The 72089-nt window shown below is 42.2% G+C and overlaps 1 protein-coding gene across 1 annotated transcript; it reads right to left on the bottom strand.

Annotated features, from left to right (window-relative positions):
• Window positions 1-36298: 36298 nt before the first annotated feature.
• Window positions 36299-55603, bottom strand: LOC144254866 (transient receptor potential cation channel subfamily M member 8-like). Its single transcript, XM_077798578.1, has 11 exons — window positions 55490-55603; window positions 51423-51713; window positions 49782-49877; window positions 48036-48165; window positions 46579-46724; window positions 45772-45884; window positions 45230-45446; window positions 40626-40717; window positions 39346-39487; window positions 38213-38384; window positions 36299-36540 (listed from the first exon to the last, which is right to left on the bottom strand). Exons 1-11 carry the CDS (start codon window positions 55601-55603, stop codon window positions 36299-36301), a joined length of 1755 nt encoding a protein of 584 aa, XP_077654704.1.
• Between the last annotated feature and the right edge of the window lie 16486 nt (window positions 55604-72089).

The raw sequence follows: 72089 nt of genomic DNA, 5'->3' as shown, positions 1-72089 counted from the left end.
ATTTACTTTCCAGAATATAATTTAAGGAATAAATGGAGCTGAGAAATTAGACATAATATTTAATATTGAGAAAAATTCTGAGAATGCCACATCTAGTTGTATATCAATAAATCTGAAAAATCTCATGAAAATTGATATTTTTTTTCTATAAAACTATAGTTTTCCAAAGTTGATTTAAGAAGGATGAGAAAATACAAGTAGAGGAATTATCCCTGAGTGATAGGTAAAGGGCAAGGAAAATTTACCTCTGATATCACGCTGAGTTGGGTGGTTTAAGCCAGTGAATGATGACGATAGTCTAGCCATTGCTAATTTAGAAAATGTTTAGAGCCTTCCATTACATACAGAAGCATGGGATCGTCATAAAATTTTGGATAAAGGGCAAACCTGTGCTATCTGTATCTAGAGCATAAACTCTTCATATAATAGGTCCAGCAATCAGACTTGTGAATGTATCACTAGAGAATATAATACTTGGGCAAAGATGTTCACTGAAACATTTCTTATAAGGCAAGGGTTGGCATAAACCTAAATATCAAGCAATTCTTATTTCTCAATTTCTATTATTATATTTTTATTATCTGATAACATTTATTATTAGATGGGGAAATCTTTAGGTGGGTACTTTGCAAATATGAGGGAAAAATCATGGAACTATTAAAATATATTATTTCCAAAGGTATTCTGATAGTATAGGAAGTATATTTTTTTAGTATGAAATATAATTATACATATAAAACATAAATATACATTGGTTACCTAGAATAATTCCTGTTATAAATATGTGTTATATCTATGAAGAACTGAACATACTAAGCTATTGATGTGGCTATCACTGGGTCATGGAATTAAGCATAATTATAATTTCCCTCTTTCTTCCTTTATTTCATTTCTATGATAAATGTGTTGCTCTTAGAGCCGTGAGGTGCTAGCTCTGTTAATGACACTCTTTGGTGATGTCATGTGGATTCACAGCATGTCGGAGGATCTGGGGGCTGGTTTCCTGGTTTCTTTCCTCTTCTCCTGGGTTGCAGTGATTGGTCTTTGGTGTCCTTGGACCACCTGGTTGTAATAGCTTGGTGGCCACTCATCCTCTGGTTTCTACTCAAGGCTCCATGGCAGAACCCATCACCCGATGTCTAGCTGACCTAAACAATGCCACGCCTCACAAACAGGATCTCTTTCAGTACTCGCCCCCTCATCCCCAGCATCTGCTTTTCCTGAGGCAGTGCTGCACTTTAAAAATCATTGAGACACTGTGTGTGTATGCATGAAAAATATGCACAGGCATCTCCTGATTATTCTTGTTCTGCAAATTTTTCTTTCCTATTCATTACCATGCTTTTTTCCACATAAGTTTGGGAAGAACTTTGTCAGATACAGTCATAGGACAAAACAAGAATAATAATGCACTCGCTGAGTGTGATCATGTTAAACCTTAAATTGATACTGGAAAAGTTGAAATTATTATAATACCCCTTCTTATTCCAGTAATATATGTCTTTAAGCTTTTGCAAGTCTGAGTCTTGGAAAATACTTCTGCAGATTTCTTTGTCAGGTTCTATGTTATTTCTAGGGATTTTATATTTTTATGGTTATTTAGTGTAATTTTTGAAGTAATTTTTGCAGGTACATATGAAAGTATTGATTTGCTTATTGTTGTTTTGAATCAGAGACTTACTGGACTCTTCCTACTTCTAATAATTTTTCAGCAGATTCTCTGACTGTTCTATGTTTACCACCACATTATTGTAAGTAACTTAAAAATCAAAACAACTCTTTCATTTAATTTTACCCTATGTCTTTTGCTTATCATCTTGCATTGGCTAGAATTTTCAGAGTAGTGGTAGTTATGAAATCAGGGACCACAAGAGGCATCCAGCATGCTGGTCTCATAACGAGGGGCAAGGGTTCTAGTATTTTACTGATGGACATGATTTGGCTAAGGTTCAATATGCACCTACTTAACACAGTCATAAGAATCATCTTTTATTTCTAGTTTATAATTTCTTAAATGAAGAATGAGAGCTGAGTTTGGAAGATCTTTTGTGTTTATGTGTTATGAACTCATAATTGAAGAGGCTGACTGCCTTTAATTAGCCAGTGATTTTTTTTTTGGGGGGGTTGTTTGTATCCTTATACATCAGAGAAATGTATGTATAAGGTCTTTGGCTTTTTTTTCTGATTCTTTTCCAGTCATGGTTTTGGAATCAGGGTGTATTCTGGAAGAGCGTAAAGGAAATGGGAATTATTTGTTCCATGAAAGTTTGTGGGGCTCCTGTTCAAACTCATGGATGTGCCCATTTTGAAAATATCATCTCACCTGTCACGGTCAGGAGTTTCCTGCTTGGAGTTTCTAACTGAACAAGGGTCACTTAGAGAAGAGATTATGCCATTGGAATTTTACTTTCTTTCTGTTTTAGCTAGGATAGAAATGATAAAAAACTGACCCACTAATTTTGTTCTGATTTCATACACATCATTAGTAGAATCAATAGCTTTGCTTTCCACATTGGGTTTCCAACTCACAGTCCATTCTTGGAGTCAAGGTCGTAACACCTTTTACTGCAGCCCTGACAACTTGAGTGGACTAGAGAGTCAGGAATGCTCTTGGCAAGGATTCTTCTCATGTTTTTTCCTCTGGTACTATTGGGACAAAGTATCTATTTAGTTACCTTTTAAGGGTCTTGTTACTGAGTGCTTCTCAAATGCAAAGACTTTTATCCATTTCCTAATCCCTTGACCCTGGCACAGGTACTGGTATATGGTAGACTCCAGACAGACAGGTATGTGCGCTTAACAGTGTCTGCCTCTGCTTGTGTATCCAGACACGTAGACACGTGTGCACGTGTGCATGTGCACATGCTTACACAGTCACACACACATGGGTATGTAATTTTTGAATGCTATGCACTCTAGTGAATTTATACAAAGGAGCCCGGGGCAACGGACCAAGAACTGGATTGGGAATCTGATCTTTATGGTGCCACTGGTCATATATGCGACAGTGGGTATGTTGGCCCAGCCATTTCGAGCCTTTATTTTCCTCTATTTATAAGGAAGCCTGCACCACCAGATACCCACGACTCTTCTGAACCTAGGGATCTGGGAGGAGGCATCAGTGTAGTTGAGCCAAGAGATTAGCTTTACTGTGACCATAAGATGTCATCATGCGTCTCGGTCAATGAATAAAATCTCAGAGACAAATCCCCTGCACTTCCCAGGGGTGTTTTTCAGCTCAGTACATCATGGATGACTTCACGAGGGACCCTCTGTATATCCTGGACAACAATCACACCCACCTGCTGCTTGTGGACAATGGATGTCATGGACACCCCACGGTTGAAGCCAAGCTCCGGAATCAGCTGGAGAAGTACATCTCTGAGCGCACGAGTCCAGGTCAGTGCTCAAGAAGTGTGAGTCTCAATGTCCATGGTCATAGGGTGGCACCAACAATCATGTCTGTCAGCTGTGGAGTGAACCTGAAGAGCCCTTCTGGGGCCTATGAAGACCATGAGGTCTCACAAGGGGAGGCTCTGCCCGGGTCCCTATGAATTATGCCCTTTGACATGCTGAAGGCATGACTAGTGCTGTCTCCTCCACTCTTCTTTGTCAATATAGAATGTCTGCCATCTTTTTTTTCCACTGGACAGCACTTAAGAACAAATAAAACCCATGATGGCAAATACAGTTTTAAAAGCAATGCCTTTAGTTAGGATAGAAATGATAAAAAACTGACCCACTTATTTAACAGTTGGATGGTTTGAATCTTGGCTCTTTCTGTGAATGCAACCACTTAAACATCAGTCTTGAGGGGACAATTCAGGGAAAGTTTTTATCTGATGTCATAAGTGACATCCACCTTCTCTTCTTGAGGACAAGGTGTTGAGATGTGTCCTGCCATGGAACCAGATTACTGGTGACTTAGTGACAGACCCTACCACAGGGATATCTTGGAGATGTTCCCACTAGTTTTCCTTTCACAATGGGATATATTTACATGTACATTAAACTCTATTGAGAGAACACCCCACTGGGCAAATGAGAATCATTATTGTAAGATAAACTTGAACCTACTCTAATTATATCAGCCAAAGCAAACAAGTACAGATTTTAGCATTTAAATAATAGTAACAGATTACAAAATGGCTCCAAGTCATACTATTCCTAGTTTTGTACACCTAAATTCACCCATTGTGGTCAACAAGTAGTGCCAAGGTCAAGTCCACAGGCTGAGCATCTATTGCCCACATCCTTCCCTGGGCTCACAGGGAAGAAGCTCTGAGTGCACCTGCTCCTCAGGTAAGGGAGCATTTCTACTGAGTCCAACATAAAGTTTACTTTTTATGTTTTGCAGATTCCAACTATGGTGGCAAGATCCCCATTGTGTGTTTTGCCCAAGGAGGTGGAAGAGAGACTTTGAAAGTGAGTCTTCATTTAGTTTTCCAGAAGATTGGTTACCAAGCTTACTAAAAATTTGTATTTTGAGGGCTTTTGGGTTTATCCAGTCTCTCCTGACTAGTTTCTTCTGTGACTACAAGAGGGAAGTGTCTTGTACCATATGCTGTCTCCTTGACAGACACAGGTTGTTCCTCAGCAGAGGAGACTTGGGAGGAAGATTTGAAGTGACATGAGTAGGCTGTGTGTTTAGCATCAGCCTTGACAGTCAGCCTGCCAAAGAGGGTGGTGCCACTCACTCAGAAAACTGAAGGATCACAACTAGTGTGTGTTTTGGAAAACCGACTTGCGTGGAGAGGAGCTATCACACCCCCACGGCCACCAAGTCAGATATCCCCAGACCACCTGTGGCCCTTCCCATGAAGGGACAGGGCACCTATAACACTGAGCTCCTGAGCAAATCTCAGCTTCTCCACCCCCACATAGGCTCTGCACATGGCTGAGCTCCTCTTGCCTGCAGCTAGGCTTCAGTTGGACTTTATAAGAGAGCATTAGGCTGACTGTATTTGAGTCAGTGTTTGAAGAGATCATTTTTCTAGAAATAGGACATTGTGTGAAAGTCCTGTTTAACTCCTCTTATTAAGTAATTTCCATGTTGATTTGCATATGGCCCTTCTCCATCCAATTTGTACCCTGATCTTGGGTTAGATTAAAGAAAACTCTAGCCGTTCACCTGCTCCCCTCCTTTGGCCAGAGAACATCCCTACCATTGCAGGAACTTGCTGGCAGAGTTACAGGGATCCTAGTCCAGCTCCTCTCTCTATGCTTTTCTAGAACAGTGGTCTTTTCACTCCTTCTTCGTTCAACAGGTATTTAACAAGTACCCACTGTGAGGTCTGCTCTTGAGACCATTGTTGAACAAAGGTCCTTCAGGGAAAGACTTCTCTGGAAATAATTAAAACGGACTTTTTTCCCAGTGTGAACTGGTCACCAGTGAATACTAAAGAGCAGGAATACTACAAAGAGGAAGAGGTGGAGAGAGAGTTACTGAAAGGTGGCTGCATGTATTATGATTCGCTCACATTTTAGATTTGGAATGAAGATTTCTTGGCTTTGGATGGAGGGGAAGATCAGAGAGCCCCTGCAGGTCTAGGGTGGCATTTCCATAGCATCAGGCACAGAGGTCTGCTAAGCTAGCTCACAACCCACAGAAGGGGCACAGGAGACCCGGGGAGGGGAGAGAGCAACTGCCGGCTGTCTCCAGCTCTGCAGTGGAGTACATGCCCCGCACCCTCCTCCAGTGCAGGCAGAGGGCTCCCAGCCTGCTTGCTCAGCTGATAGCTGGGCTCCACACCCTCCTCTAGGGGACACATCTTCCCTATGAGAAGCATTTAGTCTTGGAGGAAAGGGTCTCACAGTATCTCTGTGCTTCATTCTGCTGTCACATGATTAGAATTCTCATTCCCCTATGCTGACCTCTGCAATTATTGTAAAGAAAATAAAAGTAGGGTACGTGGTTATTTTTTTTTAATAATAAGGGCAAACTAAATTATTCAAGAAGGGAAATATATAATGAACAGAACACAAAATCTGGGCTACTGCTTTTAAGGTATTTTCAGACGTTCAAAATATAAGTTTTAGTAACTTCTATCAGATAAGATACCAACAGTAATGATAAACAGAATCTTAGTCGTTGTCACTTAAAGCTATATCAACGTTTGGTTTGTATGTAAGGATATTTTGAAGCACCTGTGGTGTCACAGGAGTCTTTGTTTTGGAAGTTGATGTTGACACAGGATGCCATAGGGCTCCTTACCGTTCTTAAAGCAGGTACAGGTATTTCATTGGCTTCTGATTTGAAATAGAAGTCCCCAAGGAATAAGTGCAAGGACGATGGGTTTTGTTCACTGACCTGCCTTAGAACCTCAGTTCCGAGCTGGGCTCTGGATGACCCAGGTCTCTGACGTCTGCACAACTCTCTGCTCTCCCAGGCCATCAATACCTCCATCAAGAGTAAGATCCCTTGTGTGGTGGTGGAGGGCTCGGGGCAGATCGCTGACGTGATTGCCAGCCTGGTGGAGGAGGAGGACGCCCTGACGTCTTCCATGGTGAAGGAGAAGCTGGTGCGCTTTTTACCCCGCACCGTGTCCCGGCTGCCCAAGGAGGAGACTGAGAGCTGGATCAAATGGGTGAGCTCAGGGGGAGAGGTGGAGAGCTGAGGGAGAAGAGGCTGAGCTCATGGGAAAGGGGACTCACACGTCCCACTCCACTGGTTGCTGCAGGTGCTTGGTCTGTCCTCTGAGACTTTGAGGCTCTGCTTTGGCCCACACCAAGTGTCCTGATGGAAATTGAAATGCGGATGAGCTAAGTGACTCTCCAAGCGTCCACTCCTTCTAAAGAGTTTAAATGCAGGGCAGTTTGCAAAGCTTGTAATCTGTCTCTTAGGCCATGATGCCACAAATGTGCTTCTGTGTTTTGTATGTAGTGATGATGGCGAGGGGGGAAATCCCTGGTAATGAAATTTTCGAAATGCAGACTCTAATTGAGCCTACATCTACTGAAGAAACTTTCTCCTGACTAGGTGCCATTCTGCACTAACTGCCTGAGTTTCAGCTCAGAATCTCTCACCTTTCTTTCTGGATTATGTGAGAAAGCTGAACTTATTGGAAAACTTACCAGGCTATTAATGGCTGGGATTATAAAACTATTTGAACATGTTAGGCTATACTTTCTCATTTTTCTTTGATTCATGATTGTTGTTGATTTGGAACGACTTGCTTTCCTACTGCTCAACTCATTAGAAGGTCCACATAAATGTCAACAGGTGCATTCACATCAACCCATTAAAAAATGGCCTTAGGTATTTGGATATTTTTAGGATCATGAGCTGCCACTTGGGAATTTTCCCATAAAGAAAATGACAGACTCAGACACAGAATTATTTTCATCACAGAGCCCATTTCATCATGAGACTTGAAGGTTAGATTTAGTATGCATCATAATAATGATGATTCTTTCACTAGATTGGTATTTTAACAGTATTTAATTCCAAATATCAAATGCAGCAAATCAGTGTCCTGGAATAGAGGAGACCCTTTCTTCTTGCTCATGGTGGCCTTTGTCATTCTTATGACAATTCAGGGCAAACGAAATCCTAGTAAACAATGAGAAGAGTCAACCCAGCCTTCTTGGGACCAGGAAATGGGACCCTTGTGTTCTTCTGTACTTTCACACAACAGGGATCCTAGCTGGTCACCCTGGTGCAGGGGTATTGAAATGAGCAGGATACGAGTCCTGTCTGGATTAGACCTCACTGTCTAAAACTCAGAATGTAGAAAACACAGATGGACCTTCCTCTTGTGGCTGGAAAGTGACATAGATGCTGATCGGGCCTCTCTAATGTTTGTTTATATGATATTTCTACTTGAGATATCATATTTTCCAGACTTTACTAAAGAAGCTAAAATGGGTAGTTTTATATGGAAGTTTTCACTTAGATTCTCTTGTGTCTGATCCAAGTCTAGTTGAGAGATATACACAAGAATCAGATTGAGATGAAAACTGCAGCTTTATGGGTGGTGAAGGCAAAGTTGAAAGATGAGGTGTACAGTTGCCTCCACCACAGGCTTCCTTATGCCTAGGCCCAGGTAGGAGAGGTGGACCCACCCAGCACGGCAGCACCAGGGACCTGCTGGCCTCCCCACCAGGCAAGGCAGGTTGTAGATGCACACCAGAGCCCTAGCACTCTGCAAGGAGCAGATCCCAACAAGATAAGAAGCCAAGGGCTGGTTGGGCAAGGCCAGTGTCATTCCCCACCCTGAGTAGGTGAAGGATAAGAGTGCCAGGGGACCGGTTCCGATGGTGCTCCCTGTGTGGCAGTCTGCAGAGAGAAAGGGAAGGGTCACCCTCCTCTTGTTGACTGATTCCCTACATTCTCATAACTGAATAGGTTGAGTCAGTTATAAACATATAAATAGACCGATCCCAATGGTCTTGTATCAAAGCAAGATGTTGCATATTGATCTCCAGTTTCAATGTTCTCTGTTGAGTGGGAGAAATTCAGTGGTCAGTGCAAGGGTATTCATGGGGAAGGAATAGGCAACTCTTAGTTTATCTATCAAAGGTGGCTCAGCTCCATTCCAGTGACTTTCCTCTTATTCCTTGTACAAGTTGACATGTGGGGTCTGCACCACGTCATGTTGAAGAACAGAGGCCATCTAATGGGTTCTCCAACACTTTTGAGGGATTCTTATTTCTACTTCAAGAAAGCACAGACAATTCATCTTAAACTAAATGTTAGGCACATTTTATCCCTGTGATTTTATTATCCTTTCTGGGATTTATATCTAATTCACATTCATATCTAATGAAATACATTTATAATCATGTCAATCAGAAGACATACACCAAAAATGAAAATCATTGCATTTTAATTATACACTCCTAAAGGGTTTCATAGAAACAGATTTCCTAAAAGACCAGGCTCAAAAGTGGTATTATTAATGAATGAATGTCTACATTTCGTGAAGCATAGAAGCAATCTTCCTGGGTAAGATCGATCTTCCTCACTGATCGTGTGGATGACCAACCTCAAAGCCTGAACTCATGGTTTCTTGACCTTTCCAAAAAAATCCCTTATATTTCTTCTACCAGGACAACACTTTCTTCTCCTAATACCTCTCCTACTGATTCTCCCATATCTGCACCTGAAGTTCTCAAGAACTTAATCTTCTGTAGTATCCTAATCCATCAGCCAATCTAGATATTGTTCATTCATTCATTCATTTAAAACTATCTAATTGGTATTTATTGCATATACTGTGTGCTATATTTGGGCGTAGACACTACAGAAAAAATTGTGTATACAACAGAACAGTCTGTATTCATAGAGGAAGAAGAAATTGAAAAAAATTTATGTTGAGTAATTACAATAAATGCAGCATATAATTTCAAATTGAAATAAGTGTTTTGAAGAAAAATAACATGATAAAAAAGACATGTGCCAAGGGAGGTGGTCCTGATGTGGGGCTTTATGAAAGGCTTGCAGAAGAAGTGATAGAGGAGCTAGTTTGTGAAGGATGAGAGTAGGTGAGAAGATGGTTGAAATTGTGTTGGTGGGAATGGCAAGGCAAAGGTCCTGGGGTGAGAGGCTGGTCTGACATACCCAAGGAGCTGAAAGATGGAAGTGTGAATGGAAGCCGAAGAGTTCAGAGGGACCCGAGTAGCCAGCTCTCTGTATATTGTTTTGAGGTTTTAGTCTTTATTCAGGTATAAAAAGATGCCATTGAAAGCCTGAAATCAGGGAGACAATATGATCAGAACTGAGTTCATGAAAGTTCAAATTGTTTGTAGTGGGGGCACAGGATTGGAGGAAGCAAAAGTGTATGGGGAGGGAGATACCAGTTAGGAGGTTCCTGCAGTTCTCTCTGGCTCTCACCAATTTGCTCTGTATCCATATTCATTTTCTTTTCTTCCTTTTAATTTCAAAGGAAAAGATATCTCACCCCTTGGTTATTCCCACTCTGAATTGTTCTCTATAATCTTGGGACCTGGATCCCTCTTTTTGCCTGTCATATCTAGCTGGGGCACTTTCTTTCAGCCTGAACAAAGGCTGCAAAAATGGTGAAGATGGCTTTCTTCTCCATGCTCTCATCTTCCCCCCTCTCAAACTCTTTATGTTTTGTGTCTTCCTGCCATGTTCATTTATTTTTCTCATCACATCTGGATATTGTATCTTCTGAACCAAGACCTCCATCATCACCTTTCCCAGGAAAAAGAGGCCTTAAAAGCTCACCTCCTATTTTCTAAATTCAAGAATCCTTATTTCACATCATGCCATCTTCCAACTTTTCTCTCCCACCCAGCTGAAAATCTGCATTTACAGGTTCTCATTTCTAAATTCTGCCAGAAGAATCCACCATCTCTTCAAACTCAGTCCAACTGAAGTCAGATTTTCTTTCTCTTCGAGCCGGAAGCACAGAGTCCTTTCTTACTGAGCTCCTACAAAGCTCACCAGTGCTCCCAAACTTTGAAATAGGAGGCTCTTTCATTATAAAACATGACTAAAATTTTAAAATTATAGGAAGATCACAAAGGAGAATAAAGAAACCTATTCATTTCTTTACTTAATCACCAAGTCCCCTTGGTTCTTTTTTGCATTTAAACCTTTTCTGATGCTTACATCTTTATGACCACATTCAGATGGTTTTTATGGTTTTCTTTTGCTCTTTCCTCATTTAGTTACTTATTCAACAATTGAGATCTTTAATGTGCTAGGGTTGGTCACACATGCATTCATTCTCTCTCTTTCTTTCTCTTCCCTAGTAAGCTTTTTTAATAGAAATTTCTATGTGTATTCTTATATAACCAGTACTTTATTGTCTTTGAGGTCAAGGACTCATTATTACAATTTAGAAATCAGAAGCTATGGGTTCATATGTTGGATGTAAGAGAGATACAGAACCCCCTTTAAGTGGGCATTTAAAAAATATGGAATAAAAAGATCTCTTACCAAAAGAGAGTTTATGTTTTTCATGTCTGAAATAAGCTGATTGACAACTTTGTTCTTTAAATGTTGCCAGCTCAAAGAAATTCTTGAAAGTTCTCACCTGTTAACAGTTATTAAAATGGAAGAAGCTGGGAATGAGATTGTGAGCAATGCTATTTCCTATGCCCTGTATAAAGGTAAGTGAAAACAGCTCCATGGGCAGTTTTAGCTTTGTGTTGTTTTCTGTGACTTTTGGTGGCATGTACTTCTTTTTAAAAGAAACTTTATTATTATTATAAACTTATTATACACTTTATTATTTAAAAGAAATTTTATTGAGAATCTGTACTCCAAAATTCCAAATGAAAAAAATCTAAAAAAGCTAAAAAACCTGAAACTTTTTAGTGTTGATATGATACCACAAGTGGAAAATTCCATAATACCATGAAGCTATTTCACATACATATACAAAGCTATTATGAATGCTTCAAATTAAGGCTATGTGTATATCATGCATATAAAACTTAAGTAAATTTTATGTTTACTCTTGGACCCTGGAAAATCTCTTTAAATATATGCAAATATTCCAAAATCTGAAAAAAATGAAATATAAACCATTTTTGGTTCTGAGGAGTTCAGATAAGGGATACTCAACCTGTATTATCTTGCACTTGATTTTTATTATCATAGTTGGAAAAATAGAATACTATTGCTATGGGGAGGGGAATTTCCTTGAATGTATGTATTTGATGGAAGAAGAATTTTTGCATCATGAAAATTCTGACAAAATATGTTCACAATACTCTTCAAAAAGTTATTTCTAGCAGTGGTTTGAAATATTGTTTTTGAGTTTCAGACTCCTCTGAGAATGTGATGAAAACCGTGGACATTTGTTCTAGAGTTACACATAGGTGTGCACAGACTTGAAACACATAAATAACTTTTCATTCAATTCCTGTGTGGCCTTTACTGTCTTAGAATTCCATCAGAGTGGATGCTACCTCAAGTAAATAGGCCCCAGGCCATCTGGAATGGAGCTGCATGGTTAATAAGAGGAATGCATACACAGTAGGGTCAGGCACGCGGGACGTGCAAATCAGACCTTCACTACATTTAGAATCATTCTAGTACTTTCCAGAAATTTGGTTATCATAGTATTTACTAAATTGAAATTATGTCTGTATAGATGCCTAGATGTAGAAAACATTAGATGTGGCAAAGGCATAAAGAGCACTGTTGTGATATGGTTCATTACTTGATAGAGTCAGATTTAATACATATCAGACGTGACCCTTGAGGCAGAGCTCAGGCTGCATCTGAGTCTATGTGGAAATGTCAGTGTGCTATGGCAACATGAGAGAATATGTGGGGAGAGGCTGTGGTCTGAGTTGGTCTTTGATGCATACTTCAGGGCAGAGGCTGTGGGTGAGAGTGAGTGACAATGGAGGGAGGCTCTGATTTCAAGAGCAGACTGAGAATCACCTTTGGCAAATGGCTCTGGTGTCGGCCATGTGGAGTCTCTGACCCTCTTATGTGTGGGCCTTTGTTCTGCCTGTTCTTTTGCTGCCTTCTTACAGCCTTCAGCACCAATGAGCAAGAAAAGGACAAAAATTATGAAGGAAAGCAATAATTTGGCAGTAGGAATAATCTTTATTACTTGTTCTCTTTCTTATCAGCATGCCACTAAAACAGATTTAGTAACCTATAATTGCATGTATGTATTAAAACATATCTATAAGAAATGTAATAATATCTGTAAGCACAGATGAAAAGTTCCCGTTTGCTTCTACATAGAAATGTACTAGAAGAAAACACAAATGCCTCTTTATACATTTTATATTGGCAAGAACTATCCTAAGAAAGAAAGAACTCAAAAGAAGACTTCCTTTTTTCCTACCTCTTTTTAAAATCTTTTATTTATTTATTTATTCGTTTATTTATTTATTTAATTCTGGTGCTGAGGATTGAATGCATGGCCTTGGGTTTGCTAAAGCCAAAATGACTTATATTGGACAAAGTACTCTTTTTCCAGATGCTCAAGAAACATATGAACATAGGGAAAAAAATTGTGCTTCTGGTAAGAGAAGGAATTTAATTTAACAAGAAATGAAATATATTTCAAAATTTTGAGAATGCAGAGAAGTTGTACTTACTCTGTAGCTTAAGGTTCAGCTACTTAAGACTCACTCCTCAAATAGATGATTTGATGGTAATTTCTGTGCAACATGTAGAAAGTATATGTTTCTACCCATCTATTCTAGTATGCTAAATATACTTTCAGATATTTTCATGTTTTGTATTTTATCCTGATGTACTCACTTATATTTTGGCTGTTGGCAAAGAAGTAATTCATAAAAGTTTACAATGTATTTTGATACCCAGATTGGCAAGACTTTGTCTACTACATAAACATTTTTGTAGTGTCATCATGATCTTAAATACTGCATGCAGGTGGGACTCAAAAATGTTATAACCCTGATATTTTAATTAATTTTTTATTTTAAAATTTTTTGTGAAATTGGTAACCATAGAAAGAGCTCACACATTGGAGACAATGAATATTCCTTTTCACAAACACTGTCACCAGGGCACAGACCTACTATGGATAGCCTTTGTCCCTTGAGAACAAGGCAGAGCAAGGGACATTAGGGGAGAAGCAGGCAGCTTGTGCAGCCTGGGAACCTTCTGTTTGCTGCTCTCTTGTTCTTCTGACTGAAGGCCTGCACTGCCTGATCCTGTGGACCAATGCTCTGCTCTCTCTGTTTAAATAAACAAATAAACACTAAGAGATAACTACAGAAAGTATATTGGAACAGGGGAATCAACAATTTTGTACAGAAAGCTTTTGGCACATTTTTTTAAAGTGTAATCTGCCTGAAGTGTACAAAATTAGAAAAGCAACATGTGTTTGATGCTTGGAAAGTGGGAAAGCTGCCAGTGAACTCTATTGTCTGCTCCCTGGAAAAGTAAATTAAGTGAATGGAATATTTGCAAAAAAATTGGGGCTATTCAACAAGCCTTGTTATGAAGTTGGTTGGCTAATGAAGATGACATCAAGTTATCCTTCAGAATTTGATGAACTAGTGAGTTAAGCATGTGAGAAATAAATAATATCTAGTGAGGAGTGAAAGTGTTTCTCCTAAATGTACTAGTGCGAATTAAGGTAAAAAACAAAAGAACAACAACAAACGTGGAGCCATGTTCTTAATTCAAAGAGTTAAGAACATTTACATTACAAAGAGTTAATAAAGGTTCCTCAGTAGACAACAGGTAGTGGGTTATATTTGAAGAATTTTTTTAGCCCTCTTGTTGCTATATTATGAGTAATATTTTTTTCTCATTATGTACTTTTCTGCAATGTATGTGACCTATTGTGAAAGCGTGTACATTAACAATAAACTGCTGTATGTACTTAATCGTTAACAGTTAGTTTAACAATTAGGAATTATATGCCCCTGGGAAACCAGCTACAGATTTGTTTTTGTTTTACAGCTCATTAAGTCTGCCTGGGTGCTAGACCTCCAAAGTTTGCAGGTGCCTGGTACAGAAGCTCCATGGGGGTATGAAAGTCAAGTATCCTGTTGAAAGAAGGGTCTGTCTCCCTCCTGCTCTGCCCCCATGGGCACAGCTTCAATAGTGAAGACCCATTACCCTGCTTTCCCCAGTTGGCCCCTTGTCCTTCAGCCCCTGACTTCCCAGATCCCATATCTTTTCTTTCTGTCCGTGTCATCAACATGACTTCCACGAGCTAGGAAATATTTCACTCGAGGTAAGTCACCATTTCTGACAGCCTCGTGAAATTTGTAAATCTTATTTTCCGAGCAGTAGGCAACAATTTTCCTCCAGGTCGATGTCATCGTGAGGCATTGGATACTCGCTCCCCATGGGGGCTTCCTCTGCCTCCAACTCGGATTCGTTGAACTAAAGGTTAGCTAAACTAAATCGCTGCAAAGCGCCCAACAGTATAGCCAGCCGCTGGGAGATTAGTATCTCTCCACCGGAAAATAGCCATTGCCAGCCAACACCAATAAACAGAACTGTTTGTGGGGGGGGGGCATGGCCTCTTGCTGGATAGAATCAGCTAGGCCACCAATGATTGGCTCCTGGCAGACTCAACCACCTACTAGTCAGCTATTGGCTCTTCTGTCCAGTTGTAGATGGAAGTGTAGGATATGCAGTATTATGGGTGGTGTTAGAGCAGAAGTAAAAGTGGTTGCCTCAGGCCCAATACATCCCAATATTGGTGGGGGAAGGAAAGTCTCACCTTAACATCACAGCTTGCTACTGCTGCAGGAGCAGCAGTAGCAGCAGCAAGCAGCAGAGATAGAGCTGGATAAAATTTAAGCCTCATGGTGCCAAAGCAAAACTTACTGAGCATGGTGCAAGGAGAAGACCTACCTGAGCTTATGGAAGGACAATCTGTGGCATGTAGATTCACTATATCCAAGGCCACCCTGCTGCACCCAACATTCATAGCAGGCCACCTGGAGTCCCCAAGACCCAGGGGCCAGTCTGCAGTTTAAAGAGGGTAGAGTGAAGTTTGGGCTCACTCTCTTTGGGGGCTGTGATCTGGCCAAGCTCTTCTTTGGAGTCCCTGGGTTCTAGCATCCTAGGCAGCTCAAAGTCATGGCTTGAGATTTTCCATAATGTTGCATGCCCTGTAGTATGCCAGGAAGTACCCTGCCTGAGCTGGAGCAGACACCCACAGGCTAAGAATGTCCCTGTGTTACTGGGGATACCCCCTCCAAGACTGCTGCCCTTTCCAAGCTGTAGTTGTTTACCTCCATGAAGGGTGAGGACACTGGGATGAGGCTCCAGGTGATGGCTCAAAGTCTGAACTTGTCCAGGGTACCTGCTCTGCAGCCTTCCAGACACCAGAGGCTGATGACTGGGTAGATCAGAACATCAGGATTATGAATGCTTGGTCTCTAAGTAAACTAGCATAACACAGTCTCCTCAAATCTATATATCCCTCCCACATCCACCTGGTTCCTAGCATGGCTCTAGGGGAATTTAGCACATGCAGTAACAGAGACACAAACTTTTGGGGAGAAGCCAGTAAATTCTCCAGATATAATAAAAAGCATTTCTGCTTGCCCCTGCCCCTTCCCTTTGGACTAGCGTTCCTTATATGCTTTCTTTTCTTCTATTTAATTTCCCATTTTAAATCAGTCCATGATTTATTGTGGATCACAAGGCAAGGTGTAAAGCTTAGGAAAGACTTTTTCCACTGATATTTATTTATTTATGAGGGAGGAAGATGGAGGGCTAGAGGGAGGCAACATTCTGGATCGCTCTGTGATCCAGATCTCACCTACTCAGAATACTGCATCTCTGAGAGTGTTAGAAGACTCCTATACACCTGCTCTCTGCAGAAATCACCAGCACTGTGACCCTGCACAGGGTTCTGGGCCTCAGTTTTAGAGCAGGACACTTGGCATTTGAGTAGAACCCAAAGCTCCAAGTTCTAGCCAAAGCAGGGCTCATGAGCACCTTAGCAGAATCACCTATCAACACATCTGCAGATCTCCAAGACTTTGCTCTACTCCCATGTAGGTCACTCAGCTGCTACTTACCCACAGCATAACACCATCATCCAGCTTCCCCCACCTCACCAGATACCCTGGCACTGAAAGAAGACTGCCTCCATCTTGGCTCAACAGTCTCACCATATTAGGTGGGGGCATCTCCCAGATCAGATCTTCAGCAGCCAGGTACCAAAATCCCAACATCCCCCCTCTTCAGCATTGTTAACCCAACACAGTAGCTGCCTAACACAGGTGTGCAGTGCGACCAGGGAGTTTCCCATGGGAGCCCCTGTGTGAGAGGCTCCTCAATTGAAAACTGCTAAGGGAGAAAGGATGAAAGTTTGGAGCCTAACAGAGAGACCAGGAACTGGGGAATCTCCAGGCAAGATAGGGAGATAGTACCAGGTGCTCAAGTCATAGAAGTGACCCCCCTAAAGAGACTCATGAGGTGCAGTCTCCCTGCAGGGACTGGCAGGTGCAACTCCCTGCTTCCAGAATCCCTGCACCAGGACCAATCTTTTCACCCTGGTTACCTCCATGCTCCTGAGGGCAAAGACACCAGCTTACAACAGAAAACCCCTCCTATTGGATGAGAAGAGAAGCAGGAATGATAGAGATCTCTAAAATTAGCAACAACCCCGGTTTCTTCCTTTGAGATTTTTTCCCCTCTTCTACTCTTCTATCCTCCAGCCCTCACATCCCCACCATATGTGAAAACAAGAACTTTGCATGAAATAGGACTTAGAGGACTGAGTCATCTGAATAATATAGTATAGAGTTGTTATATCTCATTTTCTCTTTTCCTTTTTCTTCTTTCATTTTTCTTTCCCCTTCCATAATTTGCTATTTTAACATGTGCATTTTTCTAAATATATATATATATATATATATATATATATATATATATATATATATATTGGTTTATGTACTCTACTGTCTTCCCAAGTACTTGTCTAAATTACTTCCTGTCTATTCCTTTGCTACTAACCCTCTCCATTAGATTTCTTCTTTACACTTCCTAAGGTATATTAACTCTATATCCTCACATCCTACTTCCTCAGGATATCATCTTATACTCCACTCCCAGTTCATTTGTCCACCATCAGAGACAGTAAACCTTTTTACAAAACTACTGATTATATTTTAGATAATAATTGAATCCAACATTTCTGTACATTGAAACTAAACTGTAAACGTCTTAATAACAACAAGTTGTTCATAGGTGGTATATTATTGATATTGGGTTCTGTTAACATTGTCCTTACCCACAAAGGAAAAGACCCCACAAAGGAAAGGTCTTGGAACCCTAAAAGAGCACTAAAAACCTATAGGGTAAAACCAGACACTCCAGACCCACAGAGATGAAAAGGAAGACACATGAGCAACATGAAAAGAAAAAGAAAGAAAATGCCCCAAATAAATCAAGACACCACATCATTAGAATCATTGGCAGCCACATCAGAAGAAATTACAGATAAGGAGTTCAGGGTGTACATGGTTATAATGTTCTGTGAACTCAAGGAAGATATAAGAGAGCAAATACAGGCAGTGAAAGATCACTTTGACAAAAAGGTACATAAACAAACACAGGAAGCAAAAGATCATCTCAACAGGGAGATAGAGGTTCTAAAAAAAAAAAAAAAAACCACAACAATAACAAAAAAATCCAGAAACAATAAACCAAATTGAAAGCTCAAATTAAAGTATCACCAACAGAATAGACCACTTGGAAGATAGGACATCAGACAATGAAAGCAAAATATATAATCTTGAAAAGAACAGAGGCCACACAGTGATAATGATAAGAAACCATGAGCAGAACAGTCAAGAAATATTGGATAGCATAAAAAGACCAAATTTAAGAGTTATTGGGATAGAGGAAGGCATACAGGTCCACATCAAAGGAATGAACAATCTATTCAATGAAATAATATCAGAAAACTTTCCAAACATGAAGAATGAATTGGAAATCCAAATTAATTCAAGAAGGCTACAGGGTGTCAAATACAAAAAGTCACATCAGATCCACACCACAGCACATAATAATGAAAACGCCCAATATACAGAATAAGGAGAGAATTTTAAAAGCCACAAGAGAAAGAAATTAGATTACATATAGGAGAAAACCAATTAGGATAACAGTAGATTTTTAACATAAACCCTGAAAGCTAGAAGATCCTGGTACAACATATATCAAGCTCTGAAAGAAAATGGGTGCCAACCAAGAATCTTGTACCCAGCAATACTAAGCTTTAGTCTTGAAAATGAAATAAAAACCTTCCATGATAAATAAAAGTTAAAAGAATTTATAGCTAGAAAACTGGCACTGCAAAACATCCTTGGAAAAATATTCCATGAATAGGAAGTGAAAAACAACAATGAAAATAATCAGAGGGTGGTAGTAGTACCCTAAAGGAAAAACTAATCAAAGAAGAAAATCAAGTCAAGGTAAATAACAAAAATAATCAAATATGGCTGGGAATACAAACCAGATCTCAATAATAACCCTAAATATCAATGGCTTAAACTCACCAATCAAAAGACATAGGCTAGCAGATTGGATTTAAAAAAACAAGACCCAACAATATGCTGCCTCCAGGAGACTCCTAGGAAAAGACATACACAGACCAAAGGTGAAAGGTTGGGAAAAATCATACCACTCATATGGACTGCAGAAGCAAGCAGGGGTTTCAACCCTCATATCAAATGAAGTAGACTTCAAGCCAAAGTTAATCAAAAAGAGATAAAGTTAAGCATTACATATTGCTCAAGGAAATCATACACCAACAAGACATAACAATCATAAATATATATGCCTATGCCCCAAACAATGGTGCAGTTATGTTCATCATACAAATTCTTCTCAAGCTGATATTTATTTATTTGTAATTAATAATCTATTTATTAATTAATGGGGATTGGACCCAAGGTACTTTACCATAAGATACATCCGAAGACATTTTTATTTTTATTTTGAGACATGGTCTCAGTAAATTGCTGAGGCTGGCATGGAACTTGTGCTTTTCTTGATTCTGTTCTGGGTTTCTGGAATTAGAAGCATGGCTTACCTTGCCTGGTTTCACTTTTCAATAGTATCATTTTTATTTTATTTAATCAACAATACTGTGTTTTATATTAGTTTTAATTAGTTTTACCTGATAGTAGAATTCACTTTGATTATGTACTTTGATATATCATACATAGATGGGATATAATTTCTCATTTTTCTGAGTGTACATGTTGCAGAATCATATTGGTCATGAATTCACATATATACATACAGTAATAATGTCTGTTTCATTCTACTATCTTTCCTATTCCCATATCCCCTTCCCTCCCCTCCCATCACTTCCTTCTACCTAGTCTAAGGCAATGCTATTCTTGCCTACTACCCCCTGCCTTCTTGTAGAATTAGCATCTGTATATTAGAGAAAACATTTGATCCTTGGTTTTGTGGGATTGGCTTATTTCTCTTAGCATGATATTCTCCAACTCCAACCATTTTCTGGCAAATGCTATAATTTTTCTCTTCTTTAAAGCTGAGTTACATTCCATGAACTATATGTACCACATTTTCTTTATCCATTCATCTATTGAGAGACACCTAGTTTGGCTCCATAGTCTAGCTATTGTGAATTGAGCTGCTATAAACATTGATGTGGCTGTGTCACTATATTATGCTGATTTTAAGTCCTTTGGGTATAAACCAAGGAGTGGGACAGTTGAGTCAAATGGTGGTTCTATTCCCAATTTTCTGAGGACTCTCCATACTGCTTTCCATAGTGGTTGCACCAATTTGCAGTCCTACCTACAATGTATGAGTGCATCTTTTTCACCACATCCTCGACAACATTTATTGTTGCCTGTATTCTTGCTGATTGCCATTCTGACGGGAGTGAGATGAAATCTTAGAGTAGTTTTGATTTGCATTTATTTAATTGTTAAAGATGTTGAACATTTTTTATGCATTTGTTGATAAATTGTATTTCTTCCTCTGTGAAATGTCTGTTTGCCCATTTATTGGTTGTGTTATTTTTTTTTTCATTTTTTTGGAGGTGGATGTGATACAGATTTTCTCTCAATCTGTAGGCTCAATCCTCATCTTATTGTTTCCTTTGCTGAGAAAAAATCATTTTAATTTGAATCCATCACATTTATTTATTCTTGATTTTACTTCTTACCCTATAGGAATCTTGTTAAGGAAGTCAGATCCTATTCTGACATGGTGAACATTTGGGCCTATTTTTTTCTTCTATTTCTAGACACTTTAGGCACAGGGTCTCTTTTCTAGTACCTAAGTCTTTAATCCACTTGAGTTGATTTTTGTTTAGGGTGAGAGATAGAGGTTTAATTGCATTTTGCTATGTGCAAATTTCCAGTTTTGCCAGTACCACTTATTGAATAGGCTATCTTTTCTCCAGTGAATGCTTTTGGCATCTTTGTCTAGTATGACATAACAATATTTATGTGGGTTTGTTTCTGTGTCCTCTATTTTGTACCATTGGTCTACAAGGCTATTTTGGTGCCAATACCATGCCATTTTTATTACTATAGCTCTGTAGTATAGTTTAAGTTCTGGTATTGTGATGCCTCCTGCTTCACTTTTCTTGCTAAGGATAACTTTAACTATTCTAGGTCTCATTTTTCCAAATAAATTTCATGATTGTTTTTTTCTAATTATATGAAGAATGCCATTGGGATTTCAATAGAAATTGCATTAAATCTGAATAATGCTTTTGGTAGTATGGTCATTTTCACGATATTAATTTGGCGTATCCAGGAGCATTGGAGATCTTTTTAACTTCTGAGGTTTTCTTCAATTTCTTTCTTTAGTGGTCTATAGTTTTCACTGTAGAGTTCTTTCACCTCTCTTGTCATATTAATTCTTAAGTATTTTATTTTATTTTTTTGAGGCTATTGGGAATGGAGACATTTTCCTAATTTTTTCTTTCAATGGATTCTTTGCTGACAGATAGGAACATGTTTGATTTATAGGTGTTTATTGTATATCCTGCTACTTCGCTGAATTCATTTATTAGTTCTAGAAGTTTTCTGCTGATATTTTTTGGATCTTCTAGATATAGAATCATGTCATGAGCAAATAGTGATAGTTTGAGTTTTTCTTTACCTATTTGTATCCCTTTAATTTCTTTATTTTGTCTAATTTCTCTGGCTAGAGTTTCAAGGATGATGTTGAATAGAAGTGGTGAAAGAAGACATCCTTGTCTTGTTCCAGTTTGTAGTGGGAATAATTTCAAATTTCTCCTTTTAGAATGGTGCTGGCCTTGGGTTTAGCATATATAGCTTTTACAATGTTGAGATATGTTCCTACTATCCCTAGTTTTTCTAGTATTTTGAACATGAAGGTGTGCTGAATTTTGTCAAATGCTTTTTCTGCATCTGTCAAGATGATCATATGATTCTTGTTTTTGAGTCTATTAATTTTAATTCTATTACATCAATTAATATGATGTATTATGTTTATATTTTTATATGTTGAACCAATCCTGCATCTCTGGGATGAATCCCACTTGATCTTGGTGCACTATCTTTTTAATATGTTTTTGTTGGTGACTTGCTAGGACTTTATTGAGAATTTTTGCATATATATTCATCAGGGATATTTGGTCTGAAGTTTTCTTTCCTTGATGGCTCTTTATCTGGTTTTGGTGTCAGGGTGATATTAACCTCACAGAATGAGTTTGGAAGGGTTCCCCCCTTTTCTGTTTCGTGGAAATTTCATGGAGTACTTTGAGGAGTATTGGTGTTAATTCTTTGAAAGTCTTGAAGAATTTGGCTGAGAATCCATCTGGTCCTGGGTTTTTCTTGGTTGGTAGGCTTTTGATGGCATTTTCTATTTAATTACTTGAAATTGATCTATTTAAATCATGTACGACCTCCTCATTCAGTTTGAGTAGGTCATATGTCTCTAGAAATTTGTCAATGTCTTTCTGTTTTACTAGAGTATAAATTTGCAAGTTTCCAATTTTTTCTGTATTTCAGACATGTTCATTGTGATATTTCTTTCATCTTGTATTTTAGTAATTTGAGTTTTCTCTCTTTTTGTCTTCATTAGCATGCGAAGGGTTTATCTATTTTATTTAGCTTTTCAAAGAACCAACTTTTTGTTTTGTCATTATTTTTTCAATTGTTTGTTGTTTGTTTATTTGTTTCAGTGCCATTAATTTCAGCTCTGATTTTAATTATTTCCTGTCTTCTGCTTTTGGTATTGATTTGTTCTTCTTTTTCTAAGGCTTTGAGATGTAGTGTTAGGCCATTTATTTGTTGGGTTTTTATTCTTTTAATGAATGCACTCAATGCAATAAACTTTCCTCTTAGTACTACCTTCAGAGTGTCCCAAAGATTTTTATATGTTGTATCAATGTTCTCATTTACCTCAAAGATTTTTTTTATTTTATCCTTGATATCTTCTACTATCCACTCATCATTCAATTGTGTATTATTTAGTCTCCATTTGTTACAGTAGCTTCTATTTTTTTTTAATTTTATCATTGATTTCTATTTTCCTTCCATTGTGGTCTATTAGAATGCAAGGCATTAGCTCTGCTTCTTTGTATTTACTAAGAGTTGTTTGTGGCATAAGATATGATCTGTTTTAGAGAAAGAGCCATGTGTTGCTGGGAAGAAAGTATATTTGCTCATTGATGGACAAAATATCTATATGTGTCTGTTAAGTCTAAGTTATTGATTATATTATTTAGTTCTATAATTTTATTTTAGTTTTTGTTTGGAAGATCTGTCTAGTAGTGAGAGAGGATTGTTAAAATCATCCAGTTCTAATGTATTTTGGTCTGTTTGACTCTTGAAATTAAGAAGTGTTTGTTTGATGTACATGGATGCTCCACTGTTTGGGGCATAAATATTTATAATTGTTATATTCTTCTTATATATACTTCCCTTCTTTTCCTCTTCTGATTAACTTTGGTTTGAATCTACTTTATCTGAAATGAGAGTGGAGAACCCTACTTGTTTATGCAATCCATATGAGTGGTAAATTTTTTCCCATCCTTTCACCTTCAGCCTGTGGATGTCTTTGCCCATGAGGTGAGTCTCTTGAAGACAGCATATTGTTGGATCTTACATTTTAATCCAATCTGCCAATTTGTGTCATTTGATTGATGACTTTAGGTTATTAACATTCAAGGTTATTTTTGAGATATGATTTGTATTCCCTGTCATTTTGATTTATTTCTAATTTTTGATTTGTCTTAGTTTCTCATTTGGTTGAATGTCACTTTACTGTAGATCCTCCCTTTGCTGGTTTTCACTCCCCCCACCCCTTTATCCTCAAGGAATATTCTGTTGAGAATACTATGATGTAGTGTACGCTTTCTAGTTGTGAATTCTTTTAATTTTTGTTTATCATGGAATGTTTTAATTTCATTTTCAAATTTGAAAATTTTTCTAAATATAAAATTCTTGGTTAGCATCCATTTTCTTTCAGAGCTTGAAATATATTATTCCAGGACCTCCTAGCTTTGAAGATCTGGGCTGAGAAATCAGTTTGGATCTGAATTGTTCCCCCACCCCCATATGTAATTTGATATTTTTCTCAAAACCTTTGGGATTTTATCTTTATTCTCTGTGTTAGTCATTTTCATTATAACGTGTCTTGGTGTGGGTCTGCTGTAATTTTTTACTTTTGGGGTCCTGTAAGCCTCTTGTATTTGATCTTCCACTCCATTCTTTAGGTTTGAAAATTTTTCTGCTATTATATCATTGAAAGATTTTGGATTCCTTTGGTTTGTATCTCTGCTCCTTTATCTATTCTGATAACTCTTAAATTTGGACTTTTCATGTTATACCATAATTCTTGGATGATATGTTCATGGTTTCTTACCATCTTCTCCACATGTTCAACTCTACTTTCAAGGTTATATATTTTGTCTTCATTGTCTGTGGTTCTGTCTTCCAAGTGATCTAATCTGTTGGTGATACTTTCAATTGAATTTATAATTTGTTTTACTGATTCCTTCATTTTGAGGATTTTTATTTTTTAACTCTTTATTGAAGTGGTATTTCACATCCAGTATTTTTCTTTGATTTCTCTCCTTATACTATACTTCACATATCAGTTTAACCATATATGGTCTGAACTCCTTCTTAGACATTTCTTCTACTGTGTTATCAGTGGCTTCTGTTGTTGAAGCATCTTGGTTTGTTTGGGGTGCTGTGTTCCCTTGTTTTTTCATGTTGTTAGTATTCTTTCCTACCTAAAAGTATGGATCTAAGTCAAGATAAATTCTACCCTGTAGACCTATAGTGTCCCTAAAGGTTTCTGGTGCTTTGCTTTTACTGGTAAGACCAATATCAACAGGACCCAATGAACACAATAACTTAACCTTATAACCTAATAACTCCCTTAAACCTAATAACTCCCACTAAGACATCTACTGCTTTCTCACATAGAACCAAAAATAATTAGTTCAATAACTATCTATAGTATAAACAAAATATTCGCTAAAACAATTTATGATTTAAAATGGTGAATGAGAGAACAAAGGTAGTGTAGTATGCAATATTCACGAGGGAGGAAGATAGAAGCTAGAAGAAAAAATTCACAGGAAGTGTGGAATAATAACCGATAGAGATTGACTGTTGGTTGGAGAAAGAAATTCCAAGAAAATAGAAAACATAAAGGAAGAATACAAACAAAGAGGAAAAAAATAAAGCCATAAGAGTACAACAAAAATGCAAAACACCATTCATATATCATTGTCCTCCACACATTGATGCATAAAAAACAAGCTGTTCCAAATATGGTAGAGAGATTAGTGAGTTAAAAAATAAAATAAAATAAAACAAATCATGCTGTAAAGTCAAACTGTCAGTGTTCATCAGTTTCTCAGCCCTATCTCTGACATCTCTTGGGATCACCAAACCCAGACCAGCCCTTGCAAACCCAGCCTCTATCCCACCAATCTGAGCTTCAGATTCCTCAGGATTGGCCACGCTGCAGTCCCAAGATCTCAATGCTGCTCATACTTGCTGAGAGACCACCAGGGATACACTCATGCAAAGGAGCAATTCTGAGATGCAGCAGCAGCAAGACAATGGCCACCAGCACTCTCACCAGGAAGATCCCAGGCTCCTCCAAACCTTCTGGCACCCCCACACTGGACCTGCATGTCCCAGCAGGAGTCCCCAGACAGAGGCTCTTGTGGTGGTAAACCTGCTGGCACCCAGGCCCCCGCTCTGACTGGTGTCCCCAAATGGGTGCAGCCACATGCAACCAAACCTTAAGTCTCCCTCAAAGTAGTCCTCTAGGTTATGGTAGCAGTGGTAGTGGTGGTGGTTGCTGGCAGGGAGTAAGAAGTAGTGGTGGTTGCAGCGGTAGCTACAATAGCAACTGAAGGCGCATTGTATCTAGGTGATCTCCAGGGTCAGCAGCAGTGTAGGCTTCAGTTGCATCCAAGGCAGTGGTTTCCTTCTGTGGCAGTAGCATCCAGAAAGAAGACCTCCATAGGATCTCAGGCTGGCGGCAGCAGAATCAGAGGCAGCAATGGAGTTAGCAGTGCAAGTTGCGGTTGACTGACAGGAGACTTCCGGTTCAGCAGCAGCTACCTCGGAGGTAGCAAAGGAATTCACCTCAGAGGTACCTGAGGCCTTTCCCAGGGAAGAGACCTTCGGGAATGTCAGTGACTTCTGTGGTAGTCCAGAAAGAAGACGTCCAGGTGGTCTTAGGCTGGCGGCAGCGGAATCAGAGACAGCAATGGAGGTTGCGGTGCCGACAGCGGTTGATTGACAGGAGACTTCTGGTTCAGCAGCACCTACCTGGGAGGTAGCAAAGGAATTCACCTCCGAGGTACCTGAGGCCTTGCCCAGGGAAGAGACCTTTGGGAATGTCAGTGACTTCTGTGGTAGTCCAGAAAGAAGACGTCCAGGTGGTCTCAGGCTGGCAGCTGCAGAATCAGAGGCAACAATGCTGAGGGCAGCGGTTGATAGACAGGAGACTTCCGGTTCAGTGGCTAATTTTTTATTTTTCTTAATTAATTACATTTTCTATACTTTGTGTAGTTTGTTTTTTTATTTAAATATGTCTTAAATAATTTATTTATATAATTTATTGTAGATAGAATACATATTTGCTGTTCTTATAATAAATTTAGATTTTTTGTTAAATGTACTACTATTTAATTTCAATGATTTTTAAAAAAAATACGACAAATTCTGAACCTGTTTTTGTTTTTTAGTGCATTCCAGTTATAAATAATGGTGGGGTCATGGTTAACATTTTCATAAATACACGTAGTTTTCTTCATTTCAATACTCAGTACTCCCTCTTTTCATGCTTTCTTCTGTCCCCTTAGTTCCAAGGCACCCTGGAGCCCAACTCCCATGAGCGAGGGAGTGAATGCATGGGTGCACAGCTGCTGGAAGATGTACCTGGATCTCATTAAACCATTCCAAGCCTAGACCTGCTCTTCTTGTTCCTCTCTGCTCCTCCTCTTTTGCTAGAGTGTAGCTGGTAATGGACTGGAAGCCATGGCTGCAGTTAACTGGAGGATTGGTCCTCTGTGAATGGAGGCAATAAGCAGAGCAGCGATGTAGGAATGGTAGAAACTTTAGAATCAACTTTGGTTCCAAACTTGACTTGGCTGCCTCTCACTGTGTGACCTTGATCCCATTATATTTTTCCTGAATTGAATTCTCTCATCCTAAAAACCTAGCAAAAGCAAACCTCAGGGGTTCTGGTAAGGATTCAATGAGGTAGCACATAAAATACCTATTATGAGCCTAATAGGTTTCAATAGGATGTGTTTTTTGACTAGGTTTGAGTTAGAAAATGAACATCAAAGAAACTAGGAGATCTCTGCTTTGTCATTGGTATAAATTTGTTCCTAATGAATCATTCTGATGAGTATAAATTCCACCAGCCAGCTATCTGTTCTTCAAATGCTTCCCTGAAGGACTCTGCTGTCAATGTATTCATTGGTAGAGAACATAGTTTTATTCATTCAACACATATTTTCTGAGCATAGGCTATGTCATAGGACTATACCTACTTGATTTATAACATTACGATGCCCCTGCAAGATAGCTGTGATTATCATTTGACAGATGAGTCAAGTGGGTTCAGTATTCTTCCATGGTCACATGGAAGATGGATAGTGATTTGAACTTAGGCTCTCTGATTCCAGGATTGTACCTTTTCTTTCTCCCCAGTTGCCTCTGTTTTTAATAATGGCAGTGCTTCAGGCAGGTCAAATTCATCAACACAGCCTTAGTTCCAGATGTTCAGTCTCCTGAGGTTCCATGGAAGTAGAGAGTTTGTGTCTTATGGCTGAAAAGTCCAGCTAGATCCAGGGCTCCCATGATATCACCTTGTCCCTAGTATCCCCACCTGTAGATTTTGTCCTTCTATGGTGAGTAGGCTCTTCACACATGGTAGATAAATGGTCTCCATTCTTTGACTTATATGTTTATAGCTTTCCAATGTATTAGCTGGGGGAAAGGGCCTCGTCCCCAGAGGTTCTACCAATGTCCTGGACATATGTTCATGGCTCTCATTGTCCTAACTTGGGCCTTATGTCCATTTCTCAGATAACTCCTGGGGCTGGAATATGAAATATACTGATTCCAAGTTGAGCTTGGGTGATGTGACCTCAATGACTCAGTGTAGAAAGGGAGGTTTCCTCAGATGAAAATCAGGGTGCACTTGCTAGCACAAGAGGAAGTCAATGTAGGTGAAGGAAACGTATCGCTCTCCACCTTACAGGGCTGGATTACATCTCAAGGTTGGGTCAGATGATGACAGGTGTGCTAAGCTGTCGCAGATTTCAGCAACACAAGCAGAGAGCAGGGATACCCAGGGCCTACAGTTCCCATTGTACAAGGAATGCAGAGTATCCAGGGGAAAGACTCTATAAGCTTTGAAGTTCCCCCTATTTATTATTTCTAACTCTCCCTAGGTAATGTGAATATGCCATCAGACAAGTGAATCGAGGGAAGTGATTGTAAATATTGACACCCCTATTTAGCTGCAATTTTCCATACTAGCTGATCAGCTGCCTAAAGTCTCCCCAAAGAGACCCTGGGGTTGTCACATATGTGCCAAGTCCAGTCAACTCTAACCCCTTGTGGGTACCTGTTTCTTGAGAGGTCATTGGAGGAGATGCTGGACTATTGCCCCTGCTGGGTATGCTCTGAGACATGCCACCTTGTTAAGGGTCACCTCTTGGCACTCTTGAGGTGGTGTCTCCTGGATCTGGTTGCTCTCCTCAGTTCTTACTACCTCAGCCATACTGGGTTCCAGGCAGAAACAGAAGGTATGCCACTTTCCTGGCACTGTGCAGCAGAACTTTCCAAGGCAATGGAAGTGTTCTTTATCTGTGCTGTCTAGTGTGGAAGCCAGTCATTGTGGCTACTGATCATCTTAAATGTGGACATTACAACATAATAACTGGATTCTCTAATTTTATTAAATTCCAATGCAAAATTAACCACATGTGGTTACTGGCTGCCATATTGCCATATTGGATAACATAGCTCTATAGGACTCAGCCTTCTTCATCTGAGAGCTAGACCTAGGGTACTGATGCCCGCTGTCCTCTTCAACTCTTGTCTCCCATCCCTATTCCTTCTTCAGATAATGTGCCCCTCATGACTTTCTAGCAAACCATCTTCTTCATCTGTATCCAATTCATACAAATTGGTGCTGAAGGCCAATAAACCAGACAACTCTCTACTCTATTTCAAACTAATCAGATTGGATCACTTAGCTTTTTTCACAACTACAAAGCACTTTACTATCTGTGGCAAGTGCCTCTTAACCATGGTGAGATCTTTAAGGGTAAGGAGTTTGTGTTTATTGAACACCTACTATGTGAAAGCTCCTATACCTGGCCTATAAAATGGTCACTTGACTGATCTTCCCACCAACCTTATGTGGTAGATTTTTTTAGGTGTAAGTCCGACAGTTCTGTGCTCTGTCATAGCACAGCACACTGAATCCAAGAGTCAGCCTTACACTTCTTCCAAATGTAGGTCAGGCTGCTTGGAAGCTAATACCAAGCTGTGCTACCCACCTTCTCTGGTTCTGATGCCCACAAAGGACACCATGTACTGCTGCTGCTGCTGCTGCAGTAAGACAGATCCATGGCACCTCCCAAGTTAATGACATCCAGCCTAAGAACTTTCTAGAAATCACAGTTTCAGACTTTGTGCCAAACAACTGGCCCAAGTTATTGTCCCTAAAAACATCTTGAAATTTGACCTATCTTATCCAGAATGGATCATACTGACTACCCAAATACCAATGCACATGAAAAAGGTCTGCATCTGCTTCGATGGGTCAGATGCTGTCTGCAGAGGTTTTATCTGAAAGAAATTCACGAGTCCGGCTGAAGGGAGGCACGTTTCTGCAGCTTTCAGTAGGGCCCTGGCCTCTCTGGCAGGTGGGCCTCCCTCCCTTTCTTAGGGCTCAGAATAGAGCTGTACCAGGAAGGGCCACACAGGAAGAGATGGCGCTGTGGCTTACCTGGTCACTGGGGGTCAGTTAAAACATCGGGCACCTTCTAGATCTGCAGGAGGAGGGGTTGGAAACTGTAACCAGGGTCCAGTCCAGCCCCTCACTTTTTTTTTATTACCATCCTTGAGTTAAGAATGGCCAAGAGGAGTAGAGGGACCAAATGGGTGCAAGTTCACGGGGCACTGCTTCTTTGGGTGCTTGGAACAAAGCAGAGACCCCAGCTGCCCAGACAGAGCAGGTCTTCACCCCTGACCCAGGGCCTGAAAATCATGGCTTTGTGTTTATTTCATTCTCCATTTGAAAGAGCTCTGCCTCACGGGTCACTGGGTCATTTCTTCCTTGGGAGAAACCTCCAAGGACATCTTGTTGTAACAGCAGCTTCCTCGGCACCTCAGGGGAACGTGTAGATTCCAGGACCAGCACCCTTTCCCCACATAAATGGTAACAACCTGCTTCCCACTGGGCAAGAGTGAGCTAGCAGAGGCCTGGATGCCAATCCCAAGAGCGTCTCTTCTCAAACCTCAGGGGCCCTAGTTGGCCATGCGGAATCTGGCCTAGACACTGAGGTCCACCTTCCCTGTATGAAGGCAGCTTCCACAGCCCCCAGTCAGTTCCAGCTGGAGCCACATAGAACAGGGTCCCCCTGGGGTGGCTGATAGTTGGGCACTGCTTTGCTAAAGTACTTTATATATTGTTTAGCCATTATGTCATACCTGTAGAGGACAAAGGGTACTCACAGAGAAGGGCTTTCTGGTGCCAGCACGTGCACACCACACCCCAGGGCCACACACGTGTAAGAGTGGCCTAGGGACCAGCCACGCCCAGGGTCTCACCACCCTACGGATGGTTCCCGTCTCCCCTCCAACCGCTGACCCCAGCCTGCCATTTTCCCTTCAATGCCACATGTCCATGGTGCCTGTGACCTTGAGCGTCCTGCCCCTGGTAACCCTTCTGTTGGCTGGAGGTGAGCAGAGATGACCAAAGTCAACCGCTGAGACCAGCTGAGCAGCCCCAGCTGAGCAGGGCAGGAAGAGGAAGCGAAACCCCACAGAAGGCCAAATTTTTAGAAATCCACTGAGCCTGGAAATGTCCCTAACAGATAACAGACATTTAGAATTCAGAGAGCCTTGTGCACAACGAAACCCAGAAGTATGTTAAAAGAATAATATGCCGTGACCACAGGGTGGAAAGATGACTAAATATTCAGAACAGTTCTATGATTTATCATTTGTATAATACATCATAATACTAGACCAAAAGGAAAATATGATCCCAATGCTGCTAAAAAGTCTTCTGGCCATGCCCAACATCCTTTTCTGATTAGGAAAAAGAGAAGAAGAAAGGAGCTTAATAAATAGGGAATAAGAAGAAACTTCCAAAATGTGATAAAAAGAAAAGAAAAAAGAGACAGTTCAGGAAGAAGACTTGTTCTAAAAGAAATAAGCAAAACGTTAATAGCCTTCCTAAGCATCAGAAAGTAGCCACTGGAAAAAACATAATAGCAATTCTGTTCACAACCATAAAGGGCTGGAAATAAATTAACAAAACTCTGCCAGACCCACAAGAAACCCAGGTGACTTTACTGAGAACTGTATATAGTTGAATACACAGAGATCAACTATTTTCTCTAGATAGTAAGGCCGACTTCTCCTAAATAATTATAAAAAGTCAGCATCATCACAGTAAAATTCACAAGATTTTTTTTTTTCCTTTTGGAAGGAAAAAGAAAAGATTTGCAAGATGGGCTTTGAGCTTCTCCACACAATTAAATACACAAGAACAGCCAGGAAAGCTTGGAATAGGAATAATGAGAACTTGTACAACAGATGTTAAAATGATTTAAAAAATTAACATTTCAGTAATGAAAGCCATTTGGTAGTAAAACCAAAATAGAAAGACTGATTACACCAGACTGCAAAGTCTGTGCAAATTTCACAAAGAAAGAGTAGATGCTAATCCCATGGCAGGACCTCAGGATAACCCCAAGCACAAGAAGCGGGTCAGCTGGACGTGGCTTAGTGGACACCCCTCCCAGCTCCCGGCTGATCCCAACCTTCCTGGGCAGCCCAGCCGCCATGTCTATCCAGTACTGCCCCACGCCTGGGGGCCACCTATGTGCCCTCCAGCTGTGTGGGGGGCAGTTGACACATCCGGTTCCCTCTCATTCCCAATAACAGTGTGTTTCAAAATAACCAGAGGAGAGGAATCTGTTTTACCAACATCAAGAAATGGTAAAAGCCAGAGAAACTGGATATGCTAATTATCCTGATTGATCACTACATACCATGTACACGTAGTGAAACGTCACACTGTGCCCACAAACGTGCACAATTATCACATGGGGATTGGGAAAAAAGAAGACGCCATCTTTTCTGAAACTTAAAGGCAACTGAGCAGCAGTCAGGGAAAATGGTGAAGATGTCCTAGTTTCACTATTTTTGAAATGAAGTGACTTAATACGAGGGATAGGCAAGGGTGTGGGTGGATCTGAAGTGGGTTAGGTAAGATCTGAGAGGATGTGGCTGATAAGAGGAAATAAGTGTGATTATCCCAAGATGAGAGGGGAGGGGCCGGCAGGAAGCCAGCAGCCCCAGCAGGGAGTGGCACCAATAATGTCAACTCACTGGCTTTTAAGTGATAATTCAACTTAGTCCATAGTGTTGCTATCACAACCAAGATGGCGCCACGCACCTGTGTGGAGGCCCAGGAAATCTCCTTCACCTGCAAGAAATGCCTGGGTCTTTAAAAGAACCTTCTGCATCCACTGCCCACCTCTCCACCTCCTCCCAGCCTCACGCATCGCCCCTGCTTCTCCAGCCCCCATGCCTCTCTGGGCTCCGGGTACCAGGACCTCTGAGCACGGCTCCTCCACTTGGTCACTGCTGACACCAGCTCACTGCCAATATTCCGTCTCACGTCATGACTCCCTCCCCTGTAAACAGCTTTTCCATGATGATCAGATTACATCACAACGTATCATAACGATATCTGTGATATCATATTATATAATATCATGTCATAAGGTCACATGTTGTTGAAGTAGCAGCAAGCCTTTAGTCTACACGGGGGATTATTTTCTTCCTCCTGCTTTTCTGCATGTTGATAATAAGCATATATTGTTCCTAAGATTTGTAAGTAATCATTCTCGGAAATAAGTCTAGACCCCATGGTTGATGGGTCCTGGCCAGAGCCACAGTGGGTGAGTTCCCCTTCAGGACAGTGCTTCAAGGGCCACTCCAAGTTCACTTTGCGCCTCTGAGAAGCCACACAGGGCCTGGGACAGAGCATTTTAAAGTAAAATAATCACAGATGTTTGCGACCATTTCCTTTGCCACTGAATACCGTCCCGAGAGCCCTGCAGCCTGCCTGTGTGACTCAAAGGTGTGTGTACAGTGCCTTCATAAGGTGGCCTTTGGGCACGATGGAGTTTTTAAAGGAGAGTTTTGATGTGGCACCAGTCGGGGGTCATGGTCAGGGACAGCTCATACAGTAAGCCCTGAGCAACATTAAAAGTGACCAGAAACAGTGCTCTGAGGACCTAGCCCAGGGACCACAATGGCCCCTCCAGCTGCTCTCAAGCCAGGGAGTAACACAGGAAAAGGCCCTGGGGTAAGCCAGGCTCATCCAGGCTCCCAGGAAGGGGTCCCCGGCTCTCACTCTGAAGCACCAGAGGGGCGAGAACCGCTAGGGCACGGCTGGGGGCTCACAGAAGGAGACGAGTCCAGCCAGACCCCTGGGGTTGGCCCAGATGTGAGCTGCAGATTGACCTCCTTACCCACCCCTGTCAGTTTGGGCTCTTGTCCCTTTGAACTCCAAATCCTACCATCCATGATCATGATGTAGATAATGGATTACAAACACGGCAAGGCCCTCGTAAACGGCTTTTGTGAACAATTTGCAACACAGACTCTGAGGCCAACTGAGCTGGTGCAACTCACGGGTCACAGTCTCGTGTTTAATTTCTGCAGATATATTCACTTCCAGTTTTTGCTGCACTCTCCAGGGTAAGCTCAATGGAATCTGTTGTCACTGTAGAGCACCAAGCCCCCCTCCACCGCCCTCTTCCTCAGGTTTGGGACCCCCTCTTCTTCCCTTGCTTGTGATACATCTCTATCTGTCACCCGCCAAGTCTCTGCCGGCTGGGATGGTGGGCCCCTTGGACACGTAGACATCATTTGGACACCGTGACACTGTCTGGCTGGCTGAGGGAGAAGCTTATGGATTCCTGAGTCCCTCCCTAGTCACGGTGGGAGGGTAAGGGTGGCACAGTCCCTCTGGGAGAACTTGGGACACCAGTGGCCACATGGCCTCCGTATCTCCTGCTCTGCTGCTCACCACGAGGCTCCTCAGCAGTGACACACCAGGAAGCAGCCTCGTGACCACTGGCTGATTAGTGAACAGGACGCGCAAAGGACACTGTCCTCCTCCTTCACCAACCCACGAGGTCCCAGGGCTGAGATCAAGGCGCAGTCTCCACCCTCGGAGCCTCCTGTGCAGAAGAAACGTGCTTCGTGGTCTAAGGACCCCCTCCACAAAGGAAAGAGGTCGTCAGGGAGGCTGAGCTCACGAAGGGAGAGAAAGGAGAGGACAGAGCCGGGAGTCCAGAAGCAGGACCTGCCTGCACAAAAGCATCGCGCCAAGCAGGTGGCCCTGCTTAGGGAGGAACAGGGGGACTTCCTGGGGGGCAAACCAGACATCAGGGGGACCTGACAGTGTGTTCCAGGGTCAAGTCACACAGCCCTGGGGAAGATGAGGAGACTGGAATTAAAATAAAATCCTTTGAGGGTTCTAAGCAGAGCAAGGGATGCACTAGACCATGGGAGACCAGAAGGCCACTCCATGTGATGTCCCCAGAGGCACATGTCCCACGTAGATGTGCCTGCCTCTGACAAACAAAGCAGGTGACCCTCCTGTGTAGTCTGTACTTCTCACAGCCTCAGGCCTCTGTGTAGCAACTGACTGTCCTCGTTCTCTTCCTAAATTAAAAGGCAATATGTGGTTGTAACAAGTGAAATGTATAACTGAAGTTTTAAGATATTAGTGTTAGTGATTAGAAAATAAGAGTACACCCTAAAACTAGTCTGCAATTTGTTTTTTATATTAAAAATGCCATCCTTCAATAAACACAGATCTTACTTTATCTTTTTAAGGATTGTATAATATTCTATAGTACAGATAAAAGATGCTTTATTCAATCATTCCTCTACTGACAGGTATTAAAAATGACCCAGGAAACACCTTTGTATGCGCGTCTGTCAGATTCCCAGGTGTGAGAAGGTTTGATTAAAGCCTGTGTGTTTTTCCTTTTAGTAGCTCTGATCAGATTACTTTCCAAAGACTTGGTGGCTGTTTGTGCCCCAGCAGCAATGTCACTTCCCAGCCTCGTCTGTGACACCACAGGCTCCCTTCAACTTCTGCCCATCCGATGGTGCAAGACCAGCATCTGTCTTAATCTGAACTTTCCCTCCCAGCGGGTAGAGCTCCTTTTCACATGTGTTTAGCTACCTGAATCTCCTCCTCTGAACGCACGGTCATTGTCTCTAGCAGTTTTTCTCTGGGATCATCTTTTTATACATTCAGGAGTTCTTCCTTTATTAGGAATTAAAAGCCTTTGTTCACCATATGCATCAAAAACATTTCCCCAGTCTTTACCACTGCATTTCAGCTCTCTTTTATCTTAAAAAAAATTTTGTTTTATGAAACTAACTGTGTTTACTTAGTTTGTCATTCATAGCTTCTGGATTTCTGGTTTTGACTGAAGGGTTCTGATCCACATCAAGCTGTAATAAATGATTTGTTAGATTTGTGTATCTGTTTGTGAACATCTGAACTGGTGTGGCTGAAATACCGTCTACCCTAAAGGACAAGTCCCCCCACTGGCACCACCACAGGGGACCCTGAAACCCTCTGGGAAGATGAAGTGTGAACGCACAACTGCGTTTTCTCCGTGTATGAAGGAGAACTGCCTAAGCCAATACAGATACAGATACGGTCAGGTCCTGGCAGGTCCCGCTCAGCCTCCTCAGTCATGCGTCCCAGAGAAGACGCTCTCCGGGCTCCACTCCCTGAACTCCCATTTAAACGGAACCGTTTAAAGCAGCAACTGAGCTCCTGGAAACGCTGAAATCTACACCAGCGAGTCCCATAGAGCACAAGCAACCTCCGAGCGGAGCAGAGCTGCCCCAGGGTCACCGTTGTGCAGGCATCCGGGCGCCTGGGGACACTGCTCATGGGTGCTGAAACCCCAGCCTCCATTTGCCACAGGTGGCTGGAGGTGCTCACCACTGGTGTCAACTTAAGGCTCAGCTCCTAACGGTGCTTTAAGTCCCTTTAAGGCCCCAGTCCTGAAGACCCTGCTCTCAGCCCCTCCAGGGAGGCCCTTGGCTGCTGCGCTCACGGCCCTCCCGGCCTGCCCTGCGTGGGGTGGACCCCTGTGAACACATAACGGGGCACATACCCGAACATGGCGACCAGCAGGTTGACGAGCAGGATGTTGGTGGACAGCATGTAGATGCACACCAGGGAGATGGTGACCCACTCGGGGAAGCGGGGCAGGCTGTGCTCGTCCAGCTCCACGCACAGCGGCTTGGACTCGGTGCTGGTGAAGGTGCAGTGGGCGAAGTCGTAGGTGGTACCTGAGGGGGTGGAACCAAAGGCCCAGTGATGCCCCTCTAGAGGGCCCAGGGCCCTGGCACACCAGGGAACCAGGATGCGGTCACGGATATCCAAGCAAGGGACACACCTCAGAGTCACCTGTCCCTCCACTCCGTGCTTCCTGAGCTACCTCCCTGCTCCTTAGGGACTTCACTGAGGTCAAGATCAAGCAAGGGCACATGTCCCATGGCCTTCACGGGTCAGCGGGTACCCAGGCACAGAGCTTAGAGGTCCAGCCTGTGAGACACGCACAAGGGCTCTGAGGCCACAGACGGGGGCAGTCCACCCAGAGGGAAGGGTCTCTGAGCTGAGAGCAGAAGGCTGGGCAGGAGCTGGCCACGGGGGCGAACGGGAGGAGCAGGTGCCCAGGGCGTCCCTACAGAGCCAAGGCCTATGGCGTGGACATCACTGAAGACATCATCCCTCCCAGAACGAGAGATCTAGATGCCCAGCGACCGGACACACTTTTTTTTCTTTTTTAAATTTTTACACTAAAACTGCTGGAAGCCATCAGACTGTTTTAAGCAGGGGACAACACATCAGACTCTCCTCATCTGGCTGCAGCGTGGATGGGGGGAGCCAGAGAGGGAGCTGGGAGGTTGGGAGGAGGGTGCAGGCAGACAGAATGGGATGCTTAGGGTGGGCTGGGGGCGGGGACGCAGCAGGATGTCAAAGTATCTCAGAGACAAAGTCCACACAGCCAGCTGAGGACGTGGATGTTGGGGTGGACTCAGAAGAGGATCAAGAATGACATCGAGGCTCTGGGGTGCACAGCCGAGCTCATGGTGGGGAGACTGAGACGGAAAGATGGAGTCGCCCCCAAAAGGGCACACAGCACACTAAAAGCCGAGATTGCTGCCCCACTGGCCACAGTGTATGCTCCCAAGTGGGACCAAAACACCAACACGGAGGACCCTCCCGAGGACAAACGCAATGGCTTATGGGAAACAGCAAGAACGGGGAGCAGACGGGATAAAAATGACGAAGAGGAGGAAGGACCGTGTTTCTAACGTCCTGGAAGAGGATCCAGCACAGGGCGCCCGAGAGACTGAAGAAGAGAGAGCCACAGGACACTGAGAGGTGCCACCAATCAGGGCAGGCGCTGGCTCCAGGAGGCCGTTGGCATCATCTATGGCAGGCAGACAGGAAACGACGGCCGGGCTGATGTCAGCACCATAAAGATGCTTTGCACAGTTCCCTGCCAGCACCAGCACACGCCCTGCTCTGCTCGCCTGCGCTGGGTATGGGCGAATTAAGCCACGGGGCCACCACGGCTGCCTCCCCAAACCAGCTGGCACTGGGCTGATGTAAAAGTTTAGATTCCAGGTTCAGAGCAAATTTCTCCACGATGCTCTTTTTGAAACAAATAGGTGCCCCATTACCCTGTTGTAGGAAAGCACAGCTCGTGAGCGGGGTGCCTCCAGCCACCACGTTACTCTGAAATCATTCTTCAAAAGGTTTGAAAAGTGAAATGCTGGGGACAAGGGAGAATCCTGCTTAGGAGTAAAGACAAGGTTTGAGAATTGTTTCTTCAGTCCGTGGCTCCGGCCCCCGCTCAGTGAACACATGGAACTGCGGTCAGGGTCAGCCCCGGAGGCTGCCTTCTGCTGGCCCCCTCCCAGCCCCATCTCCACCTGAGCCATGTCGGCTTACCATCCACGTCGCTGGGCACCTGGCCGAACATGGCCAGGTAGGGCTCGTAGGTGACGGAGCGGAAGATCCACCTCCAGTGCTGCTCGTTTAGCCTCAGGATCCCTTGCCTGGCCACCCCGAAGGCCACCATCCACACGGCAAAGAGGAACAGGAAGAAGAAGACATCGACCAGCTGCCAAGGAAGAACATCAGAACAGAGTCGGGAGCGTGCCCACTGGCAGTGGGGCCCGCAGCCTGGCTGTTCTCAGTTAGCCCTGGTCCCAGGGCCCTGAAACTCTAGGTTACCTGTGCTCACTTGCTAATTTTTAAAAAATGGCCAGCATCACCTTTGGGTCTGGGGACAACGCTTTTCCAGAATTAAACCTGAAGGATGCATGTGCGTCCACCAGTCTCCAAACCAGCTCGGCACCCGCCACTGAGTGACAGCCCAGCTCAAGAACATACAAAGACCTATGGGGAGGACCTCTCTGTGTCTAGACCTCACGTACTTGCATTCTTTAAACCCCTAAATTATTTCTGTAGGTTTCTTTTCCTTGGGAAACAAAATCAGTTCTTATTAGACAAGAATGGACAATTTGATTTTTTTAAAGTTTTTGCACACACAGCATGACTTCATAGTGACTCCCTGCCTCAGATATGCTTTGAACGAAAACCACAAGCTCAGCCTCGGTGTTGGAAAGGAACGTCCAGATGAGCTCATCCAGGCCCATCTCGCTGCAAGACAGACAGTGGAGGTCTGAGCCACGTGGAGAATCGGCCTAGGGAGCCACCGTCATGTGTGATTTCCCCTCTGGTGCCATGTGAGCCTGGGGGGTCCTCCCTGCATGTGTCCCAGAGTCTGAGGTCAGGTTCCAATCCTCCCCTCCCTGCCCACGCTCTTAGCAAATTGTTCAGACTCCACTGGAAGCACACTGTAAAGTGTGCATCTGAACACGGGTGTTTATTTCCTACTCCCAGCCATCTCTCCTGAAAGTTCAACCTGGGGGACGCCCTTCATGAGGACACGTGGAAGAAAGCAACCGTCACTGATTGAGAAATGCAACCATCACATTAGGGGAGAAAGCCTCCTGTCAATCATTAGTGGAACTGAACGGAGCAAGAGAACCATGGCGAGAGGGACTCTTGGCTTTTACCATCCTCTGCAACATTATGATCTTGGGTCCTAAATTTCTGCTGACAGTGAAAATGTGGATCAACCTTAGGGTGAATATAATGTAACCCAGGCAGAAAATGACCCAGCCGGAGTACAGCGAACTTTTATTAGAGGGGTGCAGCCTGTGGAGAGAAGGAGAACAGATGTGTGGGACGTGGACAAAGCATCGCAACGTCGAGTTTTTAAAGTAACCAGAGTCAGGGAGCGGCTGAGAGCCAGGAGCTGAGCGTGTGGAACAGGACAGGAGCACCACCACTGCCCTCTGCCACATGGGCGCCAAAGAAGGCCCCAAGAGCTCTGGAGGCTCCTGGCTCCCTGTCCCTCATCCTCACGTCCTCCTGCCATCTTTGCTGGATCACAGGGAGGTGTCCAAGATGATGCCAACCCCACCCCAACCCCTGGACTTGGCTCTGCCAACTTCCCTCAAAAACTCACCGGGGTCTCCCTGACACTGATTAGCTAAGCCCTGCTACCAGAGGACACCCCTGTCAATTCTGAGATTCTCAACCCCAGCAGGAAGGATGAGGAAGAAATGGCGTGCTCACCCCTTTGCCGTGGAGGGCAAGCACACCATCTTCACAGGGGCAAAAGGGAGCAGGTGGGCTCCTCTGCAAAGCGGCGCCCTGTGTGCCTGTCCATAACGCAGCCTCCCCTTTGGCCTGGAGGGACGTGGGCAACGGACCTCGCCTGGGGCTTCCCAACCCTTCCTCAGGGAGGGTGGCTTGTGCTTTGCCCTCAGGGGCAGCGTTGGATTTGTCTGCTGACACACTCTGGCTCCAGGATTGAGGATTGTGCTGGTAGCTGAAGGACAGCTCCGTGGCCGGTTTTCAGGTTAAGGTCACACATGTCTTAGGTTACACACCCCAAATGAACCAGTAGTAGCCTAAGGTATCGGCATCCTCCTCACTCTTTACTCTCCTCGGTGTGGAGTTCCCTCTCCCCAAAGCCTAGAAGGCCAAAAGGAAAGATCACAGACCCCCGGGAGGGAAGAGAGGAAACGCTGACCAGGCTGACCAGGCTGACCAAGCTAACCAAGCTGACCAGGCTGACCAGGCTGACCAGGCTAACCAAGCTAACCAAGCTGACCAGGCTGACCAAGCTGCCCAGGCTGACCAGGCTGACCAGGCTGCCCAAGCTGACGGGGGCCTTTCCCAGTCGACTCCAAGCAACAGCCCCCATGGGCTCAGAGGGTCCAAGAGTTTTTCTCCAGTTTGGTGCCCACAACATCAAAAATTAGGGAAAGCAATGAGGATAACTCACTGAAACACAATCCCCGCTATGAAGTAGAACAGCCCCAGCATGTCCATGACGTTCCACAGGTCGGTAAAATAATTCACCCAGTTCATGTACCACTGCAGCCCAGGGGAAGAGAGAGGTGTCAGCAGCCTGGGACCACCGTGTGCTTCCCATCCTCCCCAGGTCCGCTCTGTGCCAAGAGAGCCCTAACATGCCCTGCCACCTGGGGGACCCGAGGCTGGGCTGGGCGCCAGCGGCTCTGCTATTCATGTGTTGCTGGTCTGTCAGGAGGAAGGTCTCCTGGTCCTCCTTCAAGATGAAGCCACAGAGGGCGAGCACCACCTGCCAGGGCACCTGGGAAGCACGGGGCCACCTTGCACGGTGAGTAGCACAGTCACACACCTCACAGTTACAGAGGGGCCATCCCTGCTGGGCTCGTTGTCTGCTTCTGTATCCATGTAAGATTTGTCTGGCACATGACAGTAAAAGGCCTTAACTAAAGGATATCCAGGAGGAGACGCCTCTCTAGCCACTGTAGACTGGAGTTGGGGAGTCCAAGGGGGGTCCTCTAACTTGTCATCTGTCCTCCTACTCCAAGTATGTTTCCTGAGGGCCCACAGGATTGCAAAGCCTGGGCCAGCCTCCTGGGACACAGAGAGATCAGTGGGTGCAATACCGATCCTCAAGGAGTCCACTGTTCCATGGAAAGACAGGTGTAAACCATGTTAAAACCAAATGTGAAGAGGATGGGAGAGAAGGCAGAAGTTCACCGGGGAGTAAGCTCAGATAAGGGCCACCATATTCCCTGTGCACACCAAGAAAGCCATGGCAAAGAGGGCCCGGAAGGGCGAGGCCCACTCATCTCTCCATCTGAGATGGCCAGTACTCGGGTCCTGCTTCCTACCCTGACCCAGACACCGAGGCCTGGAGGCTAAGGTGCCGCCCTGAGCAAGGCCTCCCTGTTCTCAATCTCCAGGCCCCTCAAGCTCCCACCGGGAGGAGTCAAGACGCACAGCCCACTTCCCAGGCACCTCCTTCCCCATGAGTGAGTGGAAAGAGAAGCTGAGTGGGCAACAGAGGAGGCTGCTGGGAACCAGTACCCGTGGGAGGCCACGGCTGGAGCAGCCCTGGATGGACCGCATGCTGGGAACTGACCGCTGGGGAGGTGGCAGGGGTGTCCACCTGGCTGGGCAGCATGATTCCAACTGCCATTTGCTTTTCCTGTGCCTGGTGAGATGAGGGTCTGCCCTGGCACTGGTCTGCCCCTGCCCTCCGGGACCCAGGCAGATACCAGCAGCCTACACAGCCTACACGACCTTGCCCAGGTCACCTTCAGAAGTCATCCTGGCCTTCATGCAGACACCTTAGGCCAGTTCCAGGGCTCCAGGAACCAGTGCTGGGAGAAAGCTCTTTTTATTTCTTCATCATCATCATCATCATCATCATCATCATCATCATCAATGAGAGGAGGCCTCTTCTCTGAGTGTAAGGGCAGAGGCAGACTGAATTTGTAAACTACCAGCACCATGTTGCAGGTTCTCTCAGGATCTGGGGACACGGTGGGCCTAGAGATTGAATGGTGCTCTCTGTGAAGGTGCAGGCGACTTGCCCCATCTTAAGCAAACACTCATGGTGCCTGCTTAGCAGAGCCCAGGTGATTTAGCAACTGTGCCGAGCTATTGACTGTCCTGGTTAAAAACCCCAAGTCAGCACATCAGTATCTGCCTCCAGGCCGAGGTCACCTGGAGACGCTACAGAGCAAGGCTCTTTGACTCCCAGACACAATTTAAATCAGGTGGCCTCTATTTCGGGGTTGTTTTCCTCTCACAAATGTGAATCAGTTTAATGAAGACCACACCCGGCCAGCAGAGCCACTTCCTGGGGGAAAACTAATCCCTTAGGAGTCCAAAGGCACCGGCTGCAGACAAGAAGGGAAACAGCGACCCCAAGTGGCAGGTTCTTTAACAACAAGCCCCTCACAGCTACAGTCTGAGGACTCCCTGGATCCAAGGCCAAGCAGCCGCCACGGGCAGGACCACTGAGTTAACACAGGTCAGTGTTGGACCAGGAACACTGACTGGACACCCTCAGTACCACCTACCAAGCACCCCCATTCTGGACGCAGAGCGCAGGGGCTCTCCGGCCTTGCAGGCCTCCCTTCCTCCAGCAGCCCCAGGGAAGACTCTAGCCCGCTTTCCCTTCTGATGTTCCTACCCACCTGCCCTCTGTCCACTCACGCTCCATGTCCCTGCCCTGAGCCCTCCTTGCTCCCAGCCTAACCTGCCCCAGGCCTTCTCCAAGCAGGAGAGACCCTGTGTGGGTCTCCCCACACAGGCCAAACAGGTGACTTAGTGGCTAAATGCGCACATGATGCTTGAATGGAGATGTCTGTGATGGCAGCAGTTCCCCTGGGCCAACCTGTCCTATGGTGCTGGCCCCCACTCAGCTCTCCTCAAGAGCTCCTGGAAGTGACCCACCAGTCACCCTAAGGGGAAATCTCCACGGGCCAAAGGTATTTGTCTGGTTCATTCTGTATCTTCAGGGTCTCGGGCAGGGCCTGGCACGCAGTAGGTGTTCACTGAATACTTGGTGAAAGACAGAACACATGGAAAGGGACTGGGCTTCCAGAGTTAGGCCCATCTCCCTGCGGTCCCAGCCAGGCTGGGCTCTTCCTTCCATGGCAAACAGAAACACGCCCTTTTCTCAGCTTCATGGTTCCTGTAGATGCCTAAGGACCCGCCTGGCAGCTTCTGTGTCCTAATGGGACAGGAGCAGGGTCAGGGATGAGACTGGTGGGGCAACGTGTGAGAAGATGAGGGTGGCGGAAGCAGGAGAGCATTTCTTACTGTTTACCAACATTCCAAGATGAGGCACCAAGGTCCCCTCCGCTTGGAAGGCTGCCCTGAGCACCTTGATGCCAGGGAGCACCTCCGGGTGCCTTGCTCCCTCCCCGTCCTCACGACTCACTTCCCACTTCCCTTTGCTGCTGCCACACAGTAAGTCAGAGTAGAACTAGGTACAAGGCTGGCCGCTGCAAAGCGAATGGACCGTGTGATGGGCTGAGTCATGTATCCCAAATGGAAGTCCCACCCTCTGCACCTCGGAGCAGGACCTCGTCTGGACAGGTCATGGTGATGTGACTGAGTGAGTCAGGAGGGAGTCGAGTGAAGCAGAACGGTCCCCACCCAAAGTGACTGCTGTCCTCCGGAAATGGGGAAATCAGAACACAGACAGGCTCCTAGGGAAGACACCACATGGATGTGACACAGGGTCACAGTGTTGCTTCAACAGGCCCAGGGACATCAATGATGGCCCAAAACTACAGAAGCCGGGGAAAGGAGCCAGCCCCGCCCACACCTGACCTCAGACTCCAGGCTCCAGAACTGTGAGCAATGAGCCCGTGCCACTGAAGCCACCAAGCCATGGTGTTTTGTCACCACAGCCTTACAAACCATCACAAAGCATGACCTGGACAGGGCCGTGGCCTCAGGAGGCAGAGCATGGGGCTCCCATGGGGCTGTTGTGAAATCGGGAAAACGCTCTGCACCCCTGCAGGACCTGGGAGAGCTGCAGGAGACAGCCCGCCCGGCAATCGGCCCCGTCCAGCACTGATGGTCACTCAGCCCTTCCTCTTCACCTCCACCCAAACCTCCCACCTCAGGGAACAGGAAGACAGGAGCAGGGCACTGGCCCAGGACCTCCCACTCCTCCCACCTGGCAGACATAATGGATCAAGATGCTCCCTGCTGAGAAGACACTCTCAGACTCTTCCCACCCCAGGGGTCCTGGAAACCACACACCCACACAGGGAAAGGCTGTCAGGGCCCTGTGACGAACAGGACAGCATCTTCTATCACTGGGCCTACTACTCCCCAAACTGCAAGCACCCCGTATGTTCTAAGGGCCCTGCACACACTGTGGAGCCCACACATTTTGAGGCTTGGGCTCAGAAGGGACCACAGCAGTGGCGGCAACAGCAGTTCCTAACAAGCTGTGAGCCCCAATCTGAAGGGTTTCTCAGACGGCTTTTCCTACAGGTTCAGGGACAGCCCCACTCTTCACCATCAAATGATTTCTTTGAGAATTACTAACTAAGCACCTGCGACAGGTGAGGCCAGGGCTCAAGTTTTGGATTCAACAGTGGAGAGGGGAAGCCCAAAACAGCAGATGCCCAAAAACCAAGAAAAACCCAATCATCATTTCACACCGACTCCCTGAATCCCACAGGGAACCCCGCTTTTGTTCTGACACAGGGCATCACGATGCCCTTAGCTGCTGGAAAGTCCCCCCAGATGCCCTGCCACCTGCTACACTGACCCTCTCAGGGCGACAGTCATGGTAGGAACACGGATGACTCCTGATAATGGCAGGGGCTGCAGACCAAGGTCTCTGTCCCTTGAACACCACCCACCCAACTGACCCATCGTCATCAATTAGCCGCAGGCAGAGGGCAGAACACGGGGCTGGCAGATCTCCCCAGGTCGCCAGCAGTTTGCAAATGCACCCCAGGTTCACGAACAACCAGCCAGCAGGGACACTGATGTCCTGACTTCGAGCCCCAGCTCCCCAGCGGCTCCCCTTCTGCTGGGCACTAGGAGGACGTGGCCCGCGCCCCCGAGCCCTCCTACCTGCCTCACTTCATCACAGAACAGGACGAAGACCAGCGCGTACAGGACCAGCTCAGGGGTGTGCCGCACCGCGTGGAAGTCCATGAGCAGCACATAGGCAAAGAGCAGGAGGAAGGCGATGGAGAAGACCATGTTCCAGGAGAAGACCACGAACGGGGAGGTGAAGAAGGCCACATAGTGCCACAGGAGCTGCTTGTGCTTGTCCAAGGGCTTTTTCCTGAAGGAGAGGCCAGACGTCATGGTCCAGGCACGCGGTGGAGCGGTCAGGTCCAGCCCTCACGACACACACACATCCAGGAAGGGACCACACAGGGCTCCAGGACTGAGCCCGCCAGACAACTCCGCCTAGATAACTGACCCCACCACCCGCCGTCTGAAACCAGACCCAGGAAAAGCCTCCCTGCAGTGAACCATCCCTTATCCAAGAGCGTGCAGGTGTGGACGTGCATACACACTTCACACTTGCACACGTACACACACACACACACACACACACACACACACAGAGACACACACACACACGGGGGTGCCCCAGCTCCTACCTGAACGACATGAAGCCACAGCCCACCAAGGGAATGAGAAACAGACACAGAATGATCTTCCAATTCTTGGTGTCCCGGAAGATCTCTCCATACCATTGCTTGGAAAGAAAATTCTACAAGGACACAAGACAACACAGATTTGATTCACGCAGGTGACCTCTCTCCCAGCCCCCATGCCTCCCCAAAACAAATCTAAGTTAGTATTCTTATAAGCTGCCTGGGCTCGTGAGGGCTGTGAGAGAACAACTTAAAATCCTGTTTGATTTTAGGTTTTCTTCTAAGCTGGGTATGTGAGCTTTCAAACAGCCACGTGAGTGCGAGTTCAATACACCGATGGATCTTTGACCAGCTGATTCTCACTATGTAAGTCCACACCAGTATCCTTCTGACTCTCTTCTCTAATGATCACAAATTCGCGGGCATGGCCAACCCTGTCTGTAGGCCCCAGGGATCCCTTTCCAGACACAGGCAGGTGTCAGTCTTGCAGGAAAACTAAAAGGAAATCAGGAAGGACGAGACCAAGGTCAATGACAATTCAAGCTAAAATGCTCCCAAAACTTTGCCCAGACTGTACCGGCCCCTGGAGGTGGGGCAGGGCTGTTTCTCCAAGGTGGAAATTAGAAAGAGCTGGGGTAGGAGAGAGGGTGAACCTGACCACAGCCAAGGGACCCACAGCTCTCAGAAAAGAGCCCGACAGTGGGAGGAGCTTGTGGGGGATGCGGTTAATTTTCAATATTTTTAAAGCTGCTAATAGCATCTGATGTCAAGGCCTATTTCTGGGCACCTAGTTCTGTGGCTGGTGTTTACCTGAACCCCAGGTTGGGTGATGAAATGCTGGTCTGTGGCCTCCACCGCCAGCTCCAAACAGTTGCTTCCGCCCCAAGCTTCGCAGGAGTAGACCAGCAGCTGCTCTGCCAAGTCCTCGTCACTGCTGTAGCACTCCGTGAAGAGCTCTGCACCATCACCAGAGACGGAAGCCAGAGTCAGGGCTGGCACCTCGGGAAGCAGCTGGCCCCCAGCCGACCCCCAATCCAAGGACAGCGTGGGCACGAGAATCTCATAAAAGGCACAGATAAGCCATCACAACACAGTCACTACCCAGCACAGAGCTTTTTAAGATGCACCACACCCTGCAGGGCCAGTGTGATAGTGGGTGTCAGTCAGAACTCAGGGGATCAGACACAGGAGCCTCCCACGTTGGTGGGCTTTGGTCTCGACCCTCTGCCTCCCCTTAGCTAGCACAGACTCTCCATCCCCTGGGCTTCTGTGCTTTCTTGGTAAGATTTCTTCACAGATAAGTCACAGCATATAAACCATAGAAGGTGGAAGAAACACTGACTTGGAGCATTCAGGTGTGCTCAGTGACAGAGACCACTGTACAGAACCTCAGAGGAAATGTTTTAAAGTAAAAATAGAAACCATGGCCACCTGAGGTCACCTGGAAATTAATATATTGAAAGAAATGGTTGCCCACCTCTTTTCCAACACCAAGAAGCTGAACACATTGTAACGTTAGATTAGACAGTAGACAAAGGTGTCATGCAGATGTCACCCTGCAAACTTAAAGCTGCAGAGGAACAAGGGAGACACTGAGCAGACCCAGAGCTCTCTGCTGTTGGATAACAGTTGCTCCCAACTCTCCCATTCGCACGTGGTCCTGTCCTCTGCAAAAAGGGCACTGACCAGCTTTAATTAAGGATTGGATAGCAAAGAGCAGCCAGATGACCAGTCCCGAGGCATCCAGGAGAGGACGGCTCAGGAATGCCTGCTATCCCAGGCCATGGCTGATCTCCCCCAGCCCTTCTGGAGCTCCAAGGCTCCTACCTTCAGGGACCTACTCGCCAGCCATCACTGGAGTCGCCCTATGGGACACTGAGGCCTAGAAACCCAACTGCTGCCTTTGCCATTAAAACCAACTCTGCATCAGACCCAGGGACCTGAAGTCTTCTCAGAGCATTTATGTATACACGAAATGCAGACTCACTTGTTCACAGTGTCTTAACTATGTCCAAAAAACACCCTGAAACCTCCTGAGGTGTTGAGCTACTTAGGCCTGAGCCAGGTAGCTCTGCAATGACAGTACTCAAGATTTTCACATTCACTCTGGGAAAAGTCCCAAGTGCCTGGAGCAGGAAGCCTGTACACAGCGTGGGGGTCTGCATGGGTCTGCAGCCTTCCGTGAGGCCAGCAGGGGGAGCCCAGACACTCCAGTCTGAGCCTTGGTCCACCTGCAACTCCCCTGGAGTCCCTCTGCTGTGACTTACCCACTGCGTGGGTCTCGTACTCATTTGCCAGCTCCTCTGATTCTCCAGCGGCATTGATGTCATTCTTCACTTTGGCCAGAGTCTTCAGAAGCTTGCTGGCTCCCAGGGCTGCCAGAGTACAGCCCCTGGTCTTTTCAAGGGGTGGAGAAACTTAGGTTAACTCAGAATCCCTTGAAGCGGTTGAGTGGACACTAATGGTGAACAAGGATGAACTCAGAGCATGAGCAGGAAGGGGCAAAGTCCCAACTATGTGTAACATTTCAAAGTAGAATTTGTAATGAGCACAAGAGTCTTGGACCTGAATATGTTCAGTCCTAAACAGGGCGACCTCGAGCCTGAAGCTACTCAGATGAAGAAGCAGCGCAGGAAAAGAAAAGCATCAAGATAAATGCCCCGAGAAATTGCCAGTAAGAGGGGATGGAAGCCAGTCCTCTATTACAGCTTTGTCGGCTGCACAAAGAGCTCCCAGATGGGGACAAGTGGGTAAGGACATAAAGGACCTGAACTATGTAACCAGAGGCCATATGTGTGAATTCAGCACTCCACACCCAACCTAATGCTCTCAAAGTGGAGAAGCTAGTGTTACGTGCTAAATCACACATAAAGTTTTCAATAATTTTTCCAAAGCAGACTTTTTACAAGCCCTATTTCCTGTTCATAAGGCAATAAAGCCAAAAATTAACTTTTTAGACTAAATTTCAATTCCTTACCAACTGAGGAAATAATCACACATCCACACATACTGAGAATCAGGTGCCCACTAGGTGCCCCACAAGGCAAGCCCACTCTCCAGGGACCACCCTCCTGAACACACCTCCATCAACATCCAGCACAGCCATGACACACAGCCATGACCACCTGGCATCTGCAGTGTGGGAGCAGTGACAGAGAATGGGAGAGCAGTGTCTGAGACTGGGGTCTCTGATGACTTAATGACTGTCGCATGCTTGGTGCCTGGGAAAGTTTCTGTGCAAAAGGGCAGCATGTCTAGTTGCTATGGTGACACCCTCCATAAGAAGGCTCTGTGCTAGAGTCTTATCAGCCTCAACCTTGCTCTCAGGCACACAGCTCCTGGGAATAGAGGAACTCTCTTGCTACACAGCCACAATGTGTCACCAAGTTCCTGAACCTGCCTGCCTAACGTAACTTTAAAAATGGACTGTCTTTTAAAAAAATATTTATTTTTTAGTTGTAAATGGACACAATATCTTTATTTTATTTTAAGTGGTGCTGAGGATCGAACCCAGGGCCTCACACGTGCTAGGCGAGCCCTCTACCACTGAGCCACAACCCCAGCCCCTGAACAATGGACTTTCTTGAGAGCTGCACAAAGCTCCTAACATTGCACATTGTAACTGTAGAATATAACAGCAGAATAAGCTTCATAATGTTGCTAACTCTGTACCTTTCATGAATACAGAGAATAATGCTTGTACAGTCTTTAATCTGATAATGAGGCACATATAAATAAAGATGGCTGGTGTAATTCTTAGACCTGCTTCTCCATCAGAGAGTAGAGCTCCACTTGATCCCAGCCATTATCTTCAAAATCTGAGTCCGTAAAGTGAGTTTTTATTTTCCTAATCCCCATCGTCTCTCACCGGAATCTGCTAATTTGGCCTCACTAGTCACAGAACTGTGGCCATTTTTTGTTTTTTGGTGATGTTTTAGAGTACACATGAGATTTGAGGTCAGAATTGTTACAACCAAGCATGCCTTTGGTGTAAACTCAAGCTGGACATTTACCTGTTCCCAAAAGACTTTGGAGAGCTCCTTCTTGTTCTGCAGAATGGCCCAGATGAAGAGAGCTTGCAGGGAGTGCCGGGTAATGAAAGACACATCCTGGGAGGGGGCAGAGCACAGGGTCAGCTGTGCAGAGGCAAATCACTTCAGGTGCCCAGGAAAAGGTGGTCAGGAAGCCCAGGGGAGCGCCCTGTGCTGGAGGCTCTGTGGCTGGGCCATTGGAACAGCAGAGTGACGCGATTTCCATCTCTGCCACCCTCCAGGGGGTGTAATTTGATGTGAAATCTTTCATCTATCATAAAATATAAAGTACAACTAGAAGAAAAGGTATCAAGAGTGAAAAAAAAGTGCTAAGAGCAATTTAAAAACTAAAAGACCTCTGACAAGCCAGAGAGAAAGCAATTCCTTCTCATCATATAACTCTGTTTCTCATCTAGGGGGAAAAAATTGTTCAGATTAAATTCTAACTTTCCTGTGGTTAAAGTTCAACTATCAGAACATAAAATGTGCTTCTTTCTTTGGATTCTTATTCAAAGATTCGACTCCTAATACATCAATTAGAATCCCAGCTGGTCTTCAAGATTCAAGACCTGACCTGATAGAAAACAGGATATATTCAAGACCTGTCCTGATAGAAAACATGTATATATTCCCTTTCGACTTCTTTTCGTGTTTCACCAAAGTCTTAAATGCATAATGTGTAGTTAGCGGTTGTGTTGCAAAAAAAAAAAAAAAAAAATTCACATAAACAGTGTCCAAAAGAAGCTCTCTGGACACTTCGACTTCCTGAGAACACCTAGCTTCTTCAGATTTTTAACTCACACACACTTAAAAGTCCCAGAATTCCAAAAGGTAATGACCTTGTTTGGGTTTCCCCAGAAGCAATCCTGAGATAAGAATTTGAGGTAAGTAGGTTGTTTGGGAAATGATCCCAAAGAAACCAGTGGGAAAGTGAGGAAATGAGACATGAAAAGAGAGACATCGACAAAAAGTGTGGAATCAAGCATGCTGCCATGGTGGGCACTGGAGATCCGCTCCCCTGGACAGCTCTAGAAGTTCAGGCAGAACACTGCCCCACGCATGACCAGCCCGTCACTGGGCTCTGATCAGCACAAGCATCTAGCCACAGTCACTGGTGCTGGTCAGGGGAACCGGTCTGCCTGCACTTCACATGGAGGACCCAAGCCAGCCCAGGAGCACACCCACACACCCTTTCAAGTGGACACCTGGATTATCCTTTGGGAAATAGTCACTGTCCCTTTTATGACCAGCAGTTCTTCAGTCCTTTATGTGGGCAGCAGGGAGGTACTTTAACCAGCTCATGCCCGGTAGACCAAGAAGTGAGCCAGCAGCCATTCGTTTGCCCCTGCTCCCCACTAACTGCCTTGAATGCTGCACCAAGCTTTATGATTAAGAAAAGCTGCGACCAGTTTAAAGCAGAGCGTGGAGCAAAACATCAGAAAACTCACCAGATAGCATCTAAAATAAAGGCAGTAGAAAAAATCTTATGTCAATCTGTTGGCCACCTTATGGCAATGAGGAGGGAGTAGGAAAGACAAAGATAGAGGTGTTTTTTGTTTGTTTGTTTGTTTGTTTTTCAAAGAAAACTCAAAAGATGGGGGAATTTAAGCAGACAGTACATACATGGAGTTCCACATCCAAATCGTCCCGGCTATTTCTGTCTTCCTTCCAGAAGCCTCTTCGGAAGTTTGCAACCAGCTTCCAGACGAATGTGAGGAGGGCGTCGTTGTAGGAGTTCTTGGCAATCTGCAGGTTCCGATACACGAGGGTGCTGAAGTGGCTGGAGAAGAGCTCGGTGAGGACGTCATTGGTGAGGAACTTCTGCAGGTTCAAGCCGTTCTCCAGAAAGAGGTGGACAAATTTGGGCCGGTCCTTTATGAGAGCCGTGAACATGACCTCCTGAAGGTCCGCCGACTAAGGAGGAAGCAGAAAGCGCACTCACAGCTTCCGTCCCAAAGAGGACACAGGCAACGACCTCCCCAGCCACATCATATTTCCAGCTGCGAAGTAAGAAGAACTCAACTTTCTTTCAACACATCACTGAATTATAGTTTAGACTCCTGGGGGACACGTGTGGTGGGTGGAGTCTGTGACACTGCCTGCTGCGGGCATTGGATGCCACCTGGGCTTGAGCTTGTGTGGAGCAGAGAGAGGTTCACACGTGTGGGAATTGACCCCACCGTCTGGCACAGCAGGAGCACCCAGTTAGGGGTGGGTGGCAGCAGTGTAGCCGGAACCCTCTCTCTGGAGTCTACAGCAGACACAGATTATCAGCAAACCAGTGCAGCCTGGGACCAACCAGTCCCCTGGGACCTACTGTGCTTCACACATGCCCACAAACCTTCATCTGGCAACCCGATTCTCAAACACACTTGGAAAAATGGGGTCCATGGAACCACACGCCACCAAGCCCGCATCTGCTCGTGTTCCATACCCCAAGTCACTGGAACACATGGCAGTTAGACCTGATTTTTAGTTACCTTTATCTCCACTTTCTGAGCTCCTGATAAAACTAATACCATAGAAACTTACTGAGAATCTTAAGAAAAGTCATCAGTGTCGACTTCAGCCACAAGCCAGTAGGCTGCAGACTAAGCCAGCTCCCAGACACATTCCGTGTCCTCCAGAGGATTTATGGCAGTTTGGTTCCATTGTCAACATTTAAAAATTCAAAGATTCATCAAAATCTATACTTCCAGCATCAAGATTTAGGAGTGGAAACCAGACGCCCTGACAACAAGGGACCCATCAGCTAGAGTCCGGTGGCAGCTGCTGCTCCCAGGCACCCCCACCCTAACTGAGTGCTTCTGCTGTGCCACAGTCTGGGGACAGTGCTCTCTGTCCCCTCGGTCCCCACAGCTCCCCACTGCTGCCCACCCACCCACTTCATCTGCTTATGTTTCTCGCCTGAGCTCTGATCCGGGTGAATATCTCATGCCGATGGCAGCATTAATGGCTTTTGTTTCTGTCCAGTGCTGGTCTCAGAGGATCACATGTTGCCTAGAGAGGGAACCCTCAAGGGTCCTTAGAGTTTCTGCCCTGTGCATCCGACTGGGCTGAGGCTGGAAGCAGCTCCCCCAGGGACGAGTCAGCTGTGCTTCCTCTGCCTCAAGGCAAGTGTCCCCTGTGCCCAGCGTCTCACATTTCACTCTAAACACGTTTCCCTTTCCACGAGTCACAGACTGGAGATGTGAGCAGTGGCTCTCAAACCCAGGGGCCTTGCTGAAATACAGACCATGGGGAGTCACCTGGGGATGACTCAGCAAGTCTGAAGTGGAGTCCTGCTAACAAGTTCCCGGGTCATGCCAGTTATGCTGCCACCAGCCTTGGGACACACCACCAGCACAGCTGGCACGTGGGAAAGGGAAAGGCTTTGCAGTCAGACATGTCTTTGTTCCAACCCAATTTTAACATTTTCCAGCTGTGTGACCAAGGCTAAGATTTCATCTCTGAACCTCAGTTTGCTCTTCTTTGAAATGGGTGGCTGTGAAGGTGAAGTGAGACATTTGGCAAAATGGGGTCCATCGAACCCCATGCCACCAGACAAGTACCTGCTCATGTTCTATACCCTGAGTCACTAGAACACTGGCAGTTAGGCCAGGTTTTTGGTTACCTTTCCCTGTATGGGTCAAGCTCCTTTCAGAGGTTCAAGTTGAGAGCAGGCCTTGAATAAGTCATCAGAACTTCCCCTCATGCAATGCCCACAGAGCTCTGGTTTGTCAACCAACAAAAGGAGATCATCTTGCCGTGGATCAATGTGAGCAGCAAATCAGCTAACACAAGGAGACTGCTTTGTGCACCGTGGACGCTTAGACAAATACCAGCATTACTCCAAAGATTTTATGTTTAAACAAATATTTATACAATGCTTAATAAGTGTCAGTGTTCTAAGTCCTTTAGAAGCATTGTCTGGTTTGATTGTAATGACAGCACAGTGAGCTAGGTAGTGCTGTTATCTCCATCTTCAGACAAGCAAAGGTGTGCCGGTAAAGGTTTAACACCAGCTTTTGGAAAGAACTGTAGGCCCTATTTTGTAGTGTTTGCCAATTCCCATGATGTAACTACTCCCACCGTGGCAAAGTTTCAGCTACCAGTGTCAAGTCAGTGACTGCAGAATCAGTAGCAGACCACATGTAGTATTTCCAGGAGGCAGAAGCAACACACAGAAATAACCTCCAGAGCACAATAGTGGTAAATGCAGCAAAAGAATTAGTGTTGAGTTTTGATTGACTCTTACCTTTGCTTTTCACTAAATTTATTAAAATCTAAGTTCACATAACTTGATTTTCAATAATAACTCTATATAACAACTAACTCACAAAATCCCTAAATATTTAGCAGCCAGCTCTTGCAAGTCAGTGCAAAGTGGCTCAACACACCATTGTACGAAGAAACTGAGACACAGTCCTTGCCCATGTCATGCAGATGAGCTGGCTCCAGAGAACATTCTCAACCACTGTGCCCTTCATGTTTAACAGTCTTTATCTGAGCTGATCAAATTGAGTGTACAATTCAATATGTGACTGAGTTTATGTTTATTTGTACCATCTAAACTTACCAAAATACAACATTTCACACACAGGGATTCATTTAGGACTCAATTAATAAATCTATTTCTAGTTCCTAACTAAAGCCTGCAATGTGTAACAGGGCTTGCTACACTGTACAGAACAAATACAAGATGATGTTTGCTAAAGGAGTGAATAACTTTAAAAATTCATGAGCCATTACTCTGTTTGTGCTGCCATCATTAAAACTGATCACATGGAATACAAATCCAGTCCTAGTCTTTGATTAAACAAAGGTCTGAGAGTGTTTTCTGAACCTGGCTGCTAAAGAGGAAAGATATGAGGTATATATACCTTCAAATCAATGCCTACTTGTAGAAAATTAAATAAATCACTAATGACTTCAATTAATTCAGAACTTAAACTTCAAAGAAGCAGTCTTGCAAGCCTACAGTTGGTAATTATTCCTGTCAAGCTGAACTCCTAAGGCTGATTGAACTTTCACTGTGTATAACAGGTCCCCACTAGAAAATAGGGGCCTAAAACATGGGTCAGATTTAAAAGCAAGAAAGGCAGTCTGCTGGACAAGATGGTTTTTATTGCATGTGCAAATTCTATATCCAAGATGCTCACTTGGCTCTGGGGATTCTGAGAAGCTGTAAGGCATTCATGGGGTGTTCTCAATCAACTCTTCTGCAGCTCACTGCTGATAAATCTCTTATCAGACTTTGACTAAGTGCAGGGGGGGTGAGCCAACACAGTGATGCTGTCTTGATTTTGAGTCAAGCTACTTTCCAAAATCCTGCACCTGTATTTCCCATACTTTCTGCACCTGCATTGCCCATCCATCATAGCATTGCCCATGGTTATCATAGTATTTCTGGACAGTACAAAATCCTGCACCTGTATTGCCCATCCACTTCCAAGAGCAGATCTGCAGTCCCACATCAGACAGAAGGCCACCTCTCCCACAGAGGCTAAAGGGCTAGAAACCTCAGGTGGCATAGGTGGGTGGATATTCTGATGCCACAGCCTTCAGCTTTACTGTCTCTTCACAACAAACCTATAAGTCATGTTATCATCCCACACCACAGAAGAGAAAAATAACAACCCTTACAAGAACTCACTGCTGAGACCACTGTCCTCCCTGACCCTGGAGACCCCAGGTGGCCCCTCATTTACCTCCCACTGGCGGTCATTGGTAAAGATCTCATCGCTGGCCAGCTCCAGCTGGTTCCACTCCAGCAGAAGCTTCAGCTGCCCAAGTATACTTATCTGTTCTTTTATTTTATTCATTTATACCCATACTCTGAATACCTAGTATGTAATTGACATAATGACTCTTAAGACTCTTCCTTAAAAGCTTTATGTTTGATTGATCAGAAATTTAAAACTTCAGAGATAGGATTCAATTTCAAGTAAAACTTTTCCTCTTCCATTTCAAACAGAAGCTCTACGGTGGTAGGAAATTGTAAACTGCCCATTTTTAAAGTTAAGACAGTGTTAAAAACTTAACATTGGAAATACCTGATTTATGTATATCCTGTAAATCTAAATATTGAATAGATTGAACCATGCTAATTCTTTTGAGTCCTACATTTCCTTTAGCTTTAAATTACTTTAATAAAAAGAAAAGCAAGGATTACTATGGTTTTAATTTGGTCTTTTATTATTGTTTTATCATTCATCTCTCCTTACCTATAGTATTTTTAACAACTAAAATGAATTTAAATGCCACTCATATGACTATAACCACTGTAGACCTCTTGTGTATATCACATTTCACTTAAGGTAAGGAACTGCGTGATGGTCCTTTATTTCATGTATGAATAAAAAAATTGAATGCTGCCATTATACTTGTAGTGGCTTTCCAATGTCAGTGATGTCAAAATGATAGAAAAAAAGAGCATCTAAGAGTCATTGAAATACATAGTCCCTACAATATATTTGTAAAATCACTATAATAATACTTCTTCATTAAGTGAAATACTCTGTTGATTCATAGTAATGGTAATAATTACAATAGCCAACAATTATTGAGCTGTTGATTGTTCTAGAAACTGTTCAAACATTTTACATAGATTTTAATTTTAAGCATCACACTATCATCCCAGTAGGTAACTACTAATTTTAATCAGTATTTTATTGAAGATAAAATTGATGGATAGGAGAACTAAATAGCATGTCACAGAGGTTAAAGTAGAATTCAAGCAAATGTTGAGCTAAATTCAAGGTCTATGCTCTTTCTAGGCAAGTAGGACACTCTGGGATGGGATATAGCTCCATGGTAGAGACTTTATCTAGGAGGCTCCAGGTCCTGGCTTCTCTGCCAGCACCAAAAATAAATAAATAAATAAATAAATAAATAAATAAATAAATAAATAAATAAATAAATCAAAAATAAAAGATCAATGGGACCAGACCCAGTAGCTCATGCCTATATTTCTAGTTACTTGGGAGAATGAAGCAGAAGCATTGCAAGTTCAATGATAGCCTGGGCAACTTATGGAGACTCTGCCTCAAAATTTAAAAAAATCATAATAATTAAAATGGGTTTAGGATATTGCTCCTGGATTGAGTGCTCCTGGCTTCAGTCCCTAGCAGTATCCAAAAAAGACAAAAGAAAAAGTCAACAGAATAGGCTGCTCATTTATTAACTTAGTGTGTACTAACAGCTAGTAAATATTGTTCTTTCTTTAGAAAATAGTAGAGGACTTGCATACTATTTAATGTTGATAATTGAATAAATAATCATGTATTTTGAGAGGATGCTTTATGAACTTCTAACAAAGCCTCTTGCCTTCATAGGACTGCTCTACATTATGCCTGTGCCTTTGGCCACCCAGAATTGGTAGCTTTCTTAGTGAAGATAAAATGTAATGTTCACCTCTGTGACCGTGATGGCAACACACCATTGATGAAGGTAGATGTAGCCAAGGATATCTGCAGAAAAAACAATAATAGAAATGCTTAGAAGAAAAAATTGATTAATTCTATTTAACATGATTAATTAGTAAAACAGATGAAATGTTTTTCTTGGATTGTCAAAATTTACAGTTTATTTCTTGGTATAAACCCAACAGGCCCTACAATATCTGGAAGAGAAATGTGCAACTATCCTTCTAGAAAATGGTGCTGATCCAAATGCTCACAACAACCAAAATGAAACTCCTCTTCACTTTGCTCTTTCTCTGAAGAAAACATCACTAGCAGAAAAACTGCTTTCACTCAATGCAAATATAGAAACCAGAACTACGGTATATACCAAAGATGATTATTTCCAAAATATTTAAAATATGTTTGTTTTAAGTGTGACATTTTTCAACAAATGTGGATTTTTAAGCAGGGTTTTATTGATCAGAATAGTAATAGTTGTTGAAATTTCTGTCCATCTTCTTTTTTATCTCATGAATTTATTTAATTTACATCTAAGCATTGTTCCATATTTAAAATTAAGATGACTGATGCAGAAATCTGGAATCCAAGCTTCTTTTAAGAACCAAATGAGGTCCCCTTTGAGCCATGTTACTGTGTGGTGTGGTGGACAGAGAGTGCCTCCTAATAGCACAGATGAGTGTTCTCTAGTTTGCGGCTGGCAAAATGTAGCATTCACTCAGATGATCTGTTTTCCTCAATAAATAAATATACATAAATAATTCATACTTTTCTTGGTATTTTTATCAATTAAAAAGAATTTGAATTGTATAACAGACTATAAAAATCTTTGAAATGGGATTAAATTTTAGAATTTAGAAATTGGCAATTTTCTTTCTTTTAAAATCATTATTTTAGTTTTATAATCATACATGGTACTTTGTTTACTTTGACAAACTTATGTGCATGGGCCCCGATTTTCCTCTCTTTTGTTCCTCCTTGGATTCTTGTTGATAGTTCAGGGGATTTATCTCCTCGCTTCTTTGGGTTAAAGTAATGTCAGGGAATGTTTAGTTCAGCAGTACATTTTTAACCTGTGAATTCTTAGTGTCCCTGTGGCTTCTCAACACATCACAGAATAGGGTTCAAAGAAACAGTAGTGATAACTGTTCCAAATAATATACCACAGAGTTAACGTTAATACCTAGATCCTGCTCTGATGTCTCAACATTAATGTAGCCATAAAGAGGAGTAGTGAATTTAGCAATTGTCAAGTTATAAACAATATCCATGAACTACCTGTGGTGTCAGTCATATAACCTACAATACTAATGATTGTATTAGCATTAAAGGTGGGAGGCAGGAGCTACAATGTTAAAAATGCAGTTAAGTAGAAAAAAAGAAATGTCTTACAAAGTTAGTTAAGATTTATAAGAAAGTGAACAGAGAGAGTGCAGAAGATATTTGGCAGTAATGTTTAGAAGATAAGGAAAATAGAAGAACAAAGGTATTGGGAGAGAGGGAGAGAGAACAATAGAATTTGGTTGTTACCAGAAGATAAGAGAAAATGAGAGGGCTGGGATGGTTATGCAGTCGTGGAGCACTTGCCTCGCACATATGAGGCACTGCATTTGATCCTCAGCACCACATAAAAAATAAATAAATAAAATGAAAGTATTATGTCCATCTACAACTAAAAATTATGTACTGAAATTATGTATAACTTTTAGTTATGTACTGATAGAGCAAAGGAAGTGGGTGTTAACCTCTTCCTGCTTTTTTTTGTTACTAGTTGGAGTGGCCTAAGATTGAAGCTGTTTTACATAAGAGATATTTTCTTCTTTCCTGCATGAAGTGGGATGAGTTAGTAGTGTCCATTAGGACCAGTTTGATGCACTCCTGGGCTACCACTTCTGCACCTTTCTTTTAGGGATTTTCTAGCTGCTGGCACTGAGATCTAGTTGGCCTCAGGTCTAATTAGGTTTTGTTGCACCTGGCTTTCTTTGAAGAAACTAGATTGACCTACTCTTAGGCTACACAGCAGCCAATTTCTTCAATGGATCTGGTTCTCATAAGCCTCCCAAGAAATCTAACTGTGGTTCATGGGGGATGATTCTACACTCACTGGAGTCCCAGAGCATAGCCTTTCTGGATTTAGTCCTTGACTGCATTCCCCCTCAACCACTCATATTGTTGGCCCCTTTCAGATGGTCTTTGAGCTGCCAAACACAAAGGAGAAATGAATAGAACTCCCCTTTCCCCTTCCAACAGAGCATGATTTTTAAGCATCTAGTGCAGTCTCTGGATCACATGAGTTTAGGCAGTGTTTCTGATGTGAGATTTCTCTGAATCAAGAAATTCCAAAAAATGCAGCTTGCAATGCAACCTCCTTGTAAGTCAACAAGTCTGTGCCAAATCCACTTCTGGCAGCCATTGATCATGGGCAATGGCACTTTCTTTCTTCAGTTTTTTTAAACTCAAAGTTTGGAATCCCTAAGTCTCTTTGAATATCCAATATTTAATTTTGGTGAAATTTCTCCTTTACCTACCTAGGCTGAGAAGCTGTATACCCACTTATTTGGTCTTTTAACACAGCACAGCTTGGAATGCAGCTTCCTTTATTCTGCGATCTTCTTCCAATTCTCATAAATTAGAATTTTAAACACATTTTCTTATGTATACTATAAAAATAATATTCCCATTGGAATTTTTAAAGCCTATTTAGGTTACACATTGTTATAAATTTTAAAAAATTATTCACACTGCAAGCAATACTATCTCTTTCTCTTCAGTTTTGTCCCAGAAAAATGCAAAAGATTTAGTGTCTTTCATTATGCAAAAAACAGTTCATCGATATAGATCACTATGAAGCTCATCAATTTGCAAAATTTCTGAGTTACATTTTGCCTCAATTTGTAAATTGTTTTAAGTAGCAACAAAAATGACATAAGATTAAAAGAATCTTGAAAACCAGATGTTCATTAGGGTCCCAGAATTACCATTAAAACTGAGGATATATGTTATGATCTTATTTTTTATTAGATTGTAATAGTTATACATAGAAGTTGAATGCATAGTAGTATATATAGTCATTGTTATACTTAGTAGTTTTGTCGGGTTTATCCCAAAAAAATTATACATGCATGGAATTTGATTTCAGTTCAAGATTCAATTCTTTTCCTGACCCTCTCTCCCTCTGTCCTTCCTGTCCTCCATTGTTCTCTTTCCTCTACTCTGATAGACATATGCTCCTTTCTCTATTTATTTAGTTTTGATTGGTTCTTTTTACTTAAACAGAAAGATGACATTTCCTGTGGTATATTTATATATGTACATGACATAATTTTTGAAGAATTCATTGACTCTCCTTTGTTATCCTTCTACTTGGCCCCTCCATCTTCTCCTACTACACTACTGATCTTCCCTGTATCTTTTTGATATCCTATCCTTCCTTCCTCCTTTTCTTCATTTTACCCTAGCTTCCACATATTAGAGAATACATTCAACCCTTGAGTTTCCGAGTTTGTCTTTTTTTCACTTAACATGATATTCTCCATTTCGACAAATTAACTAGCAAATTCCATAATTTAATTATTCTTTATGGGTGAGTAGAATGACATTGTGTATACATACAACAATTTCTTAATCTTTTCATCCATCAGTGGGCATCTGGGTTGATTTTATAACATAGTCATTAAGAATTGGACTACTATAAACTTCAAGTAGCTATATCAATATAGTATGCTGATTTTAATTCTTTAAAAAAATAACCAGGAGTGAAATATCTTGGTTCTATTGTGGTTTGATCCCTAGATTTTTTTAGGAATATTCAAACTGCTTTGCAGAGTGAACATACTAGTCTTCATTGTTTCCAACGATGTACAAATGTTCCTTTATCCACACAACCTTGCCAGCATTTATTGTTGTTTGTATACTTGCTCATTACCATTCCAATTGGAGTGATATTAGCCCTTATTGTAGCATTTCTTTGATTGCTAGAGATGTTGAACATTTGTTTATATATTTGTTGTTCATTCATTTTCTTCTTTTGAAAAATGTCTCCTCAGTTCTTTTGCCCATTTATTGGAATAGGTTGTTTTGGGGGTATACTGTTGTCTGTGTTATATATTCTGGATATTAACCCCTATCAGTTGAGTAGCTGACAGACTTTCACTGATTCCCAGGGAGAATATATTTTTGATTTCATCTTTATAACATGGAAGGTAAATATTTTTTATCTAATAATAGCAGAAAACAAGATTCAATTTCTTTTCTTTAAGAAAAAAGCAGCATAGTGTACTCAAAGTCTATTCTTTCAATTCAGAGCCCACTTCTTTTGTGAACAATTTGGAGCACAAGAGCCTGATATTGTATGTGGGATTCTGGCACCATAAATGGAATAGAATCAAGAGGACTCAAGTAACATGAAGAAAACTTCCATGTTATTGGAAAGTGTATACCTGCAACTTTAGTTCTTCACATGTAAATGTTTGCTATGAAAAATCAATGTCAAAGAAGTGTTAAGCAATAGTAAAGATATTTCTGTAGTACTGGATATATAATGCACAGTCTTGTAAAAATTCTCTAACAGTGAATCAAGGAACCTTTCTGATAAGGGCTGGTATTTCTGGAAAAGTATGTATTCTTTGGTATGTAGATTAATAAACCCTGATATAGAGTTAAAAATTTGGCTTATTAAATAAAATATTTAAATCCTTTACTAATTGTTTTAGGGTACAGGGCTATTGAGAAAAGAGGTCTCTGTCTTCAAGAAATGACTAGAGTTTATGTGGCCACTCTAAGTAGAGGAGAGACATTGCAAAGTTAAGAGTCAGAAAATATGAAAGTGGAATGAGATGAGAAGGAAGAGGTTACTCTTAATTTACATTATTTTTTATATTCTTATGTTCAGAGAGCAGTTTATAAGAGGTTCAGTTCAGCTGAATAATTTTGAAAACTTTTTGTTGTTTTCCAGAGGGGCTATACACCACTTTTACTTGCCATAGAGCAAAACAGACAGCAGATGGTTGAAACATTAATTCAGAACAAAGCAAATATACATGCAGTTGACCAGAAGGGAAGGTCTAGTACTTTATATATATTATATATATATATATAGTAACAATCACTCAAGGAAAAATGACTAGTTTAATGGGAATGTCAATATTAACATATTTAGAAAAGATTGATATAAAAAACAAACCACAATTAAGGTAAAAAAATCAATTATTCAAAGTGAGAAATACAAATAAGTATATTAATATGATTCAAAATTATTGGCAGATATCTGTTATTGGTTTATTGGGCACATGATTTTTTATTAACTAAAGAGTTTTACTATTACTATTAGTTTTGTAAAATATGGAGTTTTAGTTTACATTTTGGTTTCTATTATATTTTTAACTTCTGCATCTGATTTATTTTTCTTTTGGAAAAGATGTATTGATCATAAATAGGCATTGGAAATTATTTTTTTATTTGATTGACTGTTTTAAATTACTTTCCTTGTAGAATATTTATGTTAATTTATTCCTAAGTGTTTATTAATTGCTACTGCCAAATGCTGTTCATTTTTAACATATTTTGGTGCTTTTGCTTTTAATTGGAAGGTACAGAGGGAAGAAAGTAGCTCTAAAGGAATAAATATTTTCTTTAATAAAGATAAGGCATAGGCAGGTTTTAAAGAGAAAAAAAAAGCCTTAGATTCTCACACAATTGGTTTTTATTCCAAGCTTTTGTAGTACATCACCTTAAAAACAATACTTATGACTAAATATATTTCCTGATATGAAAAATAGGATAATACATGCTTGAAGGATGATTGTGAAATTGTACATGTTGCATTGCATTCAATGTTTAGCAAATACTTATCAGTACCATTAATTGAAATAATGACTATTATTTTTATTATTATTATTAGTGTGCAAATAGCTTTTTCTGCTTGACCTTTAGCTGACTGTGAGTTACAGTACATTGTTTCACACTAGGAAGGAAATGGAGCTTTCTTCGTTGAAAGGTTTACCAATTTCAGATAAATGACCTCATCATAGTTACTATCCATTGAAGGATTTTAAGTTTGTTAACATCTCCCTCATTGGGAAAAGAGATTTTCTTTTTTTTCCTTTTAGACTTTGAGATGAATTGCAAAAGAGAATATTCTCTTAGATGTTTATGTCTATTAATATCTGTAATGTAAGATGTCAAATTGGGAAAATATTATAAATTATCTCTTTGAATTTTCTTTATTAAAATACTGAATGTTGAAGTTATCTCTTTTTCCCAAGGACCTGAGAATTTCCTTAAAGTCTAAAGAGCAGGTGGAAGGACTTTTAAAATGTTAATTTTTTCTCTGTCAAATCTGTTGCTGTGGTGTTGCTGTTAGAACTGGCTCTTCAGTCTGGTGATGATTAACTTTTACTACAAAATGACCTGATTGATCCTAATCCCTGAGTATTCATGGTAATGCACACTTAGATTTAAAAGTTACAATGCTATTTTTAGTTCATATATACATGTGCTTGTTCAGCTATTATTCCCAAACAGCAAAATTCTGTTTTGGCAACTTGGCCTCCTAGCTTTAGCCACACAAATATTAAGAACTCTGGCCCTGTCCCACATCTCAAACCTTTATGTGGAACAACCCCCCTGTTAGCCTAGACCTTCCTGATGCATTATCCTTTGAGGACTTTGTCTTTTCTTGCATAAACTAATCATTCAGAACTATCAGATAGCTTCAAATAATATCACTGAAGAGATGAGAATTTCCAATCATCTTTCCTAAGAGATCTGTTCCTCGAAACCTCTCATCCCTTGAAATATATATATATATATATATATATATATATATATATATATATATATATATATATTACTGCAGGAGGCCCAATATTAATGTTTCCCAGGTTGGATGTGTCTAGTGATTTGCTTTCCAAAGTAAGAAAATTTCCCAAACTATTGCAATCAGTCTAAAGTTTTCAGCATATATCAAGTTCTCCCTTACAAGGAAGAGATAAATTCTCTGAGCTTAAAGTAGATTCATTGAATCTAAGAGTGCTAAGCCCCATTATGACTTATTAGTAGCCATGTGTAAAGAGGATTTGGTCTTCCAAGTCAGTTAGAGGTCGACATGGAGATTTAGCTTCCTCTAAAAATTATCCGTTGATTCTTTTCAACTAGGTAGAGAAGAAATAGTAGCAGTCCAAGCCAATTCTTGGCATTGGTTAATTTCCCATTTTTGGTGTTATTGATTAGTTTCACAATAGGGGATGAATATATTCTCTAAAGAGATATGTTACTTATAAATAAATTATTATAAATTATTTAATGTCTAATTTGCCCTGAGACATAAAGCAAAAATAAGACTACAATCAATAAGCAAAATTAGAACTCAAAAGCATTTTTCAGTAATTTCAACACTTGAATATTAGAACCTGTGAAGAATACACATTGGTTTATTTGGGATTCCAATTATAGTTGAATAAAAAGATCAAATTATGCCATTATTTTCCTATTTCTTTTGACATGTTTTAATATTACCTCATTGAGTCTTCTGAACAACTTTGTAAACTGAAGTGGTACAACCCTTATTTTTTAGAAGAAACCCTTAACTTTAAGAGAAATTAATTGTGCAAGAAGAAAGAGATATTATTTACATGACATTTTCTGAGTTCTATCTATATCAGTTAATATACTTACCTATATATTGTTCTCAATTTATGATCATTTTATCTTACTTTGTTTTCTTAATATAAGTTTATGGGTACAATGGCATGTGTATTTACCACAGCTTCTCGGGGGAAAGAATGAGGCAGGAGGATTGCTTGAACCAGGGAATTCCAGACTAGCTTGTGCATCATTGTGAAATCCCATCTCAAAAACAAAAGAAAACCAAACAATTTACAAATAATTGTCAAGTTAATAAAATGTCTAGGCTTACAAATTTGAAGTGCATATAATAAAGTTCTGATATAAGATCTAATATTGTTTAAAATACTATTATATATTGAATGTTTGGTTATTGTTTTTATACCAATATTAAAATGCTAATTTGAGTAATTTTTTTTAATCTATAGCCTCAAGGAATTAATTCTTCAATATATGAAAGTAGAATCTAAACATCCTGAAAATATCAACCCAGGTAAGACTTCTGAAAGTGAATTAATCATGGTATTCATGGCTTATATAAGAAAAGTAAGAGTATGCCAGGTGCGGTGTTGGCAAGCCTGTAATCAGGTGGCTCAGGAGGCTGAGGCAAGAGGATTGCAAGTTCAAAGTCAACCTCAGCAATTTAACAAGGCCCTAAGCAACTTATCAAGACACTTTCTCAAAAATTACAAAAGGACTAGGATGTCTGTCAGTGGTTAAGCTCTCCTGGGCTCAATTCCTGGTACCAAAATAAGTAAATAAATAGGAGTAAGAAAGTTTGGATTGCAAAGAAGCAGTGGAAAAATTAATGTGTTACATTCATATTGTTCTTAATTTTTTTCTTAATAATCTATGATTATTTAAGCCATTAATTGTAGGAAATTTATAATCTGAAATGATATTTTCTGAAGTAATTTTAGGCTAACTTAATCTTGGCCCCTGAAATCTTATATTTACCTGCATAAATAAGTTAAAAAAAATCAAATTAGTATGTTGTCTTTCCTATATAATGACATTGTAGCAAAGTGGACTTGTAATAAAAAAAGATGTTCTATTTTTACTATAGATATCAACTCTTACTGGGTATACAAATTCGTGGATTTCACAGTGATATTTCAATACATATGTAAATAGTACTTGAATGCCAACCACTTTCCCTACTTCCATTTCTGTCTCTTCATTTCTTCATCCCTTGTTACCTTCCCTCTTCCCTAATAACCCCTTTTCCATTTCCAAGTCATTCTTAATTTGTTTTCAAATTGCACATGTTTTAGAGAATGTGATATTTGATTTATATTTCTGACTTATTCTGCTTAACATAATAGCCACCCTTTCCATCCATCTTAAGTTTTTGTCTTTGTTTCTTTCTTTTCTCTTAAGGGCCTGAAATATAGCATTTCATGTTCCCTGGCCTTCAAAGTTTCTGTTGATAACTCTTATGTTCTTCTTATGATTTATTATATAAGTACTTTGGTCTTTTTTAATTCTTTAATGTACTTTTGGCAATTTTTATAAACGAACGTGGAGAAGTTCTATTCTGGTCATGTCCATTTGGTGTTCTAAATGCTTCCTGTATCTGGACATCCATAACATTCAAAAAATTTAAGAAATTTTCTGCTATTTTTTTTCTCCAAATAAATTGCATTGCCTATAAGCCTGTACTAATACACCATTGTCTATGTTTATAATTTATAAGTTTAGTCTATAAATCAGATACCAAGGACTTTGTATATTCTGTTTCTTCTTCTTTTTGTTGTCATAACTAACTAAACGTGACATTCATCATTGCCTTCCAACTCTTGATATTTTTCTTCTGCTTAATCTAGTCTATGATTGAAACTTAGATTTATTTTTTTAAATTTGAAATATTAAGCTATTTATTTCCAAGATTGCTGTTTAATTTCTTTTCAGAAGCTCTATTTTTGCACTGTTCTCTAATGCTTTGTAAGGTTTTTATTACTTTATTCATCTTCTATTTGTATCATCTTTGAATTCATACATTATTTTTAATATCTTTTTGATTCCTTTTTCTGGCGTTTTGTCTACTGCAGTGTCATTGGAATCAGTTGCTAGAGAGTTATGAACTTTTGGAGGATCCATATTACCTTATTTATTCATCTTTCTTATATTTGTGCTAAATTTTGTGCATCTGTGGGGATATATGTTTCTTCCACATTTATGTGAGAGTCTTCTTAGGAAATAACCTAAGATGATGTATCCTGGGCTATTGGTTTATTTTGTCAAGATTATTTCCAAATTATAGACTTTGTATTATAGACTTTTATGTTTTACCTGACTGTGATTCATGGGTTTTGTCATAGTTTGTACTATCATAGCCTGAAGTACCAACTTTTTTTTGTCAATTGTGTGAGAATGGAGTCACATGATGTAGGCAGTGGATTATGTGGGCTGCATTTTTTGTGGTCATTACTGTAGCCTTGTCAATAATTTTCTGTCTGCAAAGACATGGGAGAGACCTAGTGAGGCAGTCCAGCTGGGCAAAGTAACTGAGAGGTGACAAGCAACTGAAGGTTGAAGCGGGAACTGAAGATAACTGAAGGTAACTGCTTTATTGCGGAACAGCAGTGGTATATATATCTAACTGATTTACATAAAGCATGATTCAATGAGCACCATCCAATCATAGCATTGCTCTCTAAAGATACAGCAATCAGCCAATAAGGAGTCCCCACCATCTTGATGAGTCTGTGGCATTGCCTCACAAGCCACTCATCCTGGCAAACTGCCAGGCACCATCTTGACTTGGTCGCGGCCTCCAACAACCTAGGCTGAGGTGCTGCTTTGTGCAGACTTCATACCTGCACAACTCTGTAAACAGAGTTGTTTCACCTCTCTCTGCTCATGCTATGAGGGTGGCTGCCAGACACTGGATTATAGTACATTCGATCCATACCAACATAGGTACATGTCAGCTGGGGGCTTTTATTTACCCTGTTATTTTACTTGAAGTACCTGTCAAGTTATAAGTGGGAATGTATGTCTTCGGTGGAAAGTAAGATGCATTTTTTTCTTACCTTTTCTGTGGGTTTTTAGAGGTTGCAAAGTACCTGCCAATGTGTTCAAGGAATGGGGCTAGATCCCCAGTGCAGATGGAAGAAGACAAACAACAATAATACAGCATGAAGGCAAACTAGATATAGGTATACAGAAACAATCAACAAGAAGAAAAAACAAACACCAAGAACAACAGAGAAGAAAGGGATAAAATATTTAGGATCCACTAAATTGTTAAAGGTTCATAAAAGTAAAATTAATTTTATTTATTTATTTATTTATTTATTTATTTTTTATTGGTCGTTCATAACATTACATAGTTCTTAATACATCATATTACACGGTTTGATTCACGTGGATTATGAACTCCCCCTTTTACCCCGTATACAAATTGCTGTATCACATCAGTTTCCCTTCCATTGATTGACATATTGCCTTTCTAGTGTCTGATGTATTCTGATGTCTGTCCTATTCTCTACTATCTCCCCTCCCCTCCCCTCCCCTCCCCTCCCCTCCCCGTTTCTCTCTCTACCCCTTCTACTGTAAATCATTTCTTCCATTTGTATTATCTTGTCTTACCCCTCCTTTCCTCTTGTATGACATTTTGTAAATCCCTGAGGATCGCCTTCCATTTCCATGCAATTTCCCTTCTCACGCCCTTTCCCTCCCACCTCTCATCCCTGTTTAATGTAAATCTTCTTCTCAAGCTCTTCGTCCCTACCCTGTCCTTGTTTACTCCCCTTATATCAAAGGAGTCATTTGGTATTTGTTTTTTAAAGATTGACTAGCTTCACTTAGCATAATCTGCTCTAATGCCATCCATTTCCCTCCAAATTCTATGATTTTGTCATTTTTTAATGCAGAATAATACTCCATAGTATATAAATGCCAAATTTTTTTTATCCATTCATCTATTGAAGGGCATCTAGGCTGGTTCCACAGTCTTGCTATCGTGAATTGAGCTGCTATGGACATCGATGTAGCAGTGTCCCTGTAGCATGCTCTTGTTAGGGCTTTAGGGAATAGACCGAGAAGGGGAATAGCTGGGTGGAATGGTGGTTCCATTCCCAGCTTTCCGAGAAATCTCCATACTGCTTTCCAAATTGGCTGCACCAATTTGCAGTCCAACCAGCAATGAACAAGAGTGCCCTTTTCCCCGCATCCTCTCCAGCACTTATTGTTGTTTGACTTCCTAATGGCTGCCAGTCTTACTGGAGTGAGATGGTATCTTAGGGTAGTTTTGATTTGCATTTCTCTGACTGCTAGCGATGGTGAGCATTTTTTCATGTACTTGTTGATTGATTGTATGTCCTCCTCTGAGAAGTGTCTGTTCAGGTCCTTGGCCCATTTATTGATTGGGTTATTTGTTATCTTATTGTCTAATTTTTTGAGTTCTTTGTATATTCTGGTTATTAGGGCTCTATCTGAAGTGTGTGGAGTAAAGATTTGTTCCCAGGATGTAGGCTCCCTGTTTATCTCTCTTATTGTTTCTTTTGCTGAGAAAAAAACTTTTTAGTTTGAGTAAGTCCCATTTGTTGATTCTATTTGTTAACTCTAGCGCTATGGGTGTCCTATTGAGGAATTTGGAGCCCGATCCCACAGCGTGTAGATCATAACCAACTTTTTCTTCTATCAGATGCCATGTCTCTGATTTAATATCAAGCTCCTTGATCCATTTTGAGTTAACTTTTGTGCACGGCGAGAGATAGGGATTCAGATTCATTTTGGTGCAAATGGATTTCCAGTTTTCCCAGCACCATTTGTTGAAGATGCTATCCTTCCTCCATTGCATGCTTTTAGCCCCTTTATCAAAAATAAGATGGTTGTAGTTTTGTGGATTGGTTACTGTGTCCTCTATTCTGTACCATTGGTCCACCCGCCTGTTTTGGTACCAGTACCATGCTGTTTTTGTTACTATTGCTCTGTAGTATAGTTTGAAGTCTGGTATCGCTATACCGCCTGATTCACACTTCCTGCTTAGTATTGTTTTTGCTATTCTGGGTCTTTTATTATTCCATATGAATTTCATGATTCTTTTATCGATTTCTACAAGATATGCTGTTGGGATTTTGATTGGCATTGCATTGAACTTATATAGGACTTTTGGTAATATCACCATTTTGATGATGTTAGTTCTGCCTATCCATGAGCAGGGTATATTTTTCCATCTTCTAAGGTCTTCTTCTATGTCTTTCTTTAGGGTTCTGTAATTTTTATTGTATAAATCTTTCACCTCTTTTGTTAGATTGATTCCCAAGTATTTTATTTTTTGGGGGGATATTGTGAATGGAGTAGTTGTCCTCATTTCCGTTTCAGAGGATTTGTCGCTGATATACAGGAATGCCTTTGATTTATGCGTGTTGATCTTATATCCTGCCACTTTGCTGAATTCATTTATTAGCTCTAATAGCTTCTTTGTGGACCCTTTTGGGTCTGCTAGGTATAGAATCATATCATCTGCAAATAGTGATAATTTAAGTTCTTCTTTTCCTATTTTTATGCCTTTAATTTCTTTCGTCTGCCTAATTGCTCTGGCCAGTGTTTCGAGGACTATGTTGAACAGAAGTGGTGAGAGAGGGCATCCCTGTCTTGTACCAGATCTTAGAGGGAATGCCTTCAATTTTTCTCCATTCAGAATGATGCTGGCCTGTGGCTTATCATAGATTGTTTTTACAATGTTGAGGTATGATCCAGTTATCCCTAATTTTTCTAGAGTTTTGAACATAAAGGGATGCTGTACTTTGTCGAAAGCTTTTTCTGCATCTATCGAGATGATCATATGGTTCTTGTTTTTAAGTCTATTGATGTGGTGGATAACATTTATTGATTTCCTTATATTGAACCAACCTTGCATACCAGGGATGAATCCTACTTGATCATGGTGTATAATTTTTTTGATATGTATTTGAATCCGATTCGCCAGAATTTTATTGAGGATTTTTGCATCAAGGTTCATTAGAGATATTGGTCTGTAGTTTTCTTTCTTTGAAGTGTCTTTGTCTGGTTTCGGAATCAGGGTGATGCTGGCCTCGTAGAACGAATTTGGAAGTTCTCCCTCTTTTTCTATTTCCTGAAATAGCTTGAAAAGTATTGGTGTTAGTTCCTCTTTAAAGGTTTTGTAAAACTCTGCTGTATACCCATCCGGTCCTGGGCTTTTCTTAGTTGGTAGTCTTTTGATGGTTTCTTCTATTTCCTCTATTGTTATTGGTCTGTTTAGGTTGTCTATATCCTCCTGGCTCAATCTGGGAAGATCATAAGACTCAAGGAATTTATCTATGCCTTCACTATCTTCTATTTTATTGGAGTATACGGATTCAAAGTACTTTCTGATTATCTTCTGTATTTCTGAAGTGTCTGTTGTGATATTGCCTTTTTCATCCCGTATGCTAGTAATTTGGGTTCTCTCTCTTCTTCTCTTCGTTAGCATGGCTAAGGGTCTGTCAATTTTATTTATTTTTTCAAAGAACCAGCTTTTAGTTTTGTCAATTTTTTCAATTGTTTCTTTTGTTTCAATTTCATTAATTTCAGCTCTGATTTTAATTATTTCTTGCCTTCTACTTCTTTTGCTGTTGTTTTGCTCTTCTTTTTCTAGGATTTTGAGATGAAGTATGAGATCATTTATTTGTTGGTTTTTTCTTTTTTTGAGGAATGAACTCCAAGCAATGAATTTTCCTCTTAGAACTGCTTTCAATGTGTCCCATAGATTCCGATATGTTGTGTCTGTGTTTTCATTTAACTCTAGGAATTTTTTAATTTCCTCCTTGATGTCTTCTAAAACCCATTGATCACTCAGCAACCTATTGTTCATTCTCCAGGTGATGCTTGATTTTTCCTTTCTTCTTTTATCATTGATTTTCAGTTTCATTCCATTATGATCAGACAAGATGCATGGTATTATCTCTACCTCTTTGTATTGTCTAAGAGTTGCCCTGTGACATAGTATATGGTCTATTTTTGAGAAGGTTCCATGTGGTGCTGAGAAAAAAGTGTAGCAACTTGATGTTGGGTGGTATAGTCTATATATGTCAATTAAGTCTAGGTTGTTAATTGTGTTATTGAGTTCTATAGTTTCCTTATTTAACTTTTGTTTGGAAGATCTGTCCAGTGGTGAGAGAGGTGTGTTGAAGTCTCCCATGATTATTGTATGGTGGTCTATTAGACTCTTGAACTTGAGAAGAGTTTGCTTGATAAACACGGCTGCACCATTATTTGGGGCATATATATTTATGATTGTTATGTCTTGTTGGTG

The sequence above is a fragment of the Urocitellus parryii genome, chromosome 1, assembly GCF_045843805.1.
Source record: "Urocitellus parryii isolate mUroPar1 chromosome 1, mUroPar1.hap1, whole genome shotgun sequence".
Classification (NCBI taxonomy): Eukaryota; Metazoa; Chordata; class Mammalia; order Rodentia; family Sciuridae; genus Urocitellus; species Urocitellus parryii.
This window is presented reverse-complemented; position numbering and strand designations above follow the sequence as displayed.

Coding starts and splice junctions, on each gene's coding strand:
- LOC144254866 (XM_077798578.1), bottom strand. CDS start 55,603: ATGAATAAAATAAAAGAACAGATAAGTATACTTGGGCAGCTGAAGCTT. Junction 51,714..55,489: donor CCAATGACCGCCAGTGGGAG/GTAAATGAGGGG, acceptor CTTCCTCCTTAG/TCGGCGGACCTTCAGGAGGT. Junction 38,385..39,345: donor TCATAATGTTGCAGAGGATG/GTAAAAGCCAAG, acceptor CTTCCTTGGCAG/CTGGTCGATGTCTTCTTCTT.